A 72,089-nucleotide genomic window follows, 5' to 3' on the forward strand; every position below is an offset into this window, starting at 1 on the left:
AATGGGTGTTTTCTTAGCAACCGACAGTGCCTTCCGAACAGACCTGCCACACTCCTCATGGTTCAATTCTGGGGGATCACATGGCAAGGAGAGGGTGTCTTCTCCAAGCCCTTCCCCAGGGCCACCTGATTCAGTGGCTCATTCTGTTCTCTCCCACCCTTCACCATTACCTGGATTTTGTATGTCCTACCTACAATCCACCCACGGTAATGTGGCCACGCTTAAATCTAGGTGGAGATATGAATAATCCTACTACCTTCCTAAAAATTTCTCTTAGGTACCCTGATGACCACTCACTTCCTGGCTGCCACCAGGAAACTTTTCCATCCCACTCACTCTTCCCAGTGTCCACAGAGGTCCCCTCAGTTTTGTTTTCCAGTCTGAAATCACTGCCTTCAGGCTGGCAGACTCAGTAAATAAACTCGCTCTTCCGTGTATCCCAGTCTTGTTTCAAATCTGGGGGACCTACTTATCTCAATAGGTGTAGTACCAAGACTTGAATTTTAATAGTGTGTGCAGCAGTGAGGCAGATATTTACATGCCAGAAGTTGTGGTGGATATTCGCATGCAGGAAACTACTATCCAAGAATTATAAATTCATGATAAGGGGAGGGGGATTGCTCAGTATTGTACTTAGGATTCTGGTTAGTGCAACAAGAAAAATTTAGGCTTCCAGATTGGAAAAGAGAACTAAAACTATTTTTGACAGGCCACAAGTTAGTCTATGCAAAAAGCTGTACCTATCTAAAATAGACAACAGTGTCATTTAAAATAGCTTTAGAAAATAAGAATTATGTAGGAAGAAGCTGGGAAATAGTCACATTAATAAACTCAACATCACTATTTCTTAGGAAAATTAAAATCGAAATCACAATGAGAATTCTATACACTATTGGAATGGCTGATATTGGAAAGGTTGGCAAGCATGCAAAATACTGAAACTTTCATCCATACCTGGTGAGATTATAAAATGACACCTTTTCAAAACAATTTGACAGTTTCTTAAAAAGTTAATCATATACCTACAATACACTGCATCCATCCCCCTCTCAAGTATTCATATAAGCCTTTTCAACATTCAAGCTAATCTACCAGGACAGGCAGATCAATAGTTGCTTGGGACTGGTGATACAGGAAGGGGCTGGAGGAAGGAATTACAAAAGGATAGGAGGAACCTTTTAAGGGTAATGGATATGTTTACTATCTTGACCATGGTGATGGTTTTCCTGGTGTATAGATATGTACAATTTTCAAATTAGACACTTTGGGAAATTCATTGAATGTCAATGTCAAAAATACCTTAAAAAAACTCTATTTTAAAATTATATTCTCTGCAGAGTAAGGCAACTTTTTAAAAGACTAAAGATAAGAGATTTGTGGGGAGAGTATTTTGTCACTTGAATTATGTAGATATACCGAGATATGGTGGTGACCAAAGTCAAGGCTGGCTTTTATTCACTCTTATCACTGTTGTAAAATTCTCCATAGGGATTCAACTTCCACTTCTGGGAAGATGGAGTAAATGAGTTTTCCCCCATTTCTCCTGCTAAGTACAACTAAACACTCAGAACAATATATGTAAATCAAGCAAAAGAAGACTGAACAGTGGAGAGAGAAATGCAGGCTGGTGAAGACCTTGGCGTCCAAGGAATAACACAGTGGTGAGTTCCTCGGGTTTTCCTTATGCCTCATATATCTCAGAAATGGAGCTTTAACAAAAACACTATCTACAACCTAAGGAACCAACAAACAAAGAAACCAAACAGTAAATCAGAAAGCAAGGAACAAAAGACACCTAAGACAACCAAACAACCAATAAAATGCTAGGAATAAATCAACACCTTTCAATAACAACTCTTAATGTTAAAGGCTTAAATTCCCCAATTAAAAGACACAGACTGGCTGACTGGATCAAAAAGCAGGACCCAACTATATGCTGCCTACAAGAGACCCACCTCACCCATAAAGATTCACACAGACTAAGAGTGAAAGTATGGAAAAAGATTTACTATGCAAACAGAAAAGAAAAACGAGCTGGAGTGGCTATTCTTATATCTGACAAAATAGACTTTAAACTAAAAACCATAAAAAGATACAATGAGGGACACTACTTAATGATAAAAGGATTGATCCATCAAGAAGACATAACAATCATAAATATGTACGCACCCAATGTTGGAGCAGCCAGATTTATAAAACAAACTCTATTAGACCTAAAGAAGGAAATAGACACTAATACCATAATAGCAGGGGACCTGAACACTCCACTGTCAATATTAGACAGATCATCTAGGCAAAGAATCAGTAGAGAAACACAAGATCTAAACAAGACTCTAGACCAATTGGAATTGGCAGATATCTACAGAACATTCCACCCAACAACCTCAGAATATTCATTCTTCTCATCAGCACATGGATCATTCTCCAGGATAGATCACATATTAGGTCACAAATCAAGTCTCAATAAATTCAAAAAAATTGGAATTATCCCATGTATCTTCTCAGACCACAATGGATTAAAACTAGAAATTAACAACAAACAAAACTCTGGAAACTATACAAACACATGGAAATTAAACAGCATTCTACTTAATGACATATGGGTCCAAGAAGAAATCAAGCAGGAAATCAAAAAGTTTATTGAAACTAATGAAAACAATGATACATCATACCAAAACCTGTGGGATACTGCAAAAGCAGTACTGAGGGGAAAATTTATTGCATTAAATGCTCACTTCAGAAGAATGGAAAGATGGCAAGTGAACAACCTAACACTTCACCTTAAAGAACTAGAAAAACAAGAACAATCCAATCCTAAAGTTAGCAGACGGAAAGAAATCATTAAGATCAGAGCAGAACTGAATGAAATTGAAAACCAAAAAACAATTCAAAAGATCAACGAATCAAAAAGTTGGTTTTTTGAAAAGATAAATAAAATTGACAAACCATTAGCATGGCTAACAAAAAAAAGAAGAGAGAAGACTCAAATAACAAAAATTAGAAATGCAAAAGGCGATATTACAACTGATTCATCTGAAATACAAGGAATCATTCGAGACTACTATAAACAACTATATGCCAACAAATTTGAAAATCTGGAGGAAATGGATAAATTTCTGGACACACACAAGCTCCCAAAACTGAACCGTGAAGACGTAGAAAACTTGAACAGACCAATAACAATAAAGGAGATTGAAGCTGTTATCAGAAGGCTCCCAACAAAGAAAAGCCCAGGACCAGATGGATTCACAGTAGAATTTTACCAAACATTCAAAGAGGAACTGACACCGATTCTTTACAAACTATTCCAAAAGATTGAAACGGACACAAATCTTCCAAACTCATTCTATGAAGCAAACATCATCCTGATACCAAAACCAGGTAAAGATATAACCAAAAAAGAAAACTACAGGCCGATATCCTTGATGAATATAGATGCAAAAATCCTCACTAAAATACTAGCAAACAGAATACAGCAACACATACGAAAAATTATTCATCACGATCAAGTGGGATTCATCCCAGGGATGCAAGGTTGGTTCAACATACGCAAATCAATAAATGTGATACACCATATTAATAAACTCAAACACAAGGACCATATGATCATCTCTATAGATGCTGAAAAAGCATTTGATAAAGTTCAGCACTCATTCATGACAAAGACCCTCTATAAGTTAGGTATAGAGGGAAAGTATCTCAACATAATTAAAGCCATATATGACAAACCCACAGCCAATATCATCCTGAATGGGGAAAAGCTGAAAGCTTTACCTTTAAGAACAGGCACTAGACAAGGATGCTCACTCTCACCACTCCTATTCAACATAGTGTTGGAAGTACTAGCCAGAGCAATCAGAGAAGAGAAGGAAATAAAGGGCATCCAGATTGGAAAAGATGAAGTCAAACTGTCCCTGTTTGCAGATGACATGATCCTATATAACGAACAGCCTAAAACCTCTACAAAAAAACTCTTGGAATTGATCAATGATTTCAGCACAGTAGCAGGATACAAAATCAACACACAAAAATCAGTAGCATTTCTTTTCTCCAATAGTGAACATGCAGAAGGAGAAATCAAGAAAGCCTGCCCATTTACAATAGCCACCAAAAAAAATAAAATACTTAGGAATTGAGTTAACCAAGGAGGTGAAAAATCTCTATAATGAGAACTACAAACCACTGCTGAGAGAAATTAGAGAGGATACAAGAAGATGGAAAGATATTCCATGCTCTTGGATTGGAAGAATCAACATAGTGAAAATGTCCATACTACCCAAAGTGATATACAAATTCAAAGCAATCCAAATCAAAATTCCAAAGACATTTTTCTCAGAAATGGAAAAAACTATTCAGACATTTATATGGAACAATAAAAGACCACGAATAGCCAAAGCAATGCTCAGCAAAAAAAATAAAGCTGGAGGCATAACACTACCTGACTTTAAGCTATACTACAAAGCTATAATAACCAAAACAGTATGGTACTGGCATAAAAACAGACACACTGACCAATGGAATAGAATAGAGAATCCAGAAATCAACCCACACACTTACTGCCATCTGATCTTTGACAAAGGCACCAAGCCTATTCACTGGGGAAGGGACTGCCTCTTCAGCAAGTGGTGCTGGGATAACTGGATATCGATATGCAGGAGAATGAAACTAGATCCATACCTCTCACCATATACTAAAATCAACTCAAAATGGATTAAGGATTTAAATATACACCCTGAGACAATAAAACTTCTTAAAGAAAACATAGGAGAAACACTTCAGGAAATAGGACTGGGCACAGACTTCATGAATACGACCCCAAAAGCACAGGCAACCAAAGGAAAAATAAACAAATGGGATTATATCAAACTAAAAAGCTTCTGCACAGCAAAAGAAACAATTAAAAGAGTTAAAAGACAACCAACAGAGTGGGAGAAAATATTTGCAAAATATACATCTGACAAAGGATTAATATCCAGAATATATAAGGAACTCAAACAACTTTACAAGAAGAAAACAAGCAACCCAATTAAAAAATGGGCAAAAGAGCTAAGTAGGCATTTCGCTAAGGAAGATATCCAAATGGCCAACAGACATATGAAAAAATGCTCAACATCACTCAGCATCCGGGAAATGCAAATCAAAACCACATTGAGATACCATCTAACCCCAGTTAGGATGGCTAAAATCCAAAAGACTATGAACGATAAATGCTGGCGAGGCTGCGGAGAAAAAGGAACTCTCATACATTGTTGGTGGGACTGCAAAATGGTGCAGCCTCTATGGAAAATGGTATGGAGGTTCCTTAAACAATTGCAAATAGATCTACCATACGACCCAGCCATCCCACTGTTGGGAATATACCCAGAGGAATGGAAATCATCAAGTCGAAGGTATACCTGTTCCCCAATGTTCATCACAGCACTCTTTACAATAGCCAAGAGTTGGAACCAGCCCAAATGCCCATCATCAGATGAGTGGATACGGAAAATGTGGTACATCTACACAATGGAATACTACTCAGCTATAAAAACGAATGAAATACTGCCATTTGCAACAACATGGATGGACCTTGAGAGAATTATATTAAGTGAAACGAGTCAGGCACAGAAAGAGAAATACCACATGTTCTCACTTATTGGAGGGAGCTAAACATTAATATATAAATTCACACACACACATACACACACACACACACAAACCGGGGGTGGGGGGAAGAAGATATAACAACCACAATTATTTGAAGTTGATACAACAAGCAAACAGAAAGGACATTGTTGGGGGGGAGGGGGGAGGGAGAAGGGAGGGAGGTTTTGGTGATGGGGAGCAATAATCAGCTACAATGTATATCGACAAAATAAAATTAAAAAAAATAAATAAATAAATAAATAAATAAATAAATAAATAAAAAAGAAATGGAGCTTTAAGAGCTAGCAAATGAAAAGGCCAACAGGTGCAGGGGGAAGAAACAGCCTCAACAAAAGCCTGCTCTGTCTACGCAAAAAAGGAAGGGGTCTCCCTAATAGGATGGAAATCTTTTACACAACAACTGCCCTACTCCCACCAAACACCACGACCAAAAAAAAAATAAAAATGTTTTAAATCATCTGAGGCTTCCCTCACATACACACCAAGAAAATCCAAGTAGGAAGCCTAGATTTTCACCCTCATCAGGATATACCATGGTGCTCCAACTGCCCCCTCACCACCATTAGATTGGTGTCAGAGAAGTCTGAGTGGGAGCTTGGAGTTTCTTCCCCACCAGGTACAAATGAGGCCTTCCCATTTCCTCAACCCCAGCTTGTCTGTACAGCTTATGTGGGGAACATGGTCTTCCATCCAAAAATAACAAGTTACCCCTTCCTCTGTCAACTGGGATGTCAACAAAGTAGGCCTAACGAAGTGTGAAGACTTTCACTACTGTCCAGCAATAATGAGGGCATCCCCCACAAACCGTGGTATCAGTGGAGGCCACATGGGGGACGTGAATGAAAATACCAACCACTCCCATATAAGGAGGTATCAGTAGAGGCCTAGTGGGGACCCAGAGCAGCCACTCCCACTCAGCAGTAATGAAGAGACTTGGGTGTCAGTGGAGGTCAAGACAGGAACCTTATCTTCCATTTCCACATGGCAGTAATGAAAGGGTACCCTGCTTCTCTTGCTAGAGTGGTGTCAGAGGAAGCCAGCTACAATAGAAGCATTAAATAAGATCCAGAGTAAAATACCATGACCACCAAAATGGCAACAGCTCAAACAAAAGTCACCCAACACAGTGCAGAGGGTGTCAGGAGCATTATGGTCTGGAGCACCTTTGGGTGCTCACAGTCGGGCACATCTCAGGTAATATTGTCTAGATCCACCTACTCCAGCAGAGAAATTTCAGAAAGCCCAACCACCTCCCCTGGGCAATGCAGTGTCCTACCCACCTTGGAGAGCCTGCTGGGAACTCCCACTCCAACTGAGAGGTTGAGGGGAGCATGCTGGCTTCTCCCAGGTATGCACAGTGCATTGTGGCCCTGATAAACTTGCATAGACCCACACACTCCAGTGGGGAAACTTCAGAAAGCTTGCCCACCTCACTCAGGGGCACAAAAAAGTGCACCAGCACTTTGCCCAGTACTGTACACTCTGCTCACTACCTCAGCAACCCTGCCCAGTTTACCAGAGGAACTGACCATTGCCACAACACCTATCCAAGGAATCAAAGTTCGACTGGTGACCACAGCGACACCATACAGAGTCACTCACTTTGGCACAGCAACCACTGAGCGAACCAGCCTACCCCCAAGGTACTTAATGCTGTGCCCGTAGCCACAAAAACCCTACTCAGTGTTACCCACTCCCAAGAAGAAACTTCCAAAGGCCCCACTGCCTCAGCCATGAAGACACCCACAGAGAACTCCAAGATTGAATGCAGCTGAAGAAGTTGCACGAAGACTACCCTACGGTGCTCACCTGGAACCAAACCTGAACTACTCAACCTGACTGGTAATATAGAACACTTCTACAGGAAGTTTCTCCATTAAAGAACTACTCCAAAAGTTAGAAGAAGTGACTGCCACACCAGATGCCCAGACATCAACTCACAGACATGAGAAGCATGAAAAAAACAAGGAAATGTGACTCCACTAAAGGAAACAATAGTTCTCCAATACCAGACTCCAAACAGCAGAAAATCTATGAAATGCCTGAAAAGGAATTCCAAATAATAATCTTCAGGAAACTCAGCATGAGAAAAGTGTCAAGTCACATATAAGGGAATCCCCAGCATACTAACAGCAGACTTCTCAACAGAAACCTTATAGGAAATGACCCACCAAGAACACTATAACCAGCAGTGCTATCCTTCAGAAGTAAAGGAGACCACAATGAGACTGACTGTACAAGAAATCCTCAAGGGAGTTCTACATTCAGAATCAAAAGAGCAATAATCATTGTCATGAATGCGTGAGAAAGAATAAAACTCCCTGTTAGAATAGATACGCAAACAAGAAAGAGAAGAAACCTATATTTTATCACTAGAAGAAAAGGAAAAACAAAAAACATAAAAGAAAACTAATCAAAGGGAACGAAACAAGCAAAACAAACATAAAACAATCATTAAAAATATCAATAAAATGCCAGGAGTAAGGCAAAACCTTTCAATAACAACCTTGAAGATAAATGGATGGCATTACCCAATTAAAAGATGTAGACTGACTGATGAACTAAAAATCTAGAACAAACTATATATGCTGCCTACCAGAGACTCACTTCACACATAAAGACACACATAGATGAATAGAGAAGGGATGGAAAAAGTTATTCCACACAAGTGGAAACCAAAAACAAGCAGGAATAAGTACACTTCTATCAGATAAAATAGACTTTAACACAAAAACTATAAAAAGAGACAAATAAGGACATTATAAAATGATAAAGGGAATGATTCAGCAATAGGATGTAGTAATCATGAATATACATGCACCCACATCCGAGCCCCTGGATATATGAACCATTTATTCTTGGAGCTAAAGGGACAGATAGACCCCAATATGATAATAGTTGGAGACTTGAACATCCGTCTCTCAGCATTGGACAGATCACCTGCACAAAAAATTAGCCAAGGAACATTGGATTTAAACCACACGTTAGACCAAACACACCTGCCGGACCTTTACAAAACATTTCATCCAAATGCAGAATATGCATTCTTCTCATCAGCACATGGATCATTCTCCAGGGCAGACCACATATTAGGCCCAAATCAAGTCTCAACAAATTTTAAAATATTGATCTTACATCAAATATTTTTTCAGACCACATTGAATACAACTGGAAATCAATAACAAGTGAAGCTTTGTAAACTATGCAAATTCATTGAAATTAAACAACATGCTCCTGAATGACCAGTGGGTCAAAAAAGAGGGAAAGCAGGAAATCAAAAAAATTCTTGAAACAAATAAAAATAGAAGCACATCACACCAAAACCTACGGGATACTGCAAGAGCAGTATGAAGGAGGATGTTTATTGCAATAAGTTTTATGTCAAAAAAAGATGAAAGATCTCAAATAGACAACCTGATATTATACTTCAAGGAACTCGAAAAGCAAGAAAAATAAAACCCCAAAATTAGTAGATAGAAAGTAATAATAAAAGTCAGAGCATAAGTTAATGAAAAAGAGGCAAAGAAAAAAGATACAAAAGATTAATGAAGGAAACACTTGTTCTTCTGAGAAGATAAACAAAATTGACAAACCATTAGCTAGAATAACCAAGAAACAAAGAGAAGACACAAATACCAAAATCAGAAATGAAAAAGGAGACATTACTACTGAATCCACAGAAATGCAGACTCACTAAAGACTATTATGAACAACTATATGCCAACAAATTTGAAAATCTAGAGAAAATGTATAAATGTCTGGACATATATAACACAGCAAGACTGAACCAAGAAGAAACAGAAAACTTGAACAGACCAGTAATGAGCAATGAGATTGAATCAGTAAACAACAGTCTCTCAACAAAGAAAAGCCCAGGACCAGAGGACTTCATTGCTGAATTTTCCCAAACTTTTAAGGAAGATTTAATACCAATTCTTCTCAAACTATCCAAAAATCTAAAGAAGACAGTAGGCTTTCAAACTCATTCTATGAGGCCAGCATCACCCTGATCCCCAAATCAGACAAAGACACAACCAAAAAAGAAAACTGCGGGCCAATATCTGTGACGAATTAGATGCAAAAATTCTCAACAGAGTACTAGAAAACAAATCCAACAGAACATCAAAAAGATTATATGTCACTTAATCAACTGGGATTCATGCCAGGGATGCAAGGAAGTTTCAACATAAGCAAAACAGGGGCCGAGCCTGTGGCGCACTCGGTAGCGTGCTGCGCTGGGAGCGCGGTGACGCTCCCGCCGCGGGTTCGGATCCTATATAGGAATGACCAGTGCACTCCCTGGCTGAGTGCCTGTCACGAAAAAACGACAAAAAAAAAAAAAAAAAGAAAAGAAAAGAAAAAAAAAAAAGTTCATCTTTGGGCTGAGCCCGTGGCACGCACTCGGTAGCGTGCTGCGCTAGCAGCGCGGCATCGCTCCCGCCGCCGCGGGTTCGGATCCTATATAAGGATGACCGGTGCACTCACTGGCTGAGCGCCGGTCACGGAAAAAAAAAAAAAAAAAAAAAAACATAAGCAAAACAATAAATGTGATACACCACATCAACTTAATGAAAGACAAAGTCATATGATGATGTCAAAGGATGCAAAAAAAACTTCCTTTATCCAATTCAACATCCCTTAAAGATAAGAGTTCTCAACAAACTAGGCATAGAAGAAAAGTGTCACAACACAGTAAAGGCCATATTTGACAAACCCACATTTAGCATCATCCTGAACTGTGAAAACTTGAAAGCTTTTCCTCAGTGTACTGGAACAAGACAAGGATACCCACACTCACCGCTCCTATTTAACATAGTACTGGAAGTTCTAGCCAGGGTAATTGAGCAAAGGAAAGAAATAAAGGACATCCATATTAGAAAGGAGAAAGTAAAATTGTCCCTGTTGGCAGATGACATGATCTTATATAGAGAAAAGCCTAAAGAGTCTATCAAAAAACTATTAGAGCTCAATTAAGAATTCAGTGAAGTAGCAGGATATAAAATCAGTATACAAAAATCAGTAGTGTTTTTACACACTGTCAATGAACTAGCAGAGAAAGAAATCAAGAATGCAATCCCATTTACGATAGGTATCAAAAAAAGTCAAATATGTAGGAATAAATCTAACCAAGGAGGTGAAAGATCTCTACGATGAAAACTACAAATCAGTGCTGAAAGAAATTAAGGAGGACACAAAAAGACAGAAAGACATTCTATGCTCATGGATTGCTAGAATTAATATTGTGAAAATGATCATACTATCCAAAGTGATCTACGGATTCAACACAATCCCTATCAAATTCCCAGTGACATTCTTCACAGAAATAGAAAAAAAATCCTAACATTCATATGAAACAAACAGACAAAAATTCCCGAATAGACAAAGGAATTCTGAGCAAAAGGAATAAAACAGCAGGTATCACACTACCTGACTTTAAAATGTACTACAAAGCTGTAGTAACCAAAACAGCCTGGTACCAGCATACAAATAGACCCATGGAAAAATGGAATAGAATAGAGAACCCAGGAATAAATCCATGTACTTATAGCCAACTGATCCTTGACAAAGGCCCTGAAAACATAACATTGGGGAAAGAAGATCCTCTTCAATAAATTATGCGGATACAACTGGATATCCATGTATGGATGAATGAACCTATACCCCTATCTTTCACCGCATACAAAAATGAAGTCAAAATAGATTGAGGACTTAAATGTAAGTCCTAAAACTGTAAAATTTCTGGAAGAGAACACAGGGGAAACCCTCCATGATGTAGAACTGGGCACAGATATTATGAATAAGACCTTAAAAGCACAGGCAACAAAAGCAAAAATAATCAGATGGGAGTTATCAAACTAAAAACATCTGCACGGCACAGGAAACAATCAACAGAGCAAAGAGACAACCTGCAGAACGGGAGAAAATATTTGCAAAGTGTGCATCAGACAATGGACTAATACGCAGAAAATAGAAGGATCTCAAACAAGTCTATCGTAAAAAACTAAATAAACCAATTTAAAAATGGGCAAATAAGGTGAATGGATATTTCTCAAAAGAAGACATACATATGGCCAACAGGTATATGAAAAAATGCTCCACGTCATTAATCATCAGGGATATGGAAATGAAAACTACTTTTAGATATCTTCTTGCTCCTTTAAAATGGCTGTTACCAAAAAGGCTGAGAATAACAAATGCTGGTGAGGATGTGGAGAAATGGGAACCCTTGTACATTGTTGGTGTCACTGTAAATTAGTGCAGCCATTATGGAAAACAGAATGGGGTTTTCTCAAACAACTACAGATAGAACTACCATATGATCCAGCAATCCCCCTACTGGGTATATACCCAGTGGAATGGAAATTATCATGTCCAAGTGATACCTGCACTCCAATGTTTATCACAGATCTATTTACAATAGCCAATATATGGAACCAACCGAAACGTCCATTGACAGATGACCGGATAAGGCAACTGTGGTATATATACACAATGGAATTATATGTACACTACTCAGACATAAAAATGATTGAAGTTCTGTCATTTGCAGAAATATAGATGAACTTGAAGAAAATCATGATAAGTGAAATAAGCCAGGCAAAGAAAGAGAAATACCTCACTCATAAATTGGAGCTAAAAACAAACAAACAAACAAACAAATAAATAAGAAACAAAGAAAGAAACAACAATCCCAATGATCTGCTAAACTTTCAAAAGGAGAGAACAGAACTGTCGTTACTCGAGGTGGGAAAGGGAGAGGGGAAGGGGCATTAGCGATAAGTTGGTTAAGGTTCACAAAAAATGATCAAATTTTGTAATGATGAATATGGTAATTATCCTGATATACTGATCACATATTGTACACAGGTATTGATATTCACCTTTGTATCCTACAAATATGTGTAATCAATTATCTTTCAACTAAAAGAAAGAAAATGTGGTATATAGACTCAAGGGAATACTACTCACCCATAAAAAGGAATGAAAATCTGCTGTTTCCAGCCGCACGGATGGGCTTAGAGAAAATTAAGTGAAATAAGCCAGGTACAGAAAGAGAAATGCCACGTGATCTCACTCATATGTAGGAGCTAAAAACAAACAAGGAAACAAACAAATAAATAATACATTGAACTGGTAAAAGGAGAGGGAGGAACTGTGGTTAGTAGAGGTGGGAAAGGGCAGGGACAAAGGAGGGAAGTGAGAGGCTGGTTAATGGACACAAAATTACAGCTAGAAAGGAAAAATAAATTCTATTCCTATGCAGTGGACCCAAGAATCTTTAATAACAACGGTTTAACACAGATTATGATACAACTAGAAGAGAGGAGGTCAAATGTCCACATCACAATGAAATGATGAAGGTTTGCAGTGATGAATATGCTAATTACCAGATTAGATCATCCCACATTGTATGTACATATTGAAATATAACTGTGTACTCCATAAATACATACAATCAATATGCTTCAATAAAAATTTTAATTCACTCACATAACAAGAAGCAGAAAAAACTTAAACAAAGCAAAAATACACAGGAAGATCTTAAACAAGTAAAAACATACAATCCATACATGCCAACACCAAGGTGACAGACTTGAAAGAATTATCTGACAAAGATCTTAAATCAACCATCATAAAAATGTTTCAATACAAAATTAGGACCACACTTGAAACAAATGGAAAAAAAAAAAAAAGAGGTCTTAACAAAGTAGCACATACAAAGAAAAATCCAGTGAAGTTTCCTCAAATGAAAAACAGCAATAAAACCCATTGGACGGGCTCACAAGAGCATGGAGATAATGAGGAAAGAATCAGTGAGCTGAAAGATAGAATAGGAATTTCCCAGTCTGAACAACAGATGGAAGATACATTGATATAAAAATGAACAGAGCCTCGGGAACCTACAGGACTATAACAAAAGATCTAACATTCATGTTGCTGGAGCACAGGAAGGAGATGAAAACGAGGATAGGGCTTGAAAAGCTCCCAAATAAAAAATAGCTAAATACTTTCCAAAGTTAAAATAGCCATAAACCTACAAATTCAAGCAGTTCAGTACCGAAATACTATAAATAATAATTTTTTTAAAAAGACCCGAAAACATCCAAGTGAAGACACACCACTCAAACTTCCAAAGACTAAAGACAAAGAAAAAATCTTAAAAGCAGCAAGAAAGAAACCACACCTCAGCTTACGGGATGATATGGATTGAGTTGTGTCCCTTGAGTTTGTATATTAGAAGCTTAATCCCAACTGACAGTGTCAAGAGCATGGAAATCCTATTATGGTCACTGAAAGAGGGACCTTAAAGAGGTGATTAAATTGTGAGGACTGTATGAGAATTAAACCGTTGATGGGTGGTCATTGGTGTAGTTCTGCTGGCTTTAAAAGGAGAGCACACGAGAATCTCCCTCTCTCTCTGTTCAAGCCATCCACCAGTTCACCGTGTAACACCCTGCATCACTGAAGGCATCACCAAAAAATGCCCTCACCAGAAGTGTTCCCTGCACTTTGGACTTCCCAGCTTCTGAAACTATAAGCAATAAATGTAGTTTCTTTGCAAATTACAGATTAATACAGAGGGAAAACAATTCAAATCACAGTGGGTTTTTTTTTTTTTTTCAAAACAAATCACAAAGGCCAGAAGGAAAAATGCACATCTCTCAAGTACTTAAAGGAAAGAAGACTGAATAAAGAATCCTATATGTAGTAAAATATCCTTCAGGATGAATGAGAAATCAAGACGTTTTCTGATGAAGGAAAAGATAGTTCCCCAAACAGAAAAATAAAAATTATGAAAAGGTTAATGTGGAATTGGATCATCCGGAAGGAAAAAAGAACATAGTAAGCAAAAATGTGGCTGAATACAATAGACTTTCTTTCTCCGCTTGAGTTTTCTAAGTTATGTTTGACAGGTTAAGCAAAAGTTATCACATTGATGTGGCTTTAAATGTACATAGAAGAAATATTTAAGACAATCAAGACATAAATTGGGAAGGGTAAAAAGACATGAAGGGAGGTAATATGTATATGTAATACCTAAGCAGTCCAAAAATCTGTACAGCTGTCTACAGTCCCATTCTTACAACAAGAAAATGCTTGACAAACTGAAAAATTAACTACTTTTCTTACACCCATCAGAGAACTGAGACTTTAGGGCAAACCACCAACCCAAAATGTGGAGAGACAGGTGCATACAAAGAGCCACAGGAAAGATCTGTTTACCTGGAGCAAACGCTGCTGGAGCCATAAACTGGTAAGAATATCTAAGTGGTAACTCTGATGAGTTTCTGAAGGTTGAGTGTGGGGTACTATGAGAGTAATAAGCTACGTGGGGCTGCAGGCTTTAGAGGAAAGTTTGTGGGCCTTACCCCCAGAAACCCCAATAGGTTGTCAAAATGAAGAACTGAGAAAGACCTCCTTGTGGATCTGGCCGGGGGAGGCAAAGAGGAACCATTGTGAAATAAACACCCAAGATTTTCCACCTTCACCTTTGACATTGTGTACCCCATTCTGGCTACAAGAGAGGCTAACCGCACGCGAAACACTGATAGCCAAAACTGAGGAAGAAAGCAACCTCCACAAGAGCTCAGTTGTTCCTGGGCGGAGTAGATGTGCACATGACCCAAACCTTCAGTGAAATCTCTGACAAAACCACTATTCAACCACTTGTCGAATCTTGAGTTTCCTGAATTCCGTGAGGGCCCTGTCAAGAGTGAGGGCAGTATACTTGATCTTAGCCAAAAAAGGGCATAAAGAAATATAACGATTTGTAAGAATGAATATGCTAATAATAAATTTAAAAATTTAAAGTAAAATAAAGCAAAATATAATATAATGCAACTTGTAAATGGAAAAAAATAAAAAGAGAGAGAGAGGACAGCTGAGGGGAAGTAGGTGGAGCAGAGGTCGGGGCACACATTGATCTGGGCCAGCAACTATCCATGGGCAGATGTGATAATCAAGATTGCGTTCTTCCTTCCTGCAGTGCCTTCTCAGCCCATCACCTGGAGCTCCAGTTTGGGTGACCCGGTTCTCATTCCGAGACTGACTGCTAACCTGAAGCCTTTCCAACTAGGAACTCCAAATCCCATTTTAATGGTGAAGAGTCTTCATTAAGACTTCCATGACATATCCTGCCCAGACTGGTGGTAGCTGATGTGCTGGTGAAGAAGCCCATGCACTGCTGTCCCTGGAGGCCCCCTCCCATTGTGGAATTAGCTCAGGGTCATCCCATGATACTTATCCTCCCTACCTTTAGAGTACTTCTGACCTCAGGAGAGACCCCTTCCTTTGCTCTGTGAAGTACTCCAAGTCCCAATAGTGGGGATCCCCAGAGAAGGTTTCCCACAAAAGCGCAGGATCTGCAGGACACCTTGAAGTTAGCATAAAATGAAGGAAGCAAAATCCCTGAAACCCTTCCTCCCATCAAGAGCTCACATCCTGATGAGGACAGAGGTAGGACCCTGCTCCTGTCACATGTGGATAACCTGGCACTGCCTCCAGGTGGGTAAAGTCTTCCTGGGCTTGTTCAGAGTGTCAGCCCAACATCTCTTGTCACGAGTCTCTGAATCGTGCTGTCAGGCCATTCTTCTTGAAGCTCCAGGGCTCCAGATTTCAGCAGGGGATGCTGTGCGAGGTGGAATGAACAGATCGTTGATCCAGGTAGCTTTCTCCCAAGCCACCTCTACATTCCCTATTGTGCTCTTTGAAAAGAAAGGCCCATGAAGGTGGCAAGGCAATCTACGTTGGAGACAAAGGGCAGAAGGAGCTGCCACTTCCTCTCGTTCCCCCACTCATATCATCTGCATCCTTTCTGATACTGACCTGACCAGCGTCCCCAGCCTCTTTCAGTCCTTTCCCGTCCGGCATTATCAATGCCCTACTTGACCCATGCTTCTAACTCTCTAGATGACAGAAATATATGAAGGTTCGTTTTACTATTCTACATAATTTCATGTATGGCTGACATATTTTACAACAATTTGAAAACTAGGTCTAATTCCTCTGCTATTAGCTTTTGTAAAGCGTCAGGAAGGTTCCAGTTGCATTTTCTATCCTATTTAGAGACACAGTTGTTTCACTGTGATTTATTAAAATGACTGTCCTCTCCCCCTTACTTCGCAGTAGCACCATTTTCATAAATCAACGGTCCATTAAGTACCCAATTTCAGAGTAAGAGCTTTCAACTTTTCCCCATATAAGTATAATGTTTGCCATGGGTTTTTCATACATATTCTTCATCTAGTTGGCTCAATTTACTTTTTTTCAATTTTTAATAAACTTCTTTTAGAATAATTGTAGATTTACAGAAAAATTACAACGATAGGACATAGAGGGTGCATATGTCTCACTCAATCTCCCCTGTTACTATCATCTTAGTATGGCACAATTGTCACAACTAATAAACCAAAACTAATAAAATGTTATTATCAAAAATACACACTTTATTCAGATTTCCCTTCATTTTTATCTAATATCCTTTTTCTGTTGCAGGATTCTACCCAGCATTTCACACAACATTTACCCATGATGCCTCCTTAGGCTCCTCTCTTGGCTGTGACAGTTTCTCAGGCATTCCTTGTTTGTGATGATCTTGACAGTTTTGAGGAGTGCCATGCTAGTCAGGCATATTTTAGGATGACCCTGTTTTGGAATTTTTCTGATGATTCTGTCGTGATTACACTGGGATTATGAACTTGGGAAGGGGAAGACCACAGAGGTAAAGTGCTATTCTCATGGCATGGTATTAAGGACATATACTACCAACAGTGCCTTACCACTGTTGATGTTAATCTTGACCACCTCCCCCAGGTGGTGCTTGTCAGGCTTCCCTACTGTAAAGTTACCCTTTTCCCCCCATCCACACTGTACACTCTCTCATTGGAAGAACGTCACTAATGCACAGCCCACACTTGAGGAGTAGAGAATACCTGCATAAATTGTCAGCAATGCTTCTGCACAGGAGATTTGTGTACTCTTCTCTATTTCTTTATTTATTCAGTCATTTATTTATATCAGTATGGACTCATAGCACTACATTTTATACTTTTAGACTAACATTTCTTTCACTACTAATGTATGTTAATTTTTATTAAATACATTTAAGATTAATGGAGATATGATTTTTCTTGCTCAATATGTTCACATAGTTAGCCAGTCTTAGTACTATTTGCCCACAGACCCATCACTCATTCTTCTGCTCTGCTCTCTGCTATACAGGGATTGACCCCTGTAGGCTACAATTTCTAAGCTCACCAACATTTGGCTGCCATTTTGGTTTAACCAACTGGAGGGACCCACAGGAGATAAAACCAGGACCGACCAGCCAGAGTTTTTCTCATTCTTCCTCTGCATCAGGTGGCTTCTTCTTAATGACTACATATTTTCCTTGGCTCCATCACATATTTCCATGAGCCACCATCACGTTGTCCCACCATGACTTCAGATCCTGTCAAACTCAACACATAGGCTCCAGTAACATCCTCTCCTCTCAGCCTAGAGGTGGGATTTACTACTTCATGTTGCTAATTATTGGATTCTCCACCTCTGCCATCTTTGGCTTCTCCTACACTTATGTAACCAGTCCCCTGCATTATATTCCTTCTGTATTAAATGTTCAGAAGGGTTTCTATTTTCTTAACTGTTACAACTTGGCAATTATATTGATTGATCTTATAGTGTTAAACTTCTTTGCACTGCTGCAACAAAACCAACTCTGTCAACAGCATTTGAATATGGTTAAGTCCCTTCTATAACTAATGACAAAAATAAAACAAAACAAAACAAAATGCCCCTGGATCCTGAGATCTCCTCCAAATGACATTCTATCCCTCTCAAACTTTTCACAATCTTCTGAAAAATAATTTTACACCCCCTTATATGAGGATATATATGGAAAAAATAATAGGATAAGTAATAGAGTAATATACTCAACTTTTGACGGGTTCAAGCAATACACATAAAGTATTTAACACTGAATGTGTGATAAGGCTCAAGTGATACTCAGAGGGAAAAGTATATCCTTAAATGTATTAGAAACTTAAAAAAAACATTTAAAACATCCAGGCAAATCAAGAAGCTGGGGAATAAATACAATATCAAGTCGAAGTTAGAAGAAAGAAGGAAATAATAAAGATAAATGCATTAATAATGAAACAGATATCCGAGATAACTAACAAAACCCAGTTCTTTGAAAATGCTCATAAAATAGACTTTTTTTGCAAAGATGATCAATTACTAAGAAAAAAAGGCATAAACAAAGAATAGAAGTTAAACTATATATGTTAGATATAGATGCAGGAGAGGTGTTTCTAAGGCAACACTATAGATATGACTGTCTACCACTGGTCTTCCCTGCTGCAGCTCCAGACTTGGAGTCATTTTTCACAAAGGCTGCAGTTAGACAAATTCTCAGATGTGACAGGGAGGACATCTCCCAGAAAGCATTTGGTCATGAAGCCAGTTGCCAGGATGAGGGCCCTCATGAGTGACGTCGGAGGGGTCCACTCCCCAAAACAAAGCAACCTCAAAGACTCCATCTCGTGCTGTCTGGTTAGCTCAGTTGATTACAGAGTGCTTTGATAACACCAAGATCAAGGGTTTGGATCCCTTCTCCATCCAACCACCAACATATATAAAGAATCCATCTCCACCCGTGCCGTAAACCCTGCAAGGACCCAGACAGAGGAGTCAGGGTGACCAATTCCCCAATTTTCACCTATACAAGGATTCACTTACACAAGTCCATTTCTGCCTCAAGGAATCGGGGAAGTGTGGACCTCGGTCCAAGAGGGGCATATTCAGGTAGGCCCAGGGAGGTATCACAGGCCTCCTAGGAATGAAGGTGAGGACCTTGAGGGTGAAGTAAGGGGACCCATACAGTCCACTTTTCCTGGACACTCCTGGCATGCTGCCGGAAGTCACGTCCTCTGACTTCCGCCTTGGGGAGTCTGAGAAACCCGAGCGGTTGCTGTGAGGTGCACGATTCCAGTCGGCAGAGGGGACCTTGATCAGTCTGTGCTAGAGTCGAGGTGAGACTCTCAGGGGGGCGAGGGACTCAGAATCATCCAGCTCTGCCCCTGCTGCCACCCGTGGACCACTCGGGGCAGACTTGTGAGGCTTAGCCCCACTCCCACATTCCTACCTCGGGAACTCACGGAGTTAGGCCTTGGTGTGACGGGGCAGATTCAGGTCACAGGGGACAGGGCTCTAGCCTCTGCCTGCAGCCAAGTTGAGGCAATAGGGGGTTCACTAGAGGGACCCACGGATTCCATTTAAGGCAGGACACGCCGAAAACGGTGCCGGAAGTCACGTCCTCTGACTTCCGCATTGGGGCGTCTGAGAAACGAGAGAGGTTGGTGTGAGGTGCACGATTCCAGTCAGCGGAGGGTGCCGAGATCGGTCTGTGCTAGAGTCGAGGTGAGACTCTCAGCGGGGCGAGGGACTCAGAATCATGCAGCTGTGCCCCTGCTGCCACCCGTGGACCAGTCGGGGCAGACTTGTGAGGCTTAGCCCCACTCCCACATTCCCACCTCGGGAACTCACGGAGTTAGGCCTTGGTGTGACGGGGCAGATTCAGGTCACAGGGGACAGGGCTCTAGCCTCTGCCTGCAGCCAAGTTGAGGCAATAGGGGGTTCACTAGAGGGACCCACGGATTCCATTTAAGGCAGGACACGCCGAAAACGGTGCCGGAAGTCACGTCCTCTGACTTCCGCATTGGGGCGTCTGAGAAACGAGAGAGGTTGGTGTGAGGTGCACGATTCCAGTCAGCGGAGGGTGCCGAGATCGGTCTGTGCTAGAGTCGAGGTGAGACTCTCAGCGGGGCGAGGGACTCAGAATCATGCAGCTGTGCCCCTGCTGCCACCCGTGGACCAGTCGGGGCAGACTTGTGAGGCTTAGCCCCACTCCCACATTCCCACCTCGGGAACTCACGGAGTTAGGCCTTGGTGTGACGGGGCAGATTCAGGTCACAGGGGACAGGGCTCTAGCCTTTGCCTGCAACCAAGTTGAGGCTCCAGGGGGTTCACTAAGGGGAACCACGGAGTCCATTTCAGGCAGGACACACCGAGCATGGTGCCGGAAGTCACGTCCTCTGACTTCCGCCTTGGAGGTCTGAGAAAATGGAGGGCCTTGGTGTGAGGTGCACACTTCCAGTCGGCGGAGCGGACCCAGCTCTGTCTGGGTTAGAGACGAAGTGAGATAATGAGGCTGGACTGAGGGTCCGGAATCTTCCAGCTGTGCCCCCGTTGTCAGCCGACAGCCACTCGGGGACATACTTGTCAGGCTGAGGCACCCCTCCCCCATGCCACTTCAGTCGACTCTGGAAGTCAGAGCTTTTTTGTGATATGGGTGACTGGGTTTGAATAAGGACAGGACCAGGCCCTGTCAGGCGCGAATGTCAGGACCCTGTGAAAGAACTGAGGAGACCCACAGAGTCCATCTCCACCCCCGCTGTCAGCTTCGGAAGCCCCAGGAATGGCGCCCTAAATGACATCTGCTGACTTCTGCCTTTGAGATGGGGAAGAGGCGTGGGCCTTGATTGGAGGATAGGGGGCCGAGGCTCTTCCGGGTAGACAGGTGAAAACACAGAGAGAAGAGGGAATGGGCATTAGAATCCAGAACGAGGGAACGCCACAGAAGCCTGAGCCTGTTGTCAGCCCTGGGAGGCCTTGGGCATGTGTCCTGACTTCCACATCCAGGTGTGGGAGAGAGCAGGGGCCTGGTATTAGGAGCATGAGCTCAGAAAAGCAGAGGGATGGCCCAGGATCTACCTGGAGTCAAGGTAAGGATTCAGGGGACCCAGGAGCCCAGGTAAAATGGGGCCCAACCCCGCCCTGGGAGAACGTGGGCAGGATTGCCAAAAGTGTGGCATCCTTGCTTCTCCTTTTGGGGAGTCAGGGAGGTGAACACCTTTGCCTGAGGGACGACTGGGGATACTGCCACCCCAGAACAGCAGAGACCTCCCAGGAACACACTCTGTCACTACTGTCGGCCCTAGAAGCTCCAGGCAGGGTGACCAGATATGATGCTCCTTCGCTGCTGCCTCGGGGGCTCTGAGGGTGGTGAGGATTTTGGTCTGAGGTTTGAAGCCTCAGGTCGGCACAGGAAAGAGTCCCAGGCCCTGCCAAACATACAGGTAAGGACACAGAGGGAGGAATAGTAGGGACCTCCCACCACAGAAAGCGAGGACCCAACAACTCCCCACCCCTGTTGTTGGCCCTGGGAGGACCCAGACAGGGCTGTCTGGATGTGGCGGCCTCTGACTTCAGCCTGGGAGGATGTCAGGGAGGAAATGACTTTGTTCTGAGGGAAGTAGCCTTACATCAGCTGAGGGACAAGTGCCAGGTATTTCAGAAGTTGAGGTAAGTACCCCTCGTGAAGACTAAATATACCTACCCATATCAGAAAAGACACTACAGAGTCCAGCTTCCCTGTTCTCAACCCCTAGGGGATCCAGGTAAGGGTAGCCGGCTGTGACATGCTGTCGATTCCACCATGGTGGGGAAAGGGGGTCCTCAAGCAGGTGAGAGCTTGGCCTGAGATAAGGGAGGTGATGCCAGCTCAGCATAGGCTTGGTGTAGACCCTGTCAGGATTACAGGTGAATACTCTGAGGGTGGACTGAGGGATGCCCCAACCCAAAACAGTCTGGACCGAGGCCTTGCTCTCTGCCCTGGGACATCCTGGGCCAAAGTGCCCAGATACGATGCACCCTCACTTTTATCTTGGGCCTCTCAGGGAGGTGAAGGTCTTGGTCTGAGGGGCAACGTCAGGTCAGCAGAGAGAGCCACATCTGGTCACAGAAGGATTCATCTGAGGCTTAGCCAGGAGTCAAGGTGATAGATCTAGTTGAAGGTAACCCCTAACTCCCAAAAGAAAGGACCCCACAGAATGCAGTGGTCCCTTGTTCTCTACTCTCTGAGACCCCAGGCAGGGGTGACCCACCCAGGACATGACACCTTGTCACTTCTGGCTTGGGGTTTTCAGGGAGCTGAGGGCCTTGGTTTTAGGGGTGAGATTGGACCAGAAGGGAGAGAGACATCCGATCAGCTGAGGGAGGAATCCCAGGATATGTCAAGGGAAGAGATTTTGGTGAGGACTGAAGGTATCCCCAGCCCAGAACATAAAGAGGGCCCCACAAATATCCACCGTGGCCCTGATGTAAGCCCAGGAGACTGTGGGGAGGCCTTCAGACTGAGCCTCACTTCTGGCTCAGGAGTCTCAGAGGGCAGAGGACCTTGATCTGAGAGGGCCATGCTCAGATTGACAGAGAGATTTGTCCCAGGCCCTACCAGGAGTCAAGGTGAGGGCTGAGGGGACCACCCAGACCAGTACACACAGGACTCCAGCCCCTCCCTGTTCCTTCTGTGAGCCATGGGAAGACCCAGGGAACAGCGGGTGGTTGGGCTCTCACTTCCTTTTCCAGTGTCTCATGGAGACAGGGCTTTGGCATAAGGAAGGTGGCCTCAGGTCAGCAGAGGGAGAGTCCCAGGACCTGCCAGACATAAAGGTGATATCACGCAGACCGCTCACTCCAGGACACATGGATCCCACTAAACTTGGGCACCTCCTGCGGTCCTCCCTGGGATGCCCTGGGCAGGTGTGGCCAGATGTGGGCCCCTCTCTGGCTTTTTTTCCATATCAGGGGTGTGAGTTCTTGTTCTGAGAGTTTCTCAGGCCAGCAGATGGGTTGGGTCCGGGTCCTGACGACGTAAAGGTGAGTGCTCTGAGTGAGTATGAAGGGGACTATTCATTCACCACAGAACAGTGGGGACCTCACAGAGTCCGGCCCACCCCTCCTGTCAGTACTGGGAGTCCAAGGTGTCCTTCCAGTCTGCAGCTTGAGGACTTCCTCTATTCCTCTTACAGGAGCTCCAGGAACTGAGAGGTGAGACCTTGGTCTGAGGCAGTGTCCTCAGGTGACAGCAGAGGAGGCCCAGGAGAGCCAGGCGTCAAGGTGAGGTGCATGCCCTGAATGAGTTACAAGAGCCCCACCGGCCCCAGAACAGAGGGGACCCCACAGTTCCCGGCCCCACCCACACAACTGTCAGTGCTGGAGCCTCATTCTCTGCTGGCTGCACCCTGCGGAGCCATCTCATTCCCCCTTCATGTCCACAGGAGACAGGCCGACCAGGAGGACAGGAGCCCTGTGAGGCCCTAGAGCACCAGTGAAAGAGAAGACCTGTAAGTAGGCCTTTGTCAGAGCCCCCTAGGGTGTGGTTCTAGGCTGAGGCCACTCAACCGCTCTCTCTCTCCTCCAGGCCTATGCATCCCCATCCCCGTCACCCAACTCCAGCCCACACTCCTGTTTTCTGCCCCCAGGGTAAGTCGCGATGCCTTATTGTGACAAGAGTCAGCTCTGCGAGCTTGAGGAAGACCTTCGGGCCCAAAGAGAGGCACCAGCCCTGGTGGGTGCGCAGGTTCCTGGTGATGAGGACGACATGGAGGTGTTCACCCCCTCTTCTTCTTCCTCCAACTCCTCTGCCTCCACCTCTCCTCTGATCCCAGGCACCCCGGAGGACGTGCCTACTGCTGGAACACCAAGTCCTCCCCAGAGTCCTCAGAGTGTCTGCTCATCCCCCACTGCCACTGTCTCCCCTCCATGGAGCCAGGCAAGCGAGAGCCCCAGCATCCAAGAAGAGGAGGGCCCGAGCAGCTCACAGGATGTGGGATTCCCTGAGTACTTGCTCCAGGGTGCACCACAGGAGATGATGTATGATTTGCTTAATCTCCTGCTCCTCAAGTATCGAAAGAAGGAGCTGATCACAAAGGAAGAAATGCTGAATGGAGTCCTCAAAAATTACGAGGACCAATTCCCTGCCATCTTCAGCAAAGTCTCTAAGTACATGGAGATTGTCTATGGCATTGCAGTGAAGGAAGTGGACCCTGCCAGCCACTCCTACATCCTCAGCACCTCCCTGGGCCTCACCTACGATGGGATGCAGAGCGATGACCAGAGCGTGCCCAAGACCGGCCTCCTGATTATCACCCTGGGCTTGGTCTTCATGGAGGGCGACTGCACCTCTGAGAAGAGCATGTGGTATGTGCTGGGTGTGCTGGGGTTGTGTCCTGGGAGGGAGCACCCCATCTATGGAGAGCCCAGGAAGCTCATCACCGAAGATTGGGTGCAGGAAAACTACCTGGAGTACCGGCAGGTGCCCAACAGTGATCCTGCGTGCTATCGGTTCCTGTGGGGCCCACGTGCCCACGCTGAAACCAGCAAGATGGTAGTTCTGGAGCATTTGGCCCAGTTCAATATTACTTTCCCCAGTTTATTCCCACACTTGTATCAGATGGCTCTGAGAGATGAGGAAGAAAGCGCCCAGGCCGGAATTGCCACCACAAATGGCACTTCTGCCACAGCCAGTACCAGTTCTAGTGGCACACCTTGAAGCTTCTCTAAGCCCAGATGAAGTCTAAGGTAGATTCTCCACTGTGTTTGAAAATAGCAGTCACTGTTTTTAGTAGAAAGATAGTGTGGGGCTAGGGAAATAGAGTGAAAAACAAACAGCTTTGGTTTCCTGTTCTATAAGGGTAACTTGGAGCTTTCTCTTGTTTTCAGTTTGGAATTTTTCAAATGTTATTCCTTTAAATGGAAGGTTTAATTAGCTTAAGAAACTAAGTTTACGAATGACATTGATCACACATTTATTACTCTTTATCCAGTTCAGTAGTAAAAGTTTTGCTATTTCATAAAACAAATTGAAATCTTATTTTGTGGTCTGTAACAAGAGAGCATGGCATCGGAATAGGAATTTACTTGGAAATATGAAAAAACTTAACAAAATAATATGAGGTCAAAAAATAGAGAAAAAAGTAAGAAATAAGTAATTTTTGGCTTCCTTTTCCCTTTAACTCTGTTGTTCTGTGAAATTAAAATATATATGTATACCTGGATTTGCTTGTGTTCTTCCATGATGTAGGAGAAATTACATCTCCATAAATGAAACCACTGCTCACAACTCGTTTATTCTGCAAACATTCATTGAGCATCGCTCTCTGGAAGGCCCTGTGTTAGTCGTGGAGATATTAGGATAAGCCCAACCCATAGGGTGGTTGAGCCTAGGAGCAGCGGCCATATCGGGAAGGTGGTGAGATGTCCTCTAAATCCTACAGAACAAGTAGAAAAGGGTTAGGCAGAAGGTGGGGCTCCAGATGAGAGCAGTCGACTGTAAATGTCCTGAGCCAAGCCAGCCTGTGGCTTTGGAAGCTGCACTTCCCTTTGTGGGAGTTGCCTGCACTGAAGCTGGGTGGTGGCAGGGGCCAGGCTCTCAGACGCTTTGTCTTAGGGCTGCGAGCAGAGCCTGGATTGGAAATCTTCTCTGAGCAGTTCCTTTTGGATGGTGGATGGAGCAGAGAGAAATCTCCACCTGGGGCAGGTATGGAAAGTGTCCTGCACTCCTGTCCTAGTTGCAGTTGAACACAGTGCAGGAACTAGGTGATTTATACCCACCACGTGCAAGGGTTTCCTGAGAAATAAGAGTGAATCTCCCAGGAGGTGAGGCCTAGAAGCCACTGGCCAGGTACTCTTCTGCCTGACTGGGACAAGCAGAGCCAGCCCCATTAAAATGCCATTTTAATTAGGTTATCTGGAAGGCAGTTAGGGCAATTGTAAGCAAGGGCTGGATTTTTGGTGGGGAGGGGGATTAACGAAAATAGGGGTATGAATGGAAGAGCAGCTGGGAGAATGGGAAGAGTTTTGTCCTTGACTCAGATTCTACAAGCTTTGAGTTGCATCCAGCTGGGGAAGACTTCCACACACCCACATGAGATAATAGATCATCTAGGATGGAAATCTTACCTAGTTTTATCTTTCAAGCAACATTTATGGCTGAATTGGTATTCCTTGTACTATTGTGCTGCATACTCTGTGAGGTCTCCTAGATGACAACAAAAACAATAACTTTCCCAGAGGAGAGGCTAGTAGGATCTGAGGTCCGAATAGTGATACAGATAACTGCCAAGCATTAAAAGTCTAATACATGTCAGACAGTGTGCCAAGTGCTTTGCATGCATTACATACATTTCAACAGTCCTACAAGACAGACTCATTAGGACACCCATTTCACAGATGATGAACCTGAGGCTCGGAGGGCTTTGGTAATTTCCTGTAACCACATGGCTAGTAAGCAACAGGGCTGGGGCTGGATCCCTGGTGTTATGGGCAAAATTGTGTCTGCCACAAAACTCCTAACCCCCAGTGCCTCAGAATGTGACTGTATGTGGAAATGGAATCTTTACAAAGGTTATTAGGTTAAAATCAGATCATTAGTGCAGGCCGTACTCCAGTATGACTGCTGTCTTTATAAGAAGAGAAGATTGGAACACAGATATGCACAGAGGAAAGACCACGTGAAGACACAGGGAGAAGATGGCCATCTACAAGCCCAAAAGAGAGGCCTCAGGAGAAACCATCCCTGCCCACACCCTGATCTTGGACTTCCAGCCTCCAGAACTGTGAGGAAATGAGTTTCTTGTTGTTTAAGCTGCCCAGTCTACTTTACTTTGTTAGGGCAGCCCAAGCAAACTAATACACATGGTCTGAATTCCTGTAGAGCTCACACGGTTATCACTCCCCCCAACCTAAAGCAGGCCTTCTGTCGCAATTCATTTCTCTTCCCATGACTCTGTAATGTCTCTCAGACAACCAAACGATGGGCCCCAGGCTGGTGGTACTAAAAGCAGGCATAAAGAAGTGCTAGGGATTGAATTGTGTCCCTCCAAAATTTACATACTGAAGTCATCATGCCCATGTGATGGTATTTGGAGATGGGGCCTTTGGGAGGTAATTAGGTTAAGATAAAGTCTTGAAAGTGGAGCCCCTCATGATGGTATTGCAGCCCTTATAAGAAGAGACACCAGACGCCCCTCCCTCCCAGACACATGGAGAACGTGGCTGTCTACAAGCCAGGAATACAGCCCTCGCCAGACACCCCCTACGCTGGCATCTTGATCTTGGATTTCCCAACCTCCAGAACTGTGAGAAAATAAATGTCTGTTGTTTAAGCTACCCAGTCGATGGCATTTTATCATATATAGCAGAACGAGCTGACTAACACAAGAAGGAAGGTGACAATGCACAACAAACACAAATTGGGGATTGGCTGTGGTCCCTTGAGAGCCAATTCTGCCCAGGTGCCAACATTTTTGCACAGTCCCAGCACTTTTCTGCAATGCTGTGGCCTTCTCCTAATCTTTGCCCATCTGTCCTTCTATCCAACTCTGGAATCTGGCCTGTTTCCCAGCTCTTCATGGCTGCATCCACTGAAAGCTGCACCCTGCTCCCAGTGGGACAGCCAAGAATCACCTGCCCTACCCCTAACATACAGCATTTTTGCTCTTTGCAGAAGTCCCCTTACTGTTCGTGTCCCTCACTCTGGATCCCCTCTGACAGCAAAATCCATTTGACTTTAAATACTGTCCTTTATACATCTAATCATCCCTTTGGATGTCTTCAGCACATTCTCCAAATGTTTTCCAGATAAGCTGGTGGTTGGATTCTGATTTGGCCCATAAGGTACCAGTTCCTAGGATATCACCCTGAAGTGAGAGTTTTTGAAACCACCCTGATATTACAGTAGGAAGTTAATGGGATGTCTCATTTGAAACTAGACACTTAACACATACATAGATGAATGAGCTTTCCCACATGGTCAAAAACCAAAGCTTCTTACATTAGTGAGCTCAGACTACCATAACAATATACCATAGACTGGGTGGCCTAAACAATCGAATCTATTTCTCATATTTCCGGAAGCTGGGAAGTCGAAGATCAGGGTACTGGCAGATTCAATGCCCGGTGAAGGCTCTCTTGCTGGCTTGGGGATGAACACCTTCACCGTGTGTCCTCACATGGCAGAAAGAGAGAGCAAGCAAGGTCTCTGGTGTCTCTACTTATAAGGGCAGTAATTCCATCGTGAAGGCCCCGCACTTACAACCTCATCAGAACCTAATTACCTAATGACTGAAGGCCCCATTTGCAAATACATCACATTAGGAGTTAAGACTACAACATGTAAATTCATATTTCAACATTATATTTGGGCATAGGGGGGAACAGTTCAGCTTATGTCATCTCCCTCATAAATGGTAGATGAGGAAAGACAATGGAAATCACTGTGGAGCAAAAATCTACTAAAGCTAAACTTCTAAAGCCCTGAAATCCTCAGAGGAGAAGTTCGTTGGTGTACATGATAGCTCTGATTACAAATGAAAAAAATGACCATCGTTTCAGTGCCTGTGACCTATGTATCTGTCCCACAGGCAAGTCCTGGCTTTCAGTGTGTCTAATGGCACCTGTACAGGTAGATGTTTTGCTGTGTGGAGTGTAGCAGAGACGGGCAGGTTAAGATTTTGCCCATGCATCAAAAGCAGGAAAAAATTTTCGGCCTACTGACATTTGAGGTTACTGCAAAGGATAGTGCAGAAAAGTGCTACTGAATAAAAAAGGCTCCCCACTAAGATTTATGGGATCCTTGGCAAACTACATGGGGTGATGTATTTGAAAGTATCTGTCATATAGTAGGCACTTAATAGCCAAGATATGGAGTCAACCTAAATGTCCACCAGTGGACAATTGGATAAGGAAAATGTGGTATATATACACCATGGAATACAACTATGCCATAAGAAAGAACGATATTTTCCCATTTGCAGCAACCCAGATGAGCTTGGAGAAATTTACATTGAGTGAAATAAGCAAAGCACAGAGGGATAAATACCGCATGTATCGTTCACAAGTGGGAGCTAGGAGAGAAAGAAGGAAGGGAAGAAAGACCACAGTGGTGTGCTGGGCTTGCAGAGGGAGAGAATATGCCTAGGGATGCAAAGCGGAGTGGGAAAAGGGGGATGGGGAGGGAGGTCGGGGATGATTGGGTGGTGGACTTGGGGTATAATCACCACTTGTGGTAATGGGCATCCTGCCAGTATGGTTCTGGCCATCACATCTTGGGCACGAGTGGTGACAATTAGCTTTTTACCCCATGAATATTCATAACCAATAAAAGAAACCGAAAAATAAGAAAAAAGGAAAGAATTGAAAAACTTAAGGGACATCTGGCCTTCTCAGAACCTTCTAGCAATGGATACGGCTGTTTTCTTAACAAATTAAAATAGTTGCTTTTCGTTGAGCACCTATTATGTAACAGTTTATGGGGAAGGCTTCAAGTGCTCTTAGACATCTTGCCTTCCTGTCTTTCCTGGACACAGCGACAGTACGTTGCCAGTCCACTTGTAGTTAGCAAGAGTCATGTGACGTTTCCTTACCACTGAAACATGAGCAGGAGTGTTGTTTGTCACATCTAGGCATTTGAGAGCCAGTGGGCCATTTCCATCCTCTCTCGCTCCGTTCATCAGCAGACCCGGCGATCCCACACTGAGACGGTAGGACCCCAGGAATAGAAGCAGCCTGGATCTCTGGGTCACCTGAGACTGGAGAGCCTCTGCCAAGCCACATCAGAGTTTCTGTGCACAAAAACAAACTTTTGTCCTGTTTCAAGCCATTCAAATTTTGGGGTTTGTCTGTTGCATCAGTTTGCAGTTACTTTAAATAATACACAGCTACTATTTACGTTGTTAACCTTATTTCGATATTTTAATTGCAAATGTAATAGTGCCTATATTCTTGTTGCAAAAAATGTTTAAATACAGACAAATCACATTTTCTATCTTTAGAAAGATCTTTCACAATTTAGCCACCTCCTTAGAGGCCACCACAGTTAATAATCTGGCGTATACTGTTTTAAAGCTTATTCTACAATGTTTCATACATAGATGTGCTATGAAAATATATAGTATTTTTTAACACACATGAGTAATGATGTACATGCTGATCTGTCACATGCCTTTGCCGCTTAAAAAGAAGGATGCAAGGTGTCCTGCAGATCCTGCTCTTTTGGTCTTCTCATGGCTTTCAGTGAATAGGCCAAAGAAAGGAGTTACAGCGTTTGCTGGGGTTAATGATCCTGACTACCAAGGCGAAGTTGGGCTACGACTCCACAAAGGAAGTCAGGAAGAGTATGTCTGGAATACAGATGATCATTAGGGTGTCCCTTAGTATTACCATGCCCTGAGATTAAGGTCAGTAAGAAACTACAACAAACCACTCCAGGCAGGACTGTTAATGGCCCAGACATATGAAGAATAGAGGCCTGAGTCACCTCACCAGGCAAAGAACTATGACCAGCTGAGGTGCTTGCTGAAGGCAAAGGGAATACAAAAAGGGTAATAGAAGAATATAGTTATCAATACCAGCTACACCCACACGATGAGTGTTTTGTCCCTGTTTTGTTATCAATATGTTTGTCAGCAAGAATGCCTTTGAATTGATACAGGTCGTGTGTTTCAAGACTTTCCTTCCTATTGCTCAGTAGTATACCATTGTATGGATGCACCATCGTTTGTTTATCTTTCACCCATGGAAGGATATTCAGGCTATCTTCAGATTTTGGAAAATATGCATAGAACTTCTACAAACCTTCATGAGTGGGTTTTCGTCCGAACATACTTTCTTACTTCTCTCAGGAGTGGCATTTCTGAGTCATATTGTTAGTGCCTGTTTATGAGAAATCACCAAATGGTCTTCCACATGGCTGTACCATTTCAAAACTCCCACCAGCAATGTAAGAGATTTCAAGTTGTTCTTTATCCTTGCCAGCAATTAGTCTTGTCAGAATTTTAAAAATTTTAATCGCTTTCAAATGTGTATAGTGTTATCTCATCTTGATTTTGACTGACATTTCTCTAATGGCTAATGATGTAAAACAATTTTGCATGTGCTCATCTGCCATCATATGCCCGCTTTGGTGAGGTGCTCACGAACGTCTCTTGCCCATTATTAAAACTGGGTCATTTGTTTTCTAATTTTCAAGTTTTGAGAGCCATTTACGCACCCTAGATACAATTCCCTTGTTGGGTATATAGTTTGCAAATATTTTCTTTCAGTCTGCAGTTTGACTTCTCGACTTTTTATTGTCTTTCTCACAGCAAATGTTTTTAATTTTGAGGAAGTCTCAATTATTTTTTCCCCTTTATGAATTGTGCTCTTGGTGTCATGTTCAAGAGCTCCTTGCCTCAGTTTAGGTCATGAGATTTTCTCCTGTGCTTTTTAAAAAAGTGTTACTGATTTTCATTTAACATTTAGATCTATGATACATTTTTTACACATGGGTATCCAATTGTCCCAATACCATTTACTGAAAAGACCAGCATTTCTCAATTGAATTACATTTGTAAAACTTTAAAAGCCATACTGGTCTGTGTCTATTTCCCGAGTCTCTAACCAGTTCCTTTGATCCTGTGTCTGTCCCTTAGCCAGTAGCACAGTTTCTTGCTTACTATAGCCTTATCTTAAAATCAGGCAGTGTGATTCTTCAAACTTTATTCTACTTTTTCATAATGTTTTTTTTTCTTTTTGACAAATGAAAATTGTGTATATTTAAGGTGTACAAGTGATGTTTTGATATACATATACATTGTGAAGTGGTTACCACAATTAACATATTCATCACCTCCTATAGTTACTGTTTGTGTGTGGTGAGAACACTTAAGATCTACCCTCTTAGCAAATTTTAAGTATATAATACATTGGTATTAGCGATAGTTACCATGATATACATTAGGTCTCCAGAACTTACTCATTTTATAACTGAGATTTTGTAAAGCTAGAGAAAATCCTTTCGTTCCCCCCAACCCCCAACCCCTGGCAACCTTTCTACTCTCTGCTTCTATGCGTTTGACTGCTTTAGATTTCACATGTAAATGAGATCACGTGGCATTTGTCCCTCTGTGCCTGGCTTAATTTGCTTAGCATAATGTCCTCCAGGTTTATCTATATTTTCCCAAAGGGCAGGACTTCCTTCTTTGCTAGGGCTGAATAATATTCCATTATACGTATTTGTCACATTTTCCTTATCTATTTAGCCATTGATGGACTCTTAGGTTGCTTTCACGTTTCGGCTATTGTGAATAATGCTGCAATGAACATGGGAGTGCAGATATCTCTTTGAGATCCCTATTTCAATTTCATTGGATATGCACCCAGAACTGTGGCTGCTGGATCATAAGTTATTCTATTTTTAGTTTTTGAGGAGTCTCCATACTTTATTACATAATGGCTACACCAATTTACAATTCTACCAACGATGTACAAGGGTTCCCTTTTCTCCACATCCTCAAAAGTACTTCTTATCATTTGACTTTTTGATAATAGCCATCCTAACAGGTGTGTGGTGATATCTAATTGTGGTTTTCATTCGCACTTCACTGGTGCTTAGTTGCCTTGAGCACTTTTTCGTGTATCTGTTGGCCATTTTGGAATATCTTCTTCAGAGATATGCCTATTCAGGTCCTTTGTCCATTTTTTTTTTTTTTTATTTTGTCGATATATATTTCGGCTGGTTATTGTTCCCCATCACCAAAACCTCCGTCCCTCCTCCTTACCCCCCCCAACAATGTCCTTTCTGTTTGCTCCTGGTATCAACTTCAAGTAATTGTGGTTGTTATATCTTCTTCCCCCCCCCCCCCGGTTTTCTTTTGTGTGTGTGTATGTGTGTGTGTGTGTCTGTGTGTGAATTTATATATTAATTTTTAGCTCCCACCAATAAGTGAGAACATGTGGTATTTCTCTTTCTGTGCCTGACTTGTTTCACTTAATATAATTCTCTCAAGGTCCATCCATGTTGTTGCAAATGGCAGTATTTCAGTCATTTTTATAGCTGAGTAGTATTCCATTGTGTAGATATACCACATTTTCCGTATCCACTCATCTAATGATGGGCATTTGGGCTGGTTCCAACTCTTGGCTATTGTAAAGAGTGCTGTGATGAACATTGGGGAACAGGTATACCTTCGACTTGATGATTTCCATTCCTCTGGGTATATTCCCAACAGTGGGATAGCTGGGTCGTATGGTAGATCTATCTGCAATTGTTTGAGGAACCTCCATACCATTTTCCATAGAGGCTGCACCTTTTTGCAGTCACAACAACAATGTATGAGAGTTCCTTTTTCTCTGCAACCTCGCCAGCATTTATCGTTCATAGTCTTTTGGATTTTAGCCATCCTAACGGGGGTTACTTTGTCCATTTTTTAAATTGGGTTACTGGGGTTTTTGGTTTGTTTCTTTGTTTTCCTGCTGAATGTTATGAGTTCCTTATATTTTTTGCATGTTAGCCACCTATAAGATATATGATTTACAAGTATTTTCTCTCATTCTGTAACTTGCTTTTTTATTTTATTGATTTTCTTTCCTGTACAGAAACTTTTTAGTTTGATGTAGTTCCAATTGTTTATTTTTGCTTTCGTTGCCTGTACTTTTGAAGTCATAGTCAGATAGGCATTGCCAAGACCCATCTCTAGATGTTTCTCTCCTATTTTCTTCTAGAATTTCTAGATTTTGGGGCCTTACTTTTAAATGTTGAATCCATTTTGAGCTGGTTTTTGTTTATCATTTAAAAGAAGAATACAATTTTATTCTTTTGCATTTGGAAATCCACTTTTCCTAACACCATTTATAAAAGAGACTCTCCTTTCACCTGAGGCATGGAGAAATGGACCAGATGCCCATCCCACAACCAGGCAAACCATGCCCGCACCTCGGTGCCCACCCAGGTACCCGAGGCATGGACCCGGGGACCAGACACTCCCCACAACCAGGCACATCTCCAGCACTGAGAAACATGGCAAAAACATCACCTCCGTGTGGGTGGCCCTCCATACCCTTCACCATAACCATGGCTGCCACGAAAGCGGCTAGACACCACAACCAGCATGGAGATGGTCCGCCATCCACTGGAGTGCATTGCCACAAGGAGAGTCACCAGCAGAGTCCAAAGAAAAGAAGAGGATGTCTCTCTCCATGAAGCCCATTTCAGAGTGACAGAAGAAGCATCTGCTCTATGATAATATTGGGGGACCTCATCACACCTCTCAGCATTGGACAGATCATCTAGGCAACAAATCAACACAGTAACCATTATTCTTTCAGAAGGAGAGAAGAAATCTAGGGTAATTAGAGGGGGGAGGGGGAGGGAGAGGGGGATGGGGAGAGATTGGACAGAGGACATAAAGAATTATTATGATTTGTAACAATATATATGCTGGTAATATTGATTTGATCAACATTTCTCAATGTCAAACCCCAAAAGTATGTATAATCAATTTTGATTCAATAAAAATTTTAAAAATTTAAAAAAAATGATCAAGAGATTCTTTTTTCTCCATTGTGTATTCCTACAGCCCTTCTCAAATATTAGTTAACTGTAATGTGTGGGATTATTTCTGGGACTTCTAGTCTGTTCCGTTGGTCTGTGAGTCTGTTTTTATGCCTGTACCATGCTGTCTTGATTACAACAGTTTTGTAATAAACTTTGACATCAGGGTGTGTGATGCCTGCAACATTGCTCTTCTAGCTCAAGGTTGATCTGGCTACTTGGGATCCTTTCTGGTTTCATATAAGTTTTACGATTGCTTTTTCTACTTCTGTGAAAAATGTCATTGGAATCCTCATAGTAATTCCATTGAATCTGTAGATCACATTGAGTAGTATGAACATTGTAACAATATTGATTCCTCCAACTCATGAACATTCCATGTCTTTCCATTTCTTTGTGTCTTCTTCAATTTCACCAATGGTGTATAATTTTCAGTGTTCAGACAATTCATTTCTTTGTTTAAAATTATTTTTTTATAAAAATTAAAAGAAAAATGTTTTTTAAATGGGGAAAACATGAAAAACAAATAAAATTATTTTATTAGTTTTTGATGCTATCATAAATGAAATTTTTTCTTAGTTACTTTCTTGATAGTCTGTAGTTAATAGAAATGCAACTGATTTTTGCATGTTGATTTTGCATCCTGCAAATTTACGGAATTTGTTCATTGGTTCTAACAGTTGTTTGGGGAAGCAATTAGGGTTTTCTATATCCACAGCCATGTCATCAGCAACAGAGATGATTTTACTTCTTCCTTTTCAATTTAGATACCTTTTAGTACTTTTTCTTGCCTAATGTATCTTGCTAGGACTTTCAGTGCTATGTTGGATAGAAGTGGCAAGAGTGGGCATCCTTGTCTTGTTCTTCATCTTAGAGTTAAAGCTTTCAGCTTTTCACCAATGAGTACAATGTTAGCTATGGGCGTGTCATACATGACTTTTATTGTGTTAAAGTGCATTCCTTCTATACCTAATTTGTTGAGAGTTTTTCTCATGAAAGAATGTTGAATTGTGTCAAATGATTTTTCTGCACATATTAAGATGACCATATGATTTTTGTCTTTCATTTTGTTAAATGTAGTGTATCACATTTATTGATTTGTATATGTTGAACCATTCTTGGATCCTAAGGATAAATTCTGCTTGATCATCATGTATAATACTTTAATGCGCTGTTGAATTCAGTTTGCTAGCATTTTATTGAAGATTTTTGCATCTGTGTTCATCAGGGTCTCTTAATTGTTTTATCTCGTCTAGTTCCTTTGCTCTTCCATAAACTTTATAAAAAATTTTGTTTTAATTTTGTCATTGTACCTGTTTATGGGATACAAGTTGTTGTTTTAATACATGCATATATTATATAATGATCTAATAAGAATAGTTAGCATATCTATTATTTGTTTGTGGTTATACCATTCAAGATCCTCCTCGAGTGGTACAATAATGTAATAGTTCTGCCTAACATGATGCACCTATCCTGCATACAACTGAAAACGTGTTAATCCCTTTCCCAGGAGAAGAGGTAAAGTCCTTAGATATTTACACTTCTTCAAATATCCCATGACTTAAGTGCAAATACTGTGATGTAAAGTTAACAATATTAAAATGTTGATATAAAGCCAATAAGTCTTACGGTTCATAATAAAGAATAAAAGGAACAAAAACAAAGATAATTGCCTAATGCATGTACAGGCATAGAGATATATCTTTTTTTTAGTTTATTTATTTATTTATATTATTACTTTTTTACATTCTAAGATGTTGTTGCGGAGCAGTTATGGGGAGGGGGAGAGGGAAAGGGGAAAGGAAAAAGGGTTGGAGAAGGAGGAAGGTGGGGACATGGTGAGGCTCATGGCATCCCCCTCATTTCTGCACGGAAGGCCTCGGGCCTTTCAGCTGTGGCTTGGTGGTTGCTGGGCTGGATGCAGTTGTTGGGAGGTGTGGCTGAAGCCCTCGGCTTCTCACCTCCCTGCCGTGGGAGCCTGGTGTATTTCCTGTGGTGGCTTGGTGGTTGTTGCTGGGCTGGTTGTGGGTGTCATGGGGGCATGGCTGACACCCTCAGCCCACCACTGCCTTTGCTCAGGAGCCCAGCGTACTTCCTACTGCAGCTTAGTGGTCCTTGCTGAGCTGGTTGCAGTTGTAGGGGACAGGCTCAGGTCCCTGGCACTCCCAACACCCTGGCTTGGCATCCTGGGGGCTTCCAGTCCTTTTAGGTTTTATAGGTGCTCTTTGGTGATGTGGGACCTTTACTACCTAACATCAAATTTTTTCTCTGGTCTTTGGGTATTTTATTTTTCCTTTCAGTTCTGTGTTGGATTGTTTGCTATTCCCACCATTTAAATTCTGCACTGGAACTAATTTGTTTTCCTTTGTTCACTTCTAAAATAGGGGAACTTCCTGTGGGGACCAGCACTTGAGCCCTGTGGTTGAGCTAAATTGCTGCTTTGTTGCTGATTCCCTGGGGAAGGCTTTTTGTGCAGCTCGGGTTTTAATTATTGACTTTATATGTACTTCTGGGTCTTGTGATTTCTTGTACACCTGGGTTGTGTGGAAACTCTGGTCTTGGGCCTGAGACTTTTCAGCAAACTACACCCTCCTGCAGTTCTATATTCCTGACCAGTCTCTACTAAGTGGTCCTGCGCTGATTGGAGGGCCGATCTGCTGTCCATGCTGTGCCCCAGTGTTCCCCTGGTGGCCTGTCTCCCTCACCACCTAGGCTCCAAACACTTCCCATGGGATGGGCTGTGCACTGATCCCTTGCGATGACTCACTGGCTTCTGAGTGGCTTTTTTCCATTTGTTGTGTCTCCTCGCTCCTGTGTGGGTCCTCATTAACCTGTTCGTGGTCTTACTGGCCTTTGGGCCACCAAGGCCCTCTTTTCCCCTGCTGCCTCAAAGCAATTTCATACGAAGAGCGTGGCAGCGACTTTTGCCAGCTCTTGGTCCATGTGTTCACCAGCTCCAGGCTTGAAGCAGCTGGGATTCGAAATGGTCAGAGCAATCCTTTCTTTCTCACACAATGGCTTCTCCTGCCTTCATGAACTCTGTAGGTCTGTCTTCCTCTTCCCCTGAGCTCTAGTGGCCCTAGCTTGTCTGTCAATGCTTTTTTTTTTTTTTTTAAAGATAACCAGTAAGGGGATCTTAACCCTTGACTTGGTGTTGTCAGCACCACGCTCACCTAGTGAGCTAACCGGCCATCCCTATATGGGATCCGAACCCTTGGCCTTGGTGTTATCAGCACCACACTCTCCTGAGTGAGCCACGGGCCAGCCCTGTCAATGCTTTTTAATAGCTGTAAATTGGTTGATTTGTGGGAGAGAGTGACACTGGGGACCATCCAGTCTGCCATCTTTGAGACATATTCTTAGCACAATACTGAGGACAATTACAATCCCCCTTTCTGTGACTGGTCACGTGGTCAAATTGGTATTTATAACTACCTTCTCCTACTACCCATTCTGTACTCTATTTGCCCTCACTGAGCACCTCAGGTTGTCATGATTCTTTACCTGGGGGAGGAGGGGGTGACTCAAACCTGTATCCCTGAAGAGTCTGGGACATTCGTCATCTTGCCTGGATTGAGTTGTTGTAATTTTCCATTAACCTTAATCACAGAGGATGGTAGTACAAAGAGATACCCTTAGTACTAAGGGATCTCCTGTATTCCAGACATAATCTTCCTTACCTCCATTGTGACATAGTCGTACAACTTCCCCTTGGTAGTCTGGGTGAGTCACTCCAGCCAACACTGTAACTCCTTTCTTAGCCTGTTGACTTAGAGGCATGAGGAGCCCTAAGTGGTCAGGTGGCAGCCTTAACTTCCAGTTCGATGGGATCACTTTGTGCCTCTTGATGGAAGCATTTCTCCCTCTGGAACCAAGACCTCTAGACCAGCAGGGCATAAAGTTATTGGGACGGGAAGCAAAAATTTTGCTAGTGGGTCATTAGGGATAATGGCATATGGTGCCACTTCTATTTCCACCCCTTGATTCTTGGACCTGTGAATCCTGGTTATGGCAGAAACAGTACCATATATTGGGCACTGATTTAGAGCATATACAGCCTTCTGGAGAACCTTGCCCCAGCCCTCTAGAGTATTGTCACCTAGCTGGCACTGTAACTGTGACTTCATAAGGCCATTCCACCATTCTATCAGAACAGCTGCTTTAGGATGGTGGGGAACATGGTAAGACCAGTGAATTCAAAGAGGACAAGCCCATGGCCGCACTTCTTTGGCTATGAAGTGAGTTCCTTGTTCGGAAGCAATGCTGTGTGGTATACCATGACAGTGAATAAGGCATTCCGTGAATCCACAGATGATAGTTTTGCCAGAAGCATTCATGCTGGGAAGGCAAATCCATACCTAGAGTAAGTGTCTATTCCAATAAGGACAAAACACTGCCCTTTCCATGATGGAAGCAGTCCAATGTACTCAACCTGCCAGCAGGTAGCTGGCTGATCACCCTGGGTAATGGTGCCATGTTGGGGGCTCAGTGTAAGTCTCTGCTGCTGGCAGATACAGGTAAGTTGTCATTTCTCTGTCACTGTTTTCAGATATCTGTCTTTGTCTTTAGTTTTCTGAAATGCTGATTATGACATGTCTTGGAGTCAATTTCTTTAGGTTTATCCTGTTTGAGATTCACTCAGTTTCTTGAATATGTATGCTATCAATTTATGCCTTTCGCCAAATTCGGGAGGTTTTCAGGAATTTATTCATTTTAATACTTTTTTGAGCCTTAATCTTTTTCCCCTCTCCTTCTGAGACTCTGATGTCAAAAATGTCAGATCTCTTATTATAGTGCCATTGGTCCTCAAGGACTTATTTATTTTTTCCTTCTTTTTTTTTTTCTCTGTTGTTCAGATCAGATAAATTTATTGCTCTATTTTCAGTTCACTGATTCCTCTATTCTCTCCATTATGCTGTTGAAAGCATCCACTAAGGTTTTTATTGCAGTTATTTTATTTTTCAGTTTTGAACTTTTCATTTAGTCCTTTTTTATATATCCTGTTTCTTTGTTGAGACTTTCTATGTTTTTATTATTTCAAGTGTGCTTATGATTGCTCATTGAAGCATCTTATGATGGTTTCTTTCTAGTACTTTCAGATAATTCCAACACCTGTGTCCTCTTGGTATTGCTCTCTCTTGATTGTCTACTCAAATTCAAGTTGAGACTTTCCTGGCTCTTGGTGTGATGAGTTATTTTTTCTTGTATCCTGGATATTTAAGTATTGGGCAATGAGGCAATGGATCTTATTCAAACCTTCTGTTTTAACTGACTTCTTCTGACACTGCTTTAGCAGGAGAACGGGACCACTTCTTCATCACTGCCAGATGTGGATGGAAGACCAGGTTCTCCACTTGGACTCCACTGATACCCAAGTGGGTTCTCTGTGTTACTGCTGGGCAGTTGTGGCAGTTCCAACTTCCTACTACACCTCCCCTGAATATTTTTTTGGCTGGGGAGGGTAGGGCTGCCTCATTACTGCTCCCCATGTGAAGCTCTGATGCCATGGGGCTTGGGGGTGGCCTCACAATTGCTGGGCCAAATTGAAGTCCTGATTCTCTACTAGGCCTCCTTGAATACCACCACCTCAATAGTGAGCGTCCATGGACAGTCTGGGGGCAGGCGGAAGTAGTGACTGGGAGGCCTCATTACCAACTAGTGGAGAATCAAACTCCCAGGTCCCTGCTGAGTCTTCTCTGTCACCATCCCTGGTGGGGTACAGTGGAATGGGGGTTCAGATGCCTTGGTATAGCCTGGTAAGTTTAGAAATCTAGTCTCACTACTTAGCCTTTGCTGGCTGGTTGGGATAGAGCCACAGTTTTCTGTGGTGTTTGGCTAAAGTAGAGCAGTTCTTGTCTAAAAGGTTTCTGTCCTACTGGGTTGCACCTTTCCTGGTCCTTTGACTAGAGAAAGCAGGCTTTTGTTGTTTGTTTTTGTCTGTGCCCATTGGCGTTTCCGAATTGCTACTTCTACATCTCCAAGTCTGGAATATATGAAGCAAAAAGAAAACCCAGGGAACTCACTACCATGTCATTCCTTGTGTTCCAAGGTCACTAGACAGTCTATTTTCTTTCTACATTTCAGAGTCATCTTATGTTTGTTTTATATACAATGTCGAGGCTGTTTAGTTGTACTTAGCAGAAAAAAATAGGGAAAAGTATATCTACTCCACGTTCTTGGAGGCAGAAGTTGAATCCTTACAGAGAATTGTTAAATGGTAATGAAACAAATTTTAAAAGTCTTGATTTATATCAACACCATACTGTAGCAATACTAAATAATTTCAATGACTAAATACTTTCCCTTACAAATCCTTTTATTTTTATTTTTTCAAAAGTTGTCTTTTGCAGAAAATACTATTTTTAAAAACAGCTTTATTGAAGTATATTTGACATACAAAAAACTACATAATGTGTAAATTTGGTAAGTTTTGACACATGAATACACCCTGGAAGCCATCACCACAATAAAGACAGCGAACAGATCCATCACACCCAAAAATTTCCTCTTTAGCCCTTTGTAAATCCTCCCATATGACTTTTCCTGCAGCTCCATCCCCAAGAACCCACTGATCTGTCTTCTATCACAATAGATCCTTTTGCACTTGAAAAAGTTTTATCTAATTACCTAGGAGTCGGATGCCTGCATCACATACTAGGTGCATCTGTAACATTTTAACAAATTGGCAAACTGTTTTGAATAACGATCAGGACATTTTACATTCTCGCAGGTGTATATAAGAGTCCGGTACTTCAAATCCTTACCAATGCTTGCCATAGCTAGTCTTTTCAATATTAGCCATTCTAATAGGTCGATAGTGGTATTTCGTTGTGTGTTTGATTTGCATTTCCTCGATGACTAATGTTGCTGGGCTTTTACCCATGTGAATATGTCTATCTGTATGTCTTTCTGTAGAAGTGCTCAAGTTTTCTGCCAATTTTAAATTGGGTTGTTTGGTTCCTTCCTAGTGAGTTTTAAAAGTGCTTCTTTGTATTTGTTATGTAAGACCTTTATCAGATACGTGATTTCAGAATATTTTATCCCAGCCTGTAGGTTGTCTGTTCACTCTCTTAACAATGATTTTTAAGAGCAGAAGATCTTAATTTGCAGAAACTCCAATTTATAATTTTTTGTTAATTAACGGATTGGGCTTTTTGCTGTATCTAAGAAATTTTTGACTAATCAAAGGCAACACTTGTTTTCTTCTGGAAGATGTATAGATTTAGTTTTACAGTGAGGTCTATCATTCATTTTGAGTTACTTTTTAAAATATGCTTTGAGGTATGGATTGAAATTTATAATTTGTAAATGGATATCTGATTTATCCACACCCAATTGCTGAAAAGACAGTTTCTCCTTTTTTCTCTAATCTTTCTTTGCATCTTTATTTATATTCAGTTGCCTATATATGTGTATATAAGAGGATCTATTTCTGCACTGTTCTATTGACGTATTACTATCATTTTGCCAATACAACACCATATTGACTATTCTTACTTTATAAGAAGCCTTAAAATCAAGTAGTGTAAACTTTCCATCTTTGTCCTCTTTTTCATTACAGTTATTTCAGCTATACATGTCCTATCCATTTCGATATGAATGTTATCATCAGCCTGCCAAATTCTAGTAAAAGCCTCATGGATTTTGGTTAGAATTGCATTAAGTCTATCAATAAATCTGGAAATTATTGACATCTTAACAATAATGAGTCTTCCAACTTTAGAACAAAATATCTATCTCCACATATTTGCATCCTTATTAATTTCTCTTCATTGCTTTCTAGTTTTCAGTGTACAGATCTTCAACAGATTTTGTTAGATTTATATTTATGTAAATACATCCCTAAGCGTGCAAATTTTCTAAAGCTATTTTAAATTATACTGTGCTTTATTTCAATTTTCCAATATTCCTTGCTAGAATATAAAAAATATAATTGATTTTTATATTGATTTTGTATTCTGCGACCTTGCTAAACATAGTTATTAGTTCTACAAACATTTTGTTAGATTGATAGGATTTTCTGCATACAGTATCCATTGTTTGTGAATAAAGAAGGTTTTACTTTTCCCTTTCCAATATGGAGACCTGTTTTTTTCCTTGTGGCACTGAAAAGAATCCCAAGTAAAATACTGAGGAATTCCCCTCTCCTCTAATGAATTTATTATTCTTGGATAATAGTTCCCTATTATACGGGAACATCCAGCACGACTTCTGGCATGTAAATATCTGCCTCACCCGTGCACACACACTGTTAAAATCCAAGTCTTGCTATTACACCTGTTGAGATAAGTAGATCCCCCAGACTTGAAACAAGACTAGGATACTCAGAAGAGCAAGTTTATTTATTGAGTCTGACAGCCGGAAGGCAGTGATTTCAGACTGGAAAACAAAACTGAGGGGACCTCTGTGGACACTGGGAAAAGCAAGTGGGATGGAAAAGTTTCCTGGTGGCAGCCAGGAAGGAAGTGCATGGTCTTCAAGGTGCGTAAGAGAAATTGTTAGGAATGCGGTAGGATGATTCATATCTCCACCTAGATTTAAGCGTGGCCACATTACCGTGGGTGTATTGTAGGTAGCATATACAAAAACCAGGTAATGGTGAAGGTTGGGAGAGAACAGAATGAGCCACTGAATCAGGTGGCCCTGGGGAAGGGCTTGGAGAAGACACCCTCTCCTTGCCATGTGATCCCCCAGAATTGAACCATGAGGAGTGTGGCAGGTCTGTTCGGAAGGCCCTGTCGGTTGCTAAGAAAACACCCATTTTCCAACCAGGGCACCTTGGCCTCCCCCCACTCCCGGAGGAGTCAGGATGGGCCACTGTGATGTCTGAGCCACCCCTGCCAGGACAGGGCTAGACAGGCTGGGGGACTGGCTTGCTGACCAAACAAAGCGGAGGGTGTGGCTGCTCATTGTCCTGTGCAGGGCGTATATAGGGAGGCCAGGGGCCCTGGGACAGACCACTGGGCAGTGCTGACATGGCAAAGCGACCAGGAAACCACAGCTCACCGGAGACAGCAAAGCGGGGAAGAAGAGGAAAGGGCAAGGTGAGATGACCACCTTCTTCTCGTCTTCCCCTTGACACCTTTCTCCCAAGACTCCTACCCGGCCCTCGCCTGGTACAACCCCTCAGCCCACACGCATTCTCAGGAAGCCCTTGTTCCCATCCCTTCTCCATCCTCTTCCTTATACCATTGCCCTTCTGTGATTTCCCTGCTGTCCTTACAGGAGCCCAAGACATCCGTGAAACTTAAAAGGCCACTTCAAGGGAGTGTAAGGACCAAAGCCACTGCAGAAATTATCACCCCCTCAAAACCCAAAAAGGGAAAGGGCCAACACTATTCAGCCACTATCAACAGCTGAATGAGGAACTGCAGTTAAAAGAGCCGAAGCAGGACCAAAAGGACAAGGAGATCCCCAGCACTTCCAGTGACGAGGAGATCCCCAGCACAAGTGATGACCTGGGCAGCCACTAAATTAAGAGTGAGACCAGAGAACTCAAAGTTATCTACCCAGGATTCTGACAATTGAACCTATGAGGACTTGCCTGAACTTTGGTCCCCCTTGCAGCTGCAGCCCAGCCTCATAACCGGGCCCCAGTACCTTCCATGCCTCAGCAGGCGGCTCAGCAACCTCCTGTGTCTACATCTCCGCTTAGTGACCAGGCTGCAGATTCAACTCTATCTGGCTCCACCGCCTATGCTAGTCCTGTCTCCCTACCTTGTAGGGAAACTCATAAAATTCAGCAGTAAAACAAACAAAGAAACAGACGAAAAACCCCAGTTACCCAATTTCAAAAATGGGCAAGGGACCTGAATAGACATATCTGTGAAGAAGATATTACAAATGGCCAAGAGATACACGGAAAAAGTGCTCAAGGCAACTAATCACCAATGAAGTGCAAATGAAAACCACAATTAGATATCACCACACACCTGTTAGGATGGCTATTATCAAAAAGTCAAATGATAAGAAGTACTTTTGAGGATGTGGAGAAAAGGGAACCCTTGTACACTGTTAGTAGGATTGTAAATTGGTATAGCCATGATGTAATACAGTATGCAGACTCCTCAAAAACTAAAAATAGAACACCTTATGATCCAGCAGCCACAGTTCTGGGTGTATATCCAATGAAATTGAAATCGGGATCTCAAAGAGATATCTGCACTCCCATGTTCATTGCAGCGTTATTCACAATAGTGGAAACGTGAAAGCAACCTAGGAGTCCGTCAATGGCTAAATGGATAAGGAAAATCTTACAAATATGTATGATGGAATATTATTCGGCCCTAGCAAAGAAGGAAGATCTGCCCTTTGGGAAAACATAGATAAACCTGGAGGACATTATGCTAAGCAAAATAAGCCAGGCACAGAGGGACAAATGCTATGTGATCTAATTTACATGTGAAATCTAAAGCAGTCAAAAGCATAGAAACAGAGTCGGAAGTTTGCCAGGGGTTGGGGGTTGGGGGGAATGAAAGGATTTTCTCTAGCTTTACAAAATCTCAGTTATGAAATGAGTAAGCTCAGGAGACCTAATGTATATCATGGTAACTATCGTTAATAGCAATGTATTATATACTTAAAATTTGCTAAGGGGGTAGATCTTAAGTGTTCTCACCACACAAACAGTTAACTGTATGAGGTGATGAATATGTAAATTGTGGCAATGACTTCACAATGTACATGTATATCAAAACATCAATTGTACACCTTAAATATACACAATTTTTATTTGTCAAAAAGAAAAGGAAAACATTATGAAAAAGTAGAATAAAGTTTGAAGAATCACACTGCCTGATTTTAAAATAAGGCTATAGTAATCAAGAAACTGTGCTACTGGCTAAGGGACAGACACAGGATCAAAGGAACTGGTTAGAGACTCGGGAGATAGACACAGACCAGTATGGCTTTTAAAGTTTTACAAATGTAATTCAATTGAGAAATGCTGTTCTTTTCAGTAAATGGTATTAGAACAATTAAATACCCATGTGTAAATAATGGATCATGGATCTAAATGTTAAATGAAAATCTGTAACAGTTTTTTAAAAAGCACAGGAGAAAATCTTACGATCTAAAGTGAGGCAAAGAGCTCTTGAACATGACACCAAGAGCACAGTTCATAAAGGGGAAAAAATAAATGAGACATCCTCAAAATTAAAAACATTTGGTGTGAGAAAGAGAAAAAAAATTCAAAAAGTCAAACTGCAGACAGAAAGAAAATATTTGCAAACTATATACCCAACAAGGGACTTGTATCTAGGGTGTGTAAAGGGCTCTCAAAACTTGAAAATTAGAAAACAAATGACTCGATTTTAATAATGGGCAAGAGACGTTAGTGAGCACCTCACCAAAGTGGGCATATGATGGCAAATGAGCACATGCAAAATTGTTTTACATCATTAGCCATTAGAGAAATGTAAGTCAAAATCAAGATGAGATAATAGTATACACATTTGAAAGCGATTAAAATTTTAAAAATTCTGACACGACTAATTGCAAGCAAGGATAAAGAACAACTTGAAATCTCTTATATTGCTGATGGGATTTTTGAAATGGTATAGTCATGAGGAAGATCATTTGGTGATTTCTCATAAACAGGCACTAACCATATAACTCAGAAATGCCACTCCTGAGAAAAGTAAAAAAGTATGTTCGCACGAAAACCCACACGTGAAGATTTATAGAAGTTCTATGCATATTTTCCAAAATCTGAATATAGCCTGAATATCCTTCCATGGGTGAAAGATAAACAAACGATGGTGCATCCATACAATGGTATACTACTGAGCAATAGGAAGGAAAGTCTTGAAACACACGACCTGTATCAATTCAAAGGCATTCTTGCTGACAAACATATTGATAACAAAACAGCGACACAACACTCATCGTGTGGGTGTAGCTGGTATTGATAACTATATTCTTCTATTACCCTTTTTGTATTCCCTTTGCCTTCAGCAAGCACCTCAGCTGGTCATAGTTCTTTGCCTGGTGAGGTGACTCAGGCCTCTATTCTTCATATGTCTGGGCCATTAACAGTCCTGCCTGGAGTGGTTTGTTGTAGTTTCTTACTGACCTTAATCTCAGGGCATGGTAATACTAAGGGACACCCTAATGATCATCTGTATTCCAGACATACTCTTCCTGACTTCCTTTGTGGAGTCGTAGCCCAACTTCGCCTTGGTAGTCAGGATCATTAACCCCAGCAAACGCTGTAACTCCTTTCTTTGGCCTATTCACTGAAAGCCATGAGAAGACCAAAAGAGCAGGATCTGCAGGACACCTTGCATCCTTCTTATTAAGTGGCAAAGGCATGTGACAGATCAGCATGTACATCCTTACTCGTGTGTGTTAAAAAATACTATATATTTTCATAGCACATCTACGTATGAATAATTGTAGAATAAGCTTTAAAATAGTACACGCCAGATTATTAACTGAGGTGACCTCTAAGTAGGTGGCTAAATTGTGAAAGATCTTTCTAAAGATAGGAAATGTGATTTGTCTGTATTTAAACATTTTTTGCAACAAGAATATAGGCACTATTACATTTGCAATTAAAATATCGAAATAAGATTAACAACGTAAATAGTAGCTGTGTATTATTTAAAGTAACTGCAAACTGATGCAACAGACAAACCCCAAAATTTGAATGGCTTGAAACAGGACGAACGTTTGTTTTTTGTGCACAGAAACTCTGATGTGGCTTGGCAGAGGCTCTCCAGTCTCAGGTGACCCAGAGATCCAGACTGCTTCTATTCCTGGGGTCCTACCGTCTCAGTGTGGGATCGCCATGTCTGCTGATGAAAGGAGCGAGAGAGGATGGAAATGGCCCACTGGCTCTCAAATGCCTAGATGTGACAAACAACGCTCCTGCTCATGTTTCAGTGGTAAGGAAACGCCACATGACTCTTGCTAACTACAAGTGGACTGGCAATGTACTGTCCCTGTGTCCAGGAAAGACAGGAAGGCAAGATGTCTAAGAGCACTTGAAGCCTTCCCCATAAACTGTTACATAATAGGTGCTCAACAAAAAGCAACTATTTTAATTTGTTATGAAAACAGCCGTATCCATTGCTACAAGGTTCTGAGAAGGCCAGATTTCCCTTAAGTTTTTCAATTCTTTCCTTTTTTCTAATTTTTCGGTTTCTTTTATTGGTTATGAATATTCATGGGGTACGAAGCTAAATGTCACCACTCATGCCCAAGACGTTATGGCCAGATCCATACTGGCAGGATGCCCATTACCACAAGTGGTGATTATACCCCAAGTCCGCCACCCAATTATCCCCGACCTCCCTCCCCGTCCCCCTTTTCCCACTCCACTTTGTATCCCTAGGCATATTCTCTCCTGCTGCAAGTCCAGCACACCACTGTGGTCTTTCTTCCCTTCCTTCTTTCTCTCCTAGCTCCCACTTGTGAACGATACATGCGGTATTTATCCCTCTGTGCTTTGCTTATTTTACTCAATGTAAGTTTCTCCAAGCCCATCCATGTTGCTGCAAATGGGAGAATTTCGTTCTTTTTTAATTTCGTTCTTTTTTATGGCATAGTTGTATTCCATGGTGTATATATACCACGTTTTCCTTATCCAATTGTCCATTGGTGGACATTTAGGTTGACTCCATATCTTGGCTATTAAGTGCCTACTATATGACAGATGCTTTCAAATACATCACCCCATGTAGTTTGCCAAGGATCCCATAAATCTCTGTGGGGAGCCTTATTTATTCAGTAGCACTTTTCTGCACTATCCTTTGCAATAACCTCAAATGTCAGTAGGCCGAAAACTTTTTCCTGCTTTTGATGCATGGGCAAAATCTTAACCTGTCAGTCTCTGCTACACTCCACACAGCAAAACATCTACCTGTACAGGTGCCATTAGACACACTGAAAGCCAGAACTTGCCTGTGGGGCAGATACACGGGTCACAGGCAGTGAAAAGATGGTCATTTTTTTTCATTTGTAATCAGAGCTATCATGTACACCAAGGAACTGCTCCTCTGAGGATGTCAGGGCTTTAGAAGTTTAGCTTTAGTAGATCTTTGCTCCACAGTGATTTCCATGGTCTTTCCTCATCTACCATTTATGAGGGAGATGACATAACTGAACTGTTTTCCCCCTACGCCCATATATAATGTTGAAATGCAAATTTACATGTTGCAGTCTTAACGCCTAATGTGATGTATTTGCAAATGGGGCCTTCAGTCATTAGGTAATTAGGTTCAGATGAGGTTGTAAGTCCAGGGCCTTCGTGATGGAAATAGTGACCTTATAAGTAGAGACACCAGAGACCTTGCTTGCTCTCTCTTTCTGCCATGTGAGGACACACAGAGAGGGTGTTCATCTCCAAGCCAGGAAGAGAGCCTTCACCGGGCATTAAATCTGCTGGTACCCTGATCTTGAACTTCCCAGCTTCCAGAAATGTGAGAAATAGTTTCGGTTGTTTAGGACACCCAGTCTATGGTATATTGTTAAGGTAGTCTGAGCTCACTAATGTAAGAAGCTTTGGTTTTTGACCATGTGGGAGAGCTCATTCATCTATGTATGTGTTAAGTGTCTAGTTTCAAATGAGACATCCCATTAACATCCTACTGCAATATCAGGGTGGTTTCAAAAACTCTTACTTCAGGGTGATATCCTAGGAACTGGTACCTTATGGGCCAAATCAGAATCCAACCACCAGCTTATCTGGAAAACATTTGGAGAATGTGCTGAAGACATCCAAAGGGATGATTAGGTGTATAAAGTTCAGTATTTAAAGTCAAAGGGATTTTGCTGTCAGAGGGGATCCAGAGTGAGGGCCACGAACAGTAAGGGGACGTGCGCAAAGAGTAAAAATGCTGTATGTTAGGGGTAGGGCAGGTGATTCTTGGCTGTCCCACTGGGAGCAGGGTGCAGCCTTCAGAGGATGCAGCCATGAAGAGCTGGGAAACAGGCCAGATTCCAGAGTTGGATAGGAGGACAGATGGGCGAAGACTAGGAGAAGGCCACAGCATTGCAGAAAAGTGCTGGGACTGTGCAAAAATGTTGGCACCTGGGCAGAATTAGCTCTCAAGGAACCACAGCCAATCCCCAATTTGTGTTTGATGTGCATTGTCACCTTCCTTCTTGTGTTAGTTAGCTCGTTCTGCTATATATGATAAAATGCCATTGACTGGGTAGCTTAAACAACAGACATTTGTTTTCTCACAGTTCTGGAGGTTGGGAAGTCCAAGGTCAAGATGCCAGTGTAGGGGGTGTCTGGCGAGGACTCTATTTCTGGCTTGTAGACAGCCACATTCTCCATGTTTCCGGAAGGGGGGAGAGGGGTCTGGTGTCTCTTCTCATAAGGGCTCCAATCCCATCATGAGGGGCTCCACTTTCAAGTCTTCATCTTAACCTAATTATTTCCCAAAGGCCCCATCTCCAAATACCATCACATTGGCCATTATGACTTCAACATTTAAATTTTGGAGGGGCACAATTCATTCCCTAGCACTTCTTTATGCCTGCTTTTAGTACCACTGGCTTGGGGCCCATCGTTTGGTTGCCTGAGAGACATTACAGAGTCATGGGAAGAGAAATGAATTGCGACAGAAGGCCTGGTTTAGGTTGGGGGGAGTGATAACCGTGTGAGCTCTACAGGAATTCAGACCATGTGTATTAGTTTGCTTGGGCTGCCCTAACAAAGTAAAGTAGACTGGGCAGTTTAAACAACAGAAACTCATTTCCTCACAGTTCTGGAGGCTGGAAGTCCAAGATCAGGGTGTGGGCAGGGATGGTTTCTCCTGAGGCCTCTCTTTTGGGCTTGTAGATGGCCATCTTCTCCCTGTGTCTTCACGTGGTCTTTCCTCTGTGCATATCTGTGTTCCAATCTTCTCTTCTTATAAAGACAGCAGTCATACTGGAGTACGGCCTGCTCTAATGACCTGATTTTAACCTAACAACCTTTGTAAAGATCCCATTTCCACATACAGTCACATTCTGAGGTACTGGGGGTTAGGAATTTTGTGGCAGACACAATTTTGCCCATGACACCAGGGATCCAGCCCCAGCTCTGTTGCTTACTAGCCATGTGGTTACAGGAAAATTACCAAGCCCTCCGAGCCTCAGGTTCATCATCTGTGAAATGGGTGTCCTAATGAGTTTGTCTTGTAGGACAGTTGAAATGTATGTAATGCATGCAAAGCACTTGGCACAGTGTCTGACATGTATTAGACTTTTAATGCTTGGCAGTTATCTGTATCACTATTTGGACCTCAGATCCTACTAGCCTCTCCTCTGGGAAAGTTATTGTTTTTGTTGTCATCTAGGAGACCTCACAGAGTATGCAGCACAATAGTACAAGGAATACCAATTCAGCCATAAATGTTGCTTGAAAGATAAAACTAGGTAAGATTTCCATCCTAGATGATCTATTATCTCATGTGGGTATGTGGAAGTCTTCCCCAGCTGGATGCAACTCAAAGCCTGTAGAATCTGAGTCAAGGACAAAACTCTTCCCATTCTCCGAGCTGCTCTTCCATTCATACCCCTACTTTCGTTAATCCCCTTCCCCACCAAAAATCCAGCCCTTGCTTACAATTGCCCTAACTGCCTTCCAGATAACCTAATTAAAATGGCATTTTAATGGGGCTGGCTCTGCTTGTCCCAGTCAGGCAGAAGAGTACCTGGCCAATGGCTTCTGGGCCTCACCTCCTGGGAGATTCACTCTTATTTCTCAGGAAACCCTTGCACGTGGTGGGTATAAATCGCCTAGTTCCTGCACTGTGTTCAACTGCAACTAGGACGGGAGTGCAGGAAACTTTCCATACCTGCCCCAGGTGGAGATTTCTCTCTGCTTGATCCACCATCCAAAAGGAACTGCTCAGAGAAGTTTTCCAATCCAGGCTCTGCTCACAGCCCTAAGACACAGCGTCTGAGAGCCTGGCCCCTGCCACCAACCAGCTTCAGTGCAGGCAACTCCCACAGAGGGAAGTGCAGCTTCCAAAGCCACAGGCTGGCTTGGCTCAGGACATTTACAGTCGACTGCTCTCATCTGGAGCCCCACCTTCTGCCTAACCCTTTTCTACTTGTTCTGTAGGATTTAGAGGACATCTCACCACCTTCCCAATATGGCCGCTGCTCCTAGGCTCAACCACCCTATGGGTTGGGCTTATCCTAATATCTCCACGACTAACACAGGGCCTTCCAGAGAGCGATGCTCAATGAATGTTTGCAGAATAAACGAGTTGTGAGCAGTGGTTTCATTTATGGAGATGCAAATTCTACTACATCATGGAAGAACACAAGCAAATCCAGGTATACATATATATTTTAATTTCACAGAACAACAGAGTTAAAGGGAAAAGGAAGCCAAAAATTACTGATTTCTTACTTTTTCTCTATTTCTTAACCTCATATTATTTTGTTAAGTTTTTTCATATTTCCAAGTAAATTCCTATTCCGATGCCATGCTCTCTTGTTACAGACCACAAAATAAGATTTCAATTTGTTTTATGAAATAGCAAAACTTTTACTACTGAACTGGATAAAGAGTAATAAATGTGTGATCAATGTCATTCGTAAACTTAGTTTCTTAAGCTAATTAAACCTTCCATTTAAAGGAATAACATTTGAAAAATTCCAAACTGAAAACAAGAGAAAGCTCCAAGTTACCCTTATAGAACAGGAAACCAAAGCTGTTTGTTATTCACTCTATTTCCCCTAGCCCCACATTAACTTTCTACTTAAAACAGTGACTGCTATTTTCAAACACAGTGGAGAATCTACCTTAGACTTCATCTGGGGTTAGAGAAGCTTCAAGGTGTGCCACTAGAACTGGTACTGGCTGTGGCAGAAGTGCCATTTGTGGTGGCAATTCCGGCCTGGGCGCTATCTTCCTCATCTCTCAGAGCCATCTGATACAAGTGTGGGAATAAACTGGGGAAAGTAATATTGAACTGGGCCAAATGCTCCAGAACTTCCATCTTGCTGGTTTCAGCGTGGGCACGTGGGCCCCACAGGAACCGATAGCACGCAGGATCACTGTTGGGCACCTGCCGGTACTCCAGGTAGTTTTCCTGCACCCAATCTTCGGTGATGAGCTTCCTGGGCTCTCCATAGATGGGGTGCTCCCTCCCAGGACACAACCCCAGCACACCCAGCACATACCACATGCTCTTCTCAGAGGTGCAGTCGCCCTCCATGAAGACCAAGCCCAGGGTGATAATCAGGAGGCCAGTCTTGGGCACGCTCTGGTCATCGCTCTGCATCCCATCGTAGGTGAGGCCCAGGGAGGTGCTGAGGATGTAGGAGTGGCTGGCAGGGTCCACTTCCTTCACTGCAATGCCATAGACAATCTCCATGTACTTAGAGACTTTGCTGAAGATGGCAGGGAATTGGTCCTCGTAATTTTTGAGGACTCCATTCAGCATTTCTTCCTTTGTGATCAGCTCCTTCTTTCGATACTTGAGGAGCAGGAGATTAAGCAAATCATACATCATCTCCTGTGGTGCACCCTGGAGCAAGTACTCAGGGAATCCCACATTCTGTGAGCTGCTCGGGACCTCCTCTTCTTGGCTGCTGGGGCTCTCGCTTGCCTGGCTCCATGGACGGGAGACAGTGGCAGTGGGGGATGAGCAGACACTCTGAGGACTCTGGGGAGGACTTGGTGTTCCAGCAGTAGGCACGCCCTCTGGGGTGCCTGGGACCAGAGGAGAGGTGGAGGCAGAGGAGTTGGAGGAAGAGGAAGAGGAGGTGAAGAAGAACACCTCCATGTCTTCCTCATCACCAGGAACCTGCGCACCCACCAGGGCTGGTGCCTCTCTTTGGGCCCGAAGGTCTTCCTCAAGCTCACAGAGCTGACTCTTGTCACAATAAGGCATCGCAACTTTCCCTGGGGACAGAAAACAGGAGTGTGGGCTGGAGTTCGGTGACGGGGATGGGGATGCACAGGCCTGGAGGAGGGAGAGAGCGGTTGAGTGGCCTCAGCCTAGAACCACACCCTAGGGGGCTCTGACAAAGGCCTACTTACAGGTCTTCCCTTTCACTGGTGCTCTAGGGCCTCACAGGGCTCCTGTCCTCCTGGTCGGCCTGTCTCCTATGGACATGAAGGCGGAATGAGACGGCCCCGCAGGATGCAGCAGGCAGAGAATGAGGCTCCAGCCCTGACAGTATTGTGGGTGGGGCCGGGAACTGCGGGGTCCTCTCTGTTCTGGGACCGGTGGAGCTCTTGTAACTCATTCAGGGCATGCACCTCACCTTGACGCCTGCTCTCCTGGGCCTCCTCTGCTGTGACCTGAGGACACTGCCTCAGACCAAGGTCTCACCTCTCAGTTCCTGGAGGTCATGTAAGAGGAATAGAGGAAGTCCTCAAGCTGCAGACTGCAAGGCCACCTTGGACTCCCTGTGCCGACAGGAGGGATGGACCGGACTCTGTGAGGTCCCCACTCCTCTGTAGTGAATGAATGGTCCCCTTCATACTCACTCAGAGCCCTCACCTTTACGTCGTCAGGATCCCGGACCCAACCCTTCTGCTGGCCTGAGAAACTCTCAGAACAGGAACTCACACCCCTGATATGGAACAAAAGCCAGAGAGGGGCCCACATCTGGCCACACCTGCCCAGGGCATCCCAGGGAGGACCGCAGGAGGTGCCCAAGTTTAGTGGGATCCATGTGTCCTGGAGTGAGCGGTCTGCGTGATATCACCTTTATGTCTGGCAGGTCCTGGGACTCTCCCTCTGTTGACCTGAGGCCACCTTCCTTATGCCAAGGCCCTATCTCCATGAGACACCGGAAAAGGAAGTGAGAGCCCAACCACCCGCTGTTCCCTGGGTCTTCCCATGGCTCACAGAAGGAACAGGGAGGGGCTGGAGTCCTGTGTGTACTGGTCTGGGTGGTCCCCTCAGCCCTCACCTTGACTCCTGGTAGGGCCTGGGACAAATCTCTCTGTCGATCTGAGCATGGCCCTCTCAGATCAAGGTCCTCTGCCCTCTGAGACTCCTGAGCCAGAAGTGAGGCTCAGTCTGAAGGCCTCCCCACAGTCTCCTGGGTGACATCAGGACCACAGTGGATATCTGTGGGGCCTTCTTTACGTTCTGGGCTGGGGATACCTTCAGTCCTCACCAAAATCTCTTCCCTTGACATATCCTGGGATTCCTCCCTCAGCTGATCGGATGTCTCTCTCCCTTCTGGTCCAATATCACCCCTAAAACCAAGGCCCTCAGCTCCCTGAAAACCCCAAGCCAGAAGTGACAAGGTGTCATGTCCTGGGGGTGTCACCCCTGCCTGGGGTCTCCGAGAGTTGAGAACAAGGGACCACTGCATTCTGTCGGGTCCTTTCTTTTAGGAGTTAGGGGTTACCTTCAACTAGATCTATCACCTTGATTCCTGGCTAAGCCTCAGATGAATCCTTCTGTGACCAGATGTGGCTCTCTCTGCTGACCTGAAGTTGCCCCTCAGACCAAGACCTTCACCTCCCTGAGAGGCCCAAGATAAAAGTGAGGGTGCTTCGTATCTGGGCACTTTTGCCCCGGATGTCCGAGGGCAGACAGCAAGGCCTGGGTCCAGACTGCTTCGGGTTGGGGCTTCCCTCAGTGCACCCTCAGCGTATTCACCTGTAATCCTGACAGGGTGTAGACCAAGCCTATGCTGAGCTGGCATCACCTCCCTTAGCTCAGGCCAAGCTCTCACGTGCTTGAGGACCCCCTTTCTCCACCATGGTGGAATCGACAGCATGTCACACCCGGGTACCCCTACCTGGATCCCCTAGGGGTTGAGAACAGGGAAGCTGGACTCTGTGGTGTCTTTTCTGAGATGGGTAGGTATATTTAGTCTTCGCGAGGGGTACTTACCTCGACTTCTGAAAAACTTGGCACTTGTCCCTCAGCTGATGTAAGGCTACTTCCCTCAGAACAAAGTCATTTCCTCCCTGACACCCTCCCCAGGCTGAAGTCAGAGGCCGCCACATCCAGACAGCCCTGGCCCAGGGCCAACAACAAGGGTGGGGAGTTGTTGGGTCCTCGCTATCTGTGGTGGGAGGTCCGTACATTCCTCCCTCTGTGTCCTCACCTGGATGTTTGGCAGGGCCTGGGACTCTTTCCTATGCCGACCTGAGGCTTCAACCCTCAGACCAAATTCCTCACCACCCTCAGAGTCCCAGAGGCAGCAGCGAAGTAGCATCATATCTGGTCACCCTGCCTGGAGCTTCTAGGGCTGACAGTGGTGACAGAGTGGGTTCCTGGGAGGCCTCTGCTGTTCTGGGTTGGCGGTATCCCCAGTTGTCCCTCAGGCAAAGGTGTTCACCTCCCTGACTCCCCAAAAGGAGAAGCAAGGATGCAACACTTCTGGCAACCCTGCCCACGTTCTCCCAGGGCGGGGTTGGGCCCCATTTTACCTGGGCTCCTGGGTCCCCTGAATCCTTACCTTGACTCCAGGTAGATCCTGGGCCATCCCTCTGCTTTTCTGAGCTCATGCTCCTAATACCAGGCCCCTGCTCTCTCCCACTCCTGGATGTGGAAGTCAAGACACATGCCCAAGGCCTCCCAGGGCTGACAACAGGCTCAGGCTTCTGTGGCGTTCCCTCGCTCTGGATTCTAATGCCCCCTGCCTCTTCTCTCTGTGTTCTCACCTGTCTACCCGGAAGAGTCTCGGCCCCCTATCCTCCAGTCAAGGCCCACGCCTCTTCCCCATCTCAAAGGCAGAAGTCAGCGGACGTCATTTAGGGCGCCATTCCTGGGGCTTCCGAAGCTGACAGCGGGGTTTGAGATGGACTCTGTGGGTCTCCTCAGTTCTTTCACAGGGTCCCGACATTCGCGCCTGACAGGGCCTGGTCCTGTCCTTATTCAAACCCAGTCACCCATATCACAAAAAAGCTCTGACTTCCAGAGTCGCCTGAAGTGGCATGGGGGAGGGGTGGCTGAGCCGCACAAGTATGTCCCCAAGTGGCTCTCGGCTGACAACAGAGGCCCAGCTGGAAGATTCCGGACCCTCAGTCCAGCCTCATTATCTCACTTCGTCTCTAACACAGACCAATCTGGGTCCCCTCCGCTGACTCGAAGTGTGCACCTCACACCAAGGCCCTCCATTTTCTTAGACCTCCAAGGCGGAAGTGAGAGGACGTCACAAACCGCACTATGCGGTGGCAACAGGGGCACAGCTGGATGATTCTGAGTCCCTCACCCCCCTGAGAGTCTCACCTCGACTCTAGCACAGACGGATCTTGGCACCCTCCGCCAAATGGAAGTGGGCACCTCACACCAACCGCTCCAGTTTCTCAGATGCTCCAAGGCGGAAGTCAGAGGACGTGATTTCCGGCAGCATGCCCGGAGTGTCCCGGGAAAGTGCACTCTGTGGGTCCCCTTACTTCACCCTCAAGGTCCTCACCTTCATTCCTAGGAGGCCTGTGACACCTCCCTGGGCCTACCTGAATATGCCCCTCTTGGACCGAGGTCCACGCTTCCCCGATTCCTTGGGGCTGAAATGGACTTGTGTACGTAAATCCTTTGGTGAAAATTGGGAAGAGGTGACCCTGACACCTCTGTCTGGGTCCTTGCAGGGTTTACGGCACGGGCGGAGATGGATTCTTTATTTATTTTGGTGGCTGGATGGAGAAGAGACCCAAAACCCTTGATTTCGGTGTTATCACAGCACTCTGTAATCAACTGAGCTAACCAGACAGCACGAGATGGAGTCTTTGAGGTTGCTTTGTTTTTGGGAGTGGACCCCTCCGAAGACACTCATGAGGGCCCTCATCTTGGCTACTGACTTTACGATCAAATGCTTTTTGAGAAATGTCCTCCCCATCACATCTGAGAATTTGTCTAACTGCAGCCCTTGTGAAAAATGACTCAAAGTCTGGAGCTGCAGCAGGGAAGACCAGTGGTAGACAGTCATATCCTTAGTGTTGCCTTAGAAACATCTCTCCTGCATCTATATTTAACATATATATTTTAACTTCTATTCTTTGTTTATGCCTTTTTTCTTAGTAATTGATCATCTTTGCAAAAAAAGTCTATTTCATTAATATTTTCAAAGAACTGGGTTTTGTTTGTTATCTCGGATATCTGTTTCATTATTAACGCATTTATTTTTATTATTTCCTGCTCTCTACTAACTTCGGCTTAATATTTTATTTATTCCCTTGTGGTTGGGTGGTTTTCTCTAGCAGTATATTTTGATTTCTTGGTATTTATTTTTAGTATGTCTCATAAGTTTTTGTGTTATAGTTGTCATGAGGCTTACCAAAAACTTGTTATAATTATAACAGATTATTTTAGACTAATAACTTTTCTTTGATATCTAAAAAGAAAAAAAACAAAGCCAACTTTCTACTTTGGACTCTTTCCTCACTTTCTGACATTGTTTTCTCAAGTTACATTTTTTAATATTGACTATCTCTTATATGGTTGTTGTGTTTGTTATTGTCTTGTTAGGTTTGTCCTTTAGTCTTCATACAGAGGATGTAAGTGGGTTATTCACCACCCGTATCACACTGGAGTATTCTGAGGTTGTCTTGTAGTTATTTGACTAATGAATTACGTACTTTCAAATGTTTTCTTGCTGCTCCTTCGTGTTGTCTTCTTTCAGACTGAAGGACTCTCTTTAGCGTTTCTTGTAAGGCAGATCTCTTGTTTATGAATTCCCTTAGCTTTTGTTTATCTGGGAAAGATTTTATTTCTCCTTCATATATGAAGGTTAGTTTTGCTGGATATAGAATTTTTGGCTGACAGTCTTTTCCTTCAGAACGTTGAATATATCACCCCATTCTTTTCTGTCCTAAAAATTTCTACTGAGAAATCTGCAGACAGGTGTATTCAGGCTCCACTGAATGTTATGTGTTCCTTTTCTCTTGTTGCTTTCAATATTCTTTCTTTGTCTTTGGTTTCTGATAATTTAATTATTATGTGCCTTGGGGTCTTCCTCTTTGGCTTGAATTTGAATGGTGACCTCTTAGCTTCCTGTACCTGGATGCTGTCATCTTTCTCCATGCTTGGAAAATTTTCAGTCATTATTTCCTTGAATATACTTTCTAGGTCTCTTCCTTTTTCCTCTCCTTCAGGTATCCCAATTATGTGGATGTTATTTTGCTTGAGGGAGTCCCATAACTGATGTATTTCTATTTCATTTTTTCCTATTCTTTTTTTTTTTTTTTTTTGCTTCTCTGATTGGATAATTTCATATGTTCTGTCTTTGAGCTCACTGATTCTGTCTTCTGTTTGATCAAGTCTGCTGTTGGAGTCTTCTATCTTTTTTTCTAATTTTTCAGTTCAGATAATGTATTCTTTATTGCTAGAATTTCTATTTTTTAAATTGATTCTATTCCTTTGTCAGTTTTCTCATTCAGCTCCTGGATTGTTTTCCAGATATTTAATTTTCTATCTCTATTTTCTTGTGACTCTTTGAAGATCTTTAAGAGGGCTATTCTGAATTCTCTGTCTGACATTTCATAAATCCACTGTTCTTTTGGGTTCTTTGCTGGTGCTTTGCTTGTTTCCTTTGTTGGTGTCATATTTCTCTGTTCTTTCTCGATCTTTGCGTCTTTACATTGATACCTGGGCATTTGAGGAGACTTCTACCTCTTCCAGGGTTTATAAATGTTCTTTGGTGGTGGTAGACCTTCAGTCATTAATATCAGAGCTTTGTCTCTGGTCTGTTGTATTTTCCATTTTGTGGTGGGGCCTGTGCCTAACTCCAAAATTGGGGGCACTTCCTGTGGAGACCTGAACTTGAGCTCTGTGCTTGAGCTGAATTATTGCTTTGATGCTGATTCTCTTTGATAGGGAAGGCTTTTTGTGCAGATTGGATTTTAAGTGTGGTCTTTTAATCACTTCTGGGTCTTATGAGGTCTCCATTGATATAACTGGGATGTGTGGAAATTGTCTTCCAGGACTAAGTATTTCTTGCAAACTGCATCCCCTGCAGTTTTATCACCCTTACTGGTATTCACTGAGTGGTGCCCATGTAGATCAGCTGCCCACACTGTGCTCCAATATTCCCCCAGCAGGCCAGCCTTCCTCCTCACTCGAAATTCTTCCTGTGGGGCAGACTGTGCATGAGTCCCTTGCAATGATGCACCGAGCTCTGGGTGGTTCCTTTCTCTGTAGGCTGTGGCCCCTTGCTGCTATACAGGTCCTGGAGAACCCTGCAAGTGGTCTTGCTGGCCTGGGAGCTGGAATGGTATGTTCCAAAGCCCTCTTCTCCTCTACAGACTCCAAGAAGCTTCATGCCAAGGGCACTGCTGCAGCTTGGCCATCTTCCAGCAGCTGCTTCATGTGCTGCAGCTGCTTCCTACCCCACACTGCACTGGCCCAGAAGTAACCAGGGCTTGGGACAGTTCCTACTCCCTCTCACCATGGCTTCTCATGCCTTCACATACTGTGCAGGTCTCTTCTCCTCTTCCGCTGAGGCCCAGCGGTCTTAGGATGGCAGTCTTTCCTTTTTAATAGGTGTAAATTGATCAGTTGTTAGGAGGGGGAGGAGTAATGCTGAGGATTGTATATCCTGCCATCTCGATGACATCACCCCCAGAAGCAATGTGTTTCTATGGTATATAGAGGTTATGTCACATCAGAGGGAACTTGAGAAAAAATGTTTGGATAAATACCACAAACATTATATTGGTTGGTGTCTGAGAGTGCCAGGATAACAGTGCTGATATAATTTTAAATGCAATGGAGATGAAGCTACAAGCCTGAAGACATATGGTGAGCTTCTGGAGTATGCTAAAATCAATGAAAGTGACACATTTGGTCCTGGAGATGATGACAAAATTAATTTTGATGACGCTGGAGATGTTGATGAAGATATTGATGATATCTAAATTGAGCTCAACATTTCACATTTCTAATTTTTCTGAACATTGTCCTACAGTTTGGATTTTGGCCTTAACCCTTAAAGAAGGTTAAAATTTCTGTGGCATTGAATGCAGTTTGTCAAAGCAGGCTGATTTGTTTCTAAGATATTCATGTTTCTTTAAATACTAGTAATGCTGAATTATCTTAAGTGAAGAATTAATCCCACTTTGTTCTTTTGATGTAATGGATCTTCTGGGTAGAAGACCACGTTGGCTGTGTAAAGAAAAAGGAAAACATGCATTGTTGCCTTTGCTATTTTGATCCCTTCCAATAAGAAAATAGATGTTTTGAATAAACCATTTGCCTTGTATGATTAAGCCATAGTTTTGACTAGCCTGTTGACTGTACAGTCTTTCTGTATATTTCAGTTACCTAGATCTTCTCTTCAGATTTTGATACAATTTGAGGGAGGCAGAAATCTGCATTTGGAATAAAAAAAGATAGGTCTGATTTTCACATTTAAGTAGCATGTGGCTATTTTATACTAATTTTGACATCATGTACATTCTTTCTGTACTCTTATTTTGCCATCATAAACATATTTTTTAAAAAGCATTTCTAAAATGTAGTTTTTAGAACCCGAGTTTCAATAGCAATTTTAGATTTGTAAGGTTAGTAGTTGCAGAAATTGAACACTAGGTGGTGCCCAGTTATCTTAACATGGGAAGTATGAATCTTGATATTGTTGACTTTTTTTTTCTTAACTTACTGTGCATAGGAAATTTCCCAAACAAGAAAAGATTATTCTGGTCATACGCATGTATGTAGAATATTTTTACAACAGAAAGATTATCTTAAAAGTGTTATTTTATTTTCAGAATTCATGTACATGTAATCTACAATTTTGAGTGCTTTATAAACACTTAAATATGTACAAATGAAAATTTAATTTTATAACAATTTGTACAAGTTAACCTACCTGTAAGCTTGGGAAAGAGGAAGGAATAACAACTTCATTAAAAGATGGTCTCCAATTTCTGAGTGGAAGAGCTATAGCTGAGAAATATAATAAAGAAAATATTATGCTGCAGAGTATATTATACCCTTACTTTTTGCTAAGGATGCATTTTATTACACGGACAGTTTTTTTTTTTTTCTTATATTGGGAATTTATGTTTACCCTTCCTTATTTAATTTTTAGTTATCAACTCTAATGAAATTAGGGCTGGGCTAGGTAGACTGCACTAGCCACATTAAAATCATATGCAACTTTTTAAAATAAGAGAACCGACATATGGCTTGTAAAACTTTTATTCTGTTGGTCTCCAAAGAACTTTTCAGTGATGAAAAGTAACAAACAGAGGAATAAACCATCACGTGGCTTCAAAAAACAAGTAAATCTTCTCTAATCTCACTCTTACCATAATTTTCTTTCCTAGGTATGCAAACTCTAGATTCAAAATCTGAGGTCCCATAGAACATTAAGTTGAAGAAAAGAAATTGAGTGTAAAATTGTGGTTAATATTTCTTATTCTATTGAGTTCTTGAACATTCATCTATGTGGAATGCATATGAGACTAAGGGCTGGTTTTTAATACTCCTAAGATACTGGCCTTGAAGAATTTACTTAGTGATTTTCTTTATCAGTAATCTAACCTCCTAAGATATTTAGGCTTCTGTACATAAAAGTGTTTTGCTAAATTTACAGTATATATATCCTTCCATGTTATTTTACCAAGAATATTTGAACTATGAATATGTGACACAGTTCCTGGTAGGGATAGTGCAAATCAAACATTAGTTTTTCTACTTACTTCCTCTAACAACTGTGGTTTATCTGAAGAGTTTTTAAAAATTACAACTACGACCCCCAATTCATGTGTTTGCGAGTGGCATATTTTTCTTGCCTAGGTAGTAACAGCCCCATCTAGTGCTGTTGCATCTTGGAAACTCTTGAATCAAAATGATTAAAATAGTTGGGGTAGAGATGTAATATATGCAGCACTACTTGGACACATTCTTGTACCAACTTGTTTTTAATGTGGAAATTGTATAGTTTCATGGATTTGATTATATTTAAAATAAGGAATGGACTGGTCCTCAATTTTTTTTTTTTGGTTATGCTTTTTGATTCCTATAGTACAATGCTGTAAGCTGTGCCCAGAAAGAAAATAAAATGTTTGAAATCTAGGAATGATGGTCCTTAGTGCTAAAATTGCATAATAGGTATTACTGATGAATTTGGTAGGGTTGCATTTTTTCATGCAGTGTTTATTTCACTTCTGGTTAGAGTATAAATACGTTGTATCACTGAAGTAACTAAATAACCAAACCAAGCATTTGTGTAAAAAGACTTGCCAAGACTTAATTGTTTAACGGTTGAATCTTTCTAGAACATCCAGCCTGTAAAGGGACCTTTTTATAAGGCACCTGTAAACTAAGCATAATGGAAATTCCTGTATGGAACGGCCATTTGTTTACTTACCACATCTATAGAATTTTGGCTATAAATTGTTGCTTACAAAACTCTGTTGCGGCTTGTAACTTAACTTAATTATGTATCTTATGTCAATATTAAATTATGATGTTGCATAACATCTTTAATAGGTATAAAGTGCTGTCAGTATTGACTTCAGAGGAAGTCTGAGTGATCATTAGGTAAAAGTATGTTTTGAATAAAACACCTAGATAGATTTATACTCTGTTTGTATTGTGTACAGATTTAACAACATGCAGTATTTGTGGCTTAAAAGTTTAAGTATCAGAATTTGATACTTAAAGTAGAATTTGATGCTTAAGTGAGTTTCTTAGAAAATTTTTTTTCTTCACTGTACACGCTTATGGGGTAAAATGCGTTGTTTCAATACATGCATATATAATGATCCAATCAGAACAGTTAGCATATCTATCACTTAAGCATCATTTCTTTGTGCTTATAATATTCAAGATCCTCTTTTCTGGCTGTCTTGAAATATACAATATTATTAGCTATTGTCCCCCTAGGGCACCAGAACTTATTGTTCCTGTCTAACTGTAACCGTGTACCAGGCTACCAACCTTTCCCTGGCCCCCCCGCCCCCGTCCCTTTTTCTGCCTCTGGTAACGAGAAAGTGAGGTTCTTTATGTTATCTGATTGTCGTAAAGACTAAGAGGATTTTTTGTATTAAAAATCCGCTGATATTGATGAAGATGGTGATTATTATGAAACTGATGATAGTGAACATGATGATTTTAGTGATACTGGTAATAATAATTAAGATGGATAGTGTGATAAAATGATGTTGATAGTGATGAAGATGAAGATTATTAGGATAATGATGAATTGGGTGTTTATAAAGATGATGAAGTTGGTGATGATTCTGGTGATAATAATGAAGATAATGATGACTGGGATGACAAAATCCATGTAGATGATAATGAAAATGATGATGAAGCTGATGAGAATGGTGATGATGATGAAAAAGGTGGTGATGACAATGATTATAAATGAAAGCGAGGATGATGGTGATGGTGGTGCTAATGGTGAGATGACGAAGATGTTGATTATGGTGATAATCTTGATGAGAATGGTGGTAAGAATAGTGATGGTGACATAGATGATGATGGTGTGATGATGATGACAACGACGGTGGTGATGACGATGAAGATGATAGTTGTAAAAATAGTGCTGGTGAAGAGAATGGTGATGCCGAAGTGATCATCATGATGATGATAATATTGATGATGATGATGATGATAATTATGGAGATAATGAAGATGATAGTGATTGTGCTGATAATGACTATAGTGTTAATGGTGAGAATAAAGATGATGATGATAACGAAAATGATGAATATGGTCATAATTCCAATGATTCTGGTGACAGTGATATGAAGATGATGCTAAGGGTGATGATGTCGGTGACGAGGATTGTGATGAAGATAAAAATGGTGATGGAGCTCATGACGGTGATGAATGTCATGGTGTACATAATAACAATGTTGAGAGTGATGCTGAGGAAGATGATGAATTTGATAATGAAGATGATGGTGATAAGAACAGTGATGATGAAAATGATGGTTATAATAAAGATGATGCAGAGGTTGATGATGGTGGTGACTATGATGCTGCTGATAATGAAAATGATGCTGATGCTGATGATGAAAATGACAGTGGTGGCAGTTTAGATGATAAAGATGATACAGTAATGTAGTTATCTGCTCAGCCTGCCTTAACAACATACCACAGATTGGGTGGCTAACACAGCAGAAGTTTATTTTCTCACAGTTCTGAAGGCTAGAATTTCAAGATCCAGGTGCCAGGGAAGTTGTTTCTGGTGAGATCTCTCTCCTTGGCTTGCAGATGGCACCTTCATGCTGTGTCCTCACAAGGCTTTTCTCTTTGCCCATGCTGAGAGAGAGAGAGACAGAGAGAGAGAGACAGAGAGAGAGAGAGAGAAGAGAGCGAGCACACGCACTCTGAAGTCCCTTCTTTTTATAAGGATGCCAGGCCTATTCATTTAGGACCCCACTTATGTGACCCCATTTAGCCTTAATTACCTCCTTAGAGGCCCTGTCTCCAAATTCAGTTGCATTGGGGTTAGGGCTTCAACATACGAGTTTTGGAGGTGCACAATTTATTCCATAACAGATGCTGACAATGATGATGAAGATGATGCTGAGGGCGATGGTGATGAGTCTGCTGCTGGTCATAATGAAGATGACGAGAATGATGATTATCATAATCATGATCGTGAGGATGAGGATGATGATGGTGATCTTCTGCTGCTGATGGTAGTAAAGATGATGATTGTGATCATGATAAAGATCCCGTTGATTATGAAGATGATGATGATGTTGATAATTGTGGTGATGGTAATGATGATGATTAAAAAGATGGCATGGTAAGGATGATGGGATAATGAAGATGATGATGACTCAGTGACGGTGAGGATGATGATGGTGTTGATACTGATGATCATGGGAATGGTGATGATGATGGCAATGGAGGGAGGGAGGAATGAGCAGGTGAAGCATAGGGCATTTTTAGTGCAGGGCAACTACTCTGCATGATACTGTAATGGCGGATAATATCATGACACACTTGTCAAAACCCATGGCATGTATAGCACAAGAAGTGAACCCTAATATGTTGTGAACTTTAGTTAATAATAATGTGTCAAGATTGCCCCATAATTGTGACAAATGTGCGATACTATTGTAAGATATTAACCATAGGGGAACCTGTGTATGTGCATGTTTGGGGGTCGGGGGTCAGGATATATGAGGGTACTTCAAAAAGTTCATGGAAAAATTGAATTAAAAGATAATACAAATCTTTCCATGAACTTTTTGATGATCCCTCGTATGTGAACTTTCCATACTCTTCAGTTAATTTTTAGGTAATCTTAAAGCTGCTCTAAAATGCAAAGTCTATTAATTAAAAAAAAAAAAAATTAACCAGCCTAGAAATGTGCAAGAAAGAAAGATCGACAAAAAAGGAATCAGCATTAGAATGATATCAGACTTTTCAATAGCATTCTGGACACGAGAAAGCAATAGAGCGATATTTATATAAAACATGAAGAAAAATAACCTTGAAACTAGATTTCTTATCTAGCCAAATTGTTACTCGAATGTGAAGGAATAATAAAAATATTCTACAGAATATTAGTCCTTAGGGGATTTGCTACACAAGAACCAACACTGAACAACTCAACCAGAAGAAGTATTCAATCAAGAAGAGAAATCCAAACACGTTGCTAGGAATATAGCAAGTTAGGATGACCAAATTTCTTTGGTAAGGTTATTGGTGCCTTAAAAGTAAAATTAAAAATTATTTCAGGACTATAGAGAAGAAAAAAGTGGAAGTATATTATTCATAACCCATAACTAAAATTCTAGACAATGTTAACATAATGGAAATGGCAGCAAACCAAATTAAGTTGAGAAACATACTGCACGTCTTGTTCTATTAGAGAAAAATTATAAGTATTAATAGCTAAGAAATTTAAAAGTTAAATAAACATAAGAATGATTCTTAAGGGCAAACACTATAGAACATTAAAAAATTATAACTTTGAAAACGATAGAGAGAGGAAACCACTGTGCAACGGAAAGCACTTAATGAAGACTGGAGAAACAAAAACTGTGTAGTATAATCTGATTCCCGGCATTTTCTAAAAGCTCATCCTTCAATGTAAATTCATTAGATTTAGTCCAACTGAAAGAAAATCAAATTTCTTCTTCTTTTAAACACTAGATTATCAAACTTGGAGTTGTCCAGTCCCAAGGATTTAATGTTTTATGGGGCACTGTATGCTCAATATTAAAATGATTAGTGCATATTCAGCTGTTATCCAAATTATAGCATCCATAATTTGTCTGTGTTCTGATTCTGCTCCAAGCACACAATTATGGTCTGGTCATAGAGACAAAGAGAGATATACATATTCTGTGTGTGTGTGTGTGTGTGTGTGTTTAGTTACTAACGATAAATATGAACATTTTTGCATTTAAAGACAGACTGCTGAAAAGGAAAAAAAGTAACTCAAGATAGTCTGGTGGCTACTCTTTTTTGGGCACTAGAAGGAGATCATGATTCACTTTTACTCTCTTGAAAATGAGTGCAACTTTTTAAAGTGGGCTGATTTTTTTCCATCGTTCTTATTCTGAACCAGTATTTTCTTTCCAGGGAATTATTTTTCTTCTACTTGGTCCAGAGGGTATGAAGTCTGGGTACAGTTGAGAGGATTAGTCTGTGTCTGAGGACATAATGAAGCTAACAAAGTTAACGTTCCTTCATACGTTGATTAGTCATCAGAAATGCCAAATGACTATGCTGTAGCTAGAGTTTTGCTAAGCTTGTAGCAGTAGAAATACTATCTGGCTACCTAAGGTACACAGGTCCCTTCACCTCCCCACACCCTGACACACACACACACACACACACACACACACACACACACACACACACACACACACACACACACACACACACACACACACACACACACACACACACACTTATTGCTGTAGGTGGTTAAGGCTGGATTTGGGGAGGCAGCCAGCAGTGAAAGAAAGTTTAGTTTTCCTGGTTACTGCCCAAAAATGTTGTTTCTGTTCAACATCCGTCTGAATTTACTAATCTCCTGAAAAATCAACAGGAAAGCAAAGACTAATTTTTTTAAAATAAGGGTTTTACAGTTGTAAATTATTTTGCCTCTATTACACAGTATTATTTGGTCATTTAAATGTAGCCATGTCTAGAAAGCAAAGAACATAGGAAGGTCAAAAAGAAACATTTATAATTTTCAAATTAAGAATATAAATTAGAATTCAGTTTGGGGATATCACTTCCCACACAAAATCTAGTCTGAGACACAGGAAGGTGTAGAGAGAGAGCCTTTGTTCCTTTTACTGATGAGGCACCTTGGGACTCATAAATATTTAATTAGTAAGGGGAGGCTAGAACCAAAGATGTCTGGAATGGGGCAGATGCTGGAGAAGAGACCCAGCTCTGGCTAATAAAAGTAAGCCCAGCTCGGAAGGCAGAAAGTACAGAGTCCCGCCTTGTTTCTAACATCAGGGAGAGGATACCACAGGGTATATCTGTATGGCAGTGGGCATTGTATTGGCTGATAGGGGAGTGAGCAGGTTAAGAAAAAAATGCAATGCTCATTGACTATTTTGACCCCCTTTTCTCTGTCTCAAGACTTAAAAACAATCATTTCAACATATTATCTTAAAAATATTGTTGAAAATCATCACTTTTGGAGAATGTTTTCTCCCATTCTTTCCTTAGTTAAACTTGTAGGAATGTGATATTCAGAACAGATAGTGACAGATAACAAAGTGTACTGAAGACAGGCTGTTGACATAAGAAACTTGGGTTTAGCAATATATGTTCCAAAGGGTGGACAGTGAAAAACAGCAAAAAGGCTTGGAGCAGCTGTTAATAACTGGGGCACAGAGTCAGAGTTAGAATTTGTAGTTAGGATGACCTGATGTTAATTTGCTGATGAAATCAACTAGAGCTCATTACATGTTTTTTTTTTTTTTTTGACAAAATTAGTTCTGAAGCCTGGAGGACAGGCTGTTTGGTGAGGAGTTGTGGTGGTGACCAAGGAAAATGGGAGGCAGGGAGACATCGTCAGCCCGTGAACTGACTATACTACTTATTTTGCTTACTGTGAACAGCATGGTAGAGTGCTATAGTTCTTAACCCGGTATACATTAGAATCACCTTTGGTGATTTTTTTTTTTTGGTCTGACATTTTTTGTTCAGCACAATTTAAAAAAATTTTTTACCCACAAAACAAGTCTTAATACATTTAAAAAGACTAAGATAATAGACAATGTGTTCTCTGACCACAATAACAGAAGGAAATTTAGAAAATTCACAAATGTGTGGAAATTAAACAACATTCTCCTAAATACACAATGGCTAGAAAGAAAAATCCCAGGGAAACAAGAGTACTTTGAGATAAAAATCCAAGCACAACATTTCAAAATTTGTAGGATACAGGGCTCATGGAGCGCTTAGAGGAAAATTTATGCTTATAAACACCTATATTAAAAATAAGAGAAATCTATCAGAAATGTTAACTTCTACCTTAAGAAAATAGAAAAAGAAGAGCAAACTCAACCAAAAGCACATATAAATAGGAAATAACAAGATTACAACAGAAATATATGAAATAGGGGATTAAACAATACTGGAGAAAATCAACAAAGCCAAAATTTGATTCTTTAAAAAGATCAACAAAATTTGCAAACCTTTATCTAGACTAAGAAAAAAGAGTGAAGACAGAAATTACTACAATCAGAAATAAAGTGGGGTCATTATTACATTGTCATTATGGATTTTTGTGGTGGTAAGATTTAGTTTCTTTTTCTCTTTTGCATTTTTGTTCTACCAATGGGTTTTGTTCTTTCTTTTGTATTCGTGGTGCTGATTATTATTTTTTGGATTCCAGATGCAGGACTTCTTTGAGGATTTCTTGTAGGGCCGGTCATGTGGTGGTGAACGCCCACGTTTTTTTGTCCTGAAAAATAGACTATTTTCTCCTCATTTCTGAAAGATGGCCTTTTGGGAATAGTATTCTTGGCTGTCATGTTTTATTTTCTTTTAGTGTTTTGAATATGTCATCCCATTTTCCTCTGGCTTGTAGAGTTTCTGTTGAGAAGTCTGCTGTTAGTCTCATAGGGGCTCCCTTATAGGTGACTTGACACTTTTCTCTTGCTTCTTTTAAGATTCTCTCTTTGTCTTTGAGCTTTGCCAGTTTGACTGTAATGTGTCTTGGAGAGGATCTTTTTTGGTTGAATCTGTTTGGGGATCTTTGAGCCTCCTGGAACTGAAGGTCTGTGTCTCTCCCTATATCTGGAAAGTTTACCATTATTATTTCATTGAATAGGGTTTTTGTGCCTTTTCCTTTCTCCTCCCCTTCTGGAACATCCATGATTCGAATGTTTGTGTGCTTAAGGTTGTCTGATAGCTCTTAGATTTTCTTTATTTTTTAAAATTCATTTTTCTTTTTCTTTTTTGTCTGCCTGGGTTATTTTGAAAAGAATGTCTTCAGGATCACAAATCTTTCTTCTGCTTGTTCTAGCCTTAAGCTATTGGTTGTGTTTTTAATTTCATGGAGTATATCTTTTAGTTCCATGAGTTCTCCTACATTCTTATTTATGATATTAATCTCTTTGTAAATTTCCTCCTCCATATCCTGGATTTTTTTTCATTTCATTATGTTTTCTAACTGAGTCTTCTCATTTCTCAGTGAATTTCATTAAGATTGTTGCTCAAAATTCTTTCTCAGTCATTTCAAGGGTTTCTCACTCTATAGGGAATAGTATTTGAGAATTACTGTATTCTTTTTGTGGTGTCATATTTTCTTGGTTTTCATATTTCTAGTATCTCTACATTGGTGTCTGGTCATCTGGTAGAGCAGTTGCTTCTTCTCTTACTCTGGAGTGGGCTTTGAGAAGAGATACGTCCTCTTCTTTTTCCAGTGTCCACTGGTGACTCTCCTTGTGTCAATGCAGTTGAGTGTCTGGCAGGTTGCCTGCACAGTGGCTGTCACAACTGCTGTGGCATTGAGCCACTTTTGTAGCAGCCATGGCTCTTATGGTGGCTGTTGTGGGCCACCCATGCTGAAGTAGTGTTTTTGGTGTGCTCAGTTGCCTGCTTCCAGATGGAGGTGGCTGCCCTTGGCTCCTGCCTAGAACCCCTGGCATTGCTGTATTGCCTGCTACTGGGCAGAGCTGGTGCTTTTAAAATATAACCATTCTGAAAGTCTTTGGCAGGTTTAATGAAAGTTGAACACACACACACACACACACACACACACACACACACACACACACACACACACTGCACTTTCCCTCCTAGGTAAAAAGCAGTGTTTCTCAGTAATGTTTCTTTAATTTTTTTTTAGTAATGTTTCTGTAAAAAAACACCTTTTAAAATTTTCCCTCTCTCCTTACTCCCAGCACCTGGAACACTTTTAGATATTTTTGTTTTCCTTATCATGCCCACTCCTTCATAAAATTTTAATACTCAAGATATATTGTATATGTGTTTATGCTATTTATGTATTATGACCTTTTGGAGGGCTACAAACCATTGCAATATATGTTTGGTTTTTGTTTGTTTGTTTGTTTGTTTGTTTTGTCTCTCCAAGAACCAATTTTCATCCCCATTGAGGGTGGTTTTTTTTGTTTGTTTTGATAATGTATGATTCAAAGCTGAGAAATGGGGCCTCTGTCCATCAAAAGACATGTATAAGAATGTTCTTAGCAGCTTTAATTATATTTGCCTCAAAGTGGAAACTAACCAAATGTTCATCAGTAGTGAACAGTTAAACATATTGTGGCAGATCCATAGAATTAAAACCCTATGCAGCAAAAAAAGGAATGGACCACACATTCACACAACTGTACATTTGTTTCATGAACGTTTCTCTGCATGCTTTGAAAATATATGTATGCCAATATCCTTCCCTCTTCCCCTATACCTAAATAGTTGAATCATAATCTCTGGGAGTGGGGCTGCAAATGATTTTAATATGCATATTAAATGTGAGAGATGTTGGGCTGGTGGAAGGATCATGGGTTTTAGAATCAGAGAGTTGTGGGTCCAAATCATGTTTCTGCCACTTACTAATTTTTGTGTCTCTGAGACAGTTTTCTCACATGTAAAAAAGTGATAGGAATACTACCTATCTTATGTGACTGTTGGGAGGATTAAACACCATGTCAAAGTAGAAGGCCCAGAATATAGGAAGTTCTCCATAAATGCTAGTTTCCAACCTCTTTCCTCCTTTCCACCACTGTGGGCAATAGAAAGAGTTTATAACTGCTGAAACTACCATGTCCTTCAGAAATTCTGCTCTAAGTTAGAACTGTTCTTGTACATACATAATGGCCTGAATTATTAAATTTTGGTGTTGTGCTGCAGCCCTCCCCTAAGAGATATTGTATGTGGAGTAACTTGAT

At 41.9% G+C, this 72,089-nt stretch overlaps 2 protein-coding genes across 2 annotated transcripts; one reads left to right on the forward strand and one right to left on the reverse strand.

The window, feature by feature from the left end:
* The first annotated feature begins 23,980 nt into the window (after positions 1-23,980).
* On the forward strand, positions 23,981-25,060 carry LOC134368343 (melanoma-associated antigen 4-like). The gene is given in 1 exon segment (XM_063084874.1): positions 23,981-25,060. A coding segment is annotated over 1 exon segment (1,080 nt).
* A 27,581-nt stretch (positions 25,061-52,641) lies between these two features.
* Positions 52,642-53,706, reverse strand: LOC134368344 (melanoma-associated antigen 10-like). Its single transcript, XM_063084875.1, has one exon. It carries the CDS (start codon positions 53,704-53,706, stop codon positions 52,642-52,644), a length of 1,065 nt encoding a protein of 354 aa, XP_062940945.1.
* Between the last annotated feature and the right edge of the window lie 18,383 nt (positions 53,707-72,089).

The sequence above is a fragment of the Cynocephalus volans genome, chromosome X (assembly GCF_027409185.1).
Source record: "Cynocephalus volans isolate mCynVol1 chromosome X, mCynVol1.pri, whole genome shotgun sequence".
Classification (NCBI taxonomy): Eukaryota; Metazoa; Chordata; class Mammalia; order Dermoptera; family Cynocephalidae; genus Cynocephalus; species Cynocephalus volans.

Coding starts and splice junctions, on each gene's coding strand:
- LOC134368344 (XM_063084875.1), bottom strand. CDS start 53,706: ATGCCTTATTGTGACAAGAGTCAGCTCTGTGAGCTTGAGGAAGACCTT.